At 37.2% G+C, this 72089-nt stretch overlaps 2 pseudogenes; both read right to left on the bottom strand.

Moving 5' to 3' along the window:
* Positions 1-17127: 17127 nt before the first annotated feature.
* Positions 17128-18112, bottom strand: LOC131902689 (vomeronasal type-1 receptor 4-like; annotated as a pseudogene).
* Positions 18113-29382: 11270 nt separating this feature from the next.
* On the bottom strand, positions 29383-59470 carry LOC131903913 (vomeronasal type-2 receptor 116-like; annotated as a pseudogene).
* Between the last annotated feature and the right edge of the window lie 12619 nt (positions 59471-72089).

Below are 72089 nucleotides of genomic sequence, written 5' to 3'. Positions count from 1 at the left end.
CATGTTCTTTTTGCTAGAAATCCTCAGCCATAAAGAGCTACTTCCTGTATAACCACACTTATATCCTTTCTGTGCCCTGTCACCTCACTTTCTCTCTCTGTCCAGCTACATCTCTTCCTTTTTCTGCCCAGCTGTATCCCTTCCTGTCTATCTGCACAGACCTCCAGACCTCTATGGTTAACTAGTACTGGCAATAAAGGCATGTACCACCATGCCTGAATCTGTTCCCAGAGTGGCCTTGAACTCACAGAGATCTGGATGAATCTCTGCCTCCTGAATGCTAGGATTAAAGATGTGTGCTACCATTGCCTGCTTTCTATGTTTAACATAGTGGCTGGCTTTTTCCTCTGATATCCAAGTAAGCTTTACTTATTAGAGCACAAATAAAATATCATCACAATTTGGGAAGTTTTAAATGTATCTTGACTCCTATTCCCTATCTTTTCTTTCCTCCCTTGTCATCCACTGGACTTCCATGTCCCTTCTACTGCTCAGTTTCTGTTCATTTAACACAAGCTCTGACCATCTGGGAAGAAGCCAACTTAGTGGTGAAAATGCATGTATCAGATTGCCTGTAGAAAATTCTATATTTTATATATTGTATTTTTTTTTAAAATCAGTGTTTGATGTGGCAGGAATCATCCCATGGCACCACCAATTGTGGGTGGTGCCAATTGTGGTCAGGTGGTCTTGGGTTTTATAAGAAATCAGGCTAAGTGAGGCTTGGGCTACAAACCCTAAGAGATATTGTTCAATGGCTTCTTTGGTTTCTGCCTTTTTGAGTGCCTGCCTTGATTTGCTTTGCAATAGATTATAAGCTGTTAGATGAAATGAACCCAGTCCTTCACAGATTCCTTTGGCCATGGCGCTTATCACAGAAACAGAAAGAAAACTAAGATGTCTATCTACTTTAATTGGCTTATTTTGTTTACTTAAAATGTTTTATATTTGCACTCACCTCCCCAGGATACCTTTTCTGACCTCTCCCTCCATCGCTTTTGATATTTGTATCTTGAAATTTCATTTGATATATATTTGTATAATTTCATTGCTGATATTCATCTCTGTGTTCCTCATATTTAAGCCTATTGACCAGGACTTTCATTTTCTCCTGTCCACTCACATTCTAGATTTCCTTACCCCCAGCTTAGGTTCAGAATTGTTTTCTGGTTTGTTTTTCTGAATACGGTCTACTTATTGACATTTTGCATCTAATTCATAAATTACTTTGGTGACTTTCCATAAGGCTTTTATTAATCCTTTGAGCTCATTTTAAATTCAGTATTTATTCTATCAGGAAAAGAAAGTCTTCATTTTGTGAGTTATTTTATGTTAATCATAAATTTAATCCCTTATGTTGTGATATATTTGCAATACTGAGTAGATTCTTGGAATGTACCTCTTGTTTAGAAGATAGACTCTTATTTGCATTTGACTACATCATTTAAAAATTTCTAAATTTGTGCATGTGTATATGAGTATGTTTCTGTTCATATATGTAATTGTGCATGTGCAGGTGTGTGTATGTGCAAGTAGAAGCCAGATAGATGATTTCATGTGACTTCTATATTACTTGCCAATATATTTTTTGAGGCAGGGTCTCTCACTGAATCAGGAGCTTACTAATTGACTAGACTTGCTTTCCAGTAAGGTGAGGAACTTTTGATTGTCTCTTATTTCCAAATGCTATGGTATCTGATTCACATCCATACTCCAAATTTTTCCATGTGTGCTAGGGATCAAAACATCTTATGCTTATGAGGAAGTATTTTATGCATGGGGCCATTTTCCTAGTACTCCAATAAAATTGTTCTATGGAAGACTTTGGCTCTTTTACTATGATTTATTCTGTGGTTTCGTGTGTAGGTAAAAGGAACACAGGAAAGAATATCAGCTAGAGAAGCCACAACAGGAATCATGCTTGAGTCAGAAAATATTTTTCTGTGCATTTTTTGTGTGTACACTGTGTCTAGTTTATGACATTTCTTTGAGCAAATTTGCCTACATTTGGCATCCAACTGTGGGGCATGAATTAACAAAAAGCCACTTGCCTCTGGCCTTTTGGGCCCCAGCTCAGCTGTAGCATGTGGCTAGAACTGCACTCAGCTGGAGCTACACACAGCTTGACTTCTTGTGGGCTTACAGAGCCCCTGGCTCAGGCCAAGTTGCATGGCATAGCCTGGAGCACGCAACTGGACTTTCTTTAGCTTTTTTTTCCTCCTGGTGGGTGGTGGGTTCTCTCTGGATTCCCATTTTGGACTGCCAGCACACTAGGTAGCTGCTTTGAAATTCCCTCAGATTTCTACTGTTCTACACAGTCGACAGACTTGATGAGTCAATTATAATATCTTAAAGGGTGAAATTAGTTAAAAGATAATTTTTTCCCACATTAAAAATGGGAAAACCTTTTACAAGGGAGGGAGATTGGTCTCTGTTTGATAACACATTAGTCAGTCTGAAAATGGAACAATTAAATGAGAGGATAATTAATGTTGATGGGATGTATGTAACATCAGCTATGAATATTATTTGTTTGATCATTTTTGTTTTAGCATTAAGAAGATTGCTCAATTTGAGTACCAAGATAAAAGATTTAGAAAAACCTGTTAAAAAGAATTATAGAGAAATTCAGACCAAGACAGAAGAATTTAAAAGTGAACCTAGCTCAAGATTGACTTTAGAAAATCCTGTTAAATTGACATATAGAGAAATTCAGACTCAAACAGAAGAGATTTAAGGTGAACTTATCTCAGAATTGAATTATACGGTTATAGAGAAACAGCCTCAGATTACCAGACAACAGACTTTATTCTACCCAGTAACCTTACAGGAACTTCCAGATGCTTAAGTTCAAGCTAATTGGACCCCAGTGGAAATGCTAGATTTAAGGAGATTTAAGAAAGCTATAGTATCATATGGCATGCATTCTACATTTGTAAAACATATGTTAAACTCGTGGTCAACTTCTAATAGAATTATCCCTCAGGACTGGAAAGAATTAGTTGCAGTGGTGCTAGAGGCCAGTCAAAATTTACAATGAAAAACTTGGTTTAAAGAGGAGGCTAAAACAATAAAACAACAATGTAGGGCTAGAGGTGTGGAAATTTCCCAGGACCAGCTTCTTGGAGAAGGCAAATACACTGATATATAAAGACAATATTTATATGATAACTGAACCTTAATTCTATGCCACATGGCAGCCATAAATGCATGGGACAGAATTGAGGAAGCAGAAAAGAAAGTTACAAAAGTTATACAGGACCCCAGAGAATCCTTCATGGATTTCTTACAAAGGCTGTCTTCAGCAGTAAATAGAATGATACCAAATTCTGAAGCTAGACAGATAGTAATTGAATCTTTGGATTTTGAGAATTCAAATGCAGCATGCAAAAGAATAATCAGGCCATTAAAGGCACGACCAGCACCTTTGGATGACTGGATCAAGGAAACAATTAATATTGAGTTTCATGATCACGATAATGTGGAAAGGATAGGTTATATCAAAAGCTTTGAGGAAAAATGTCAGATGTCTTTGTTGTGGTGAACAAGGTCATTTGAAAAGGGAGTGTAAACAGGGCATTCCTAGAAAGAATGTTTATTCAAGGAACAATGGCAACAAAATGCCCTTCCCTTCTGGATTATGCAAAAGGTGTGGTAAGGGTAAACATTAGACCAATGAATGTAGATCAACAAGCATCAGACAAGGTAATCCTATGCCTCTGCTGTCAGGAAACTCCCAGAGGGGCCTCATGCAAGCCCCCAGGGCAAATTCAGTTCAGACCTTTTCTAGCATCATAGAAGAAATGCCTTCACAGAGCAGTTAAGTAACCAAATGCCTATTAGAATAAACCAGTCTGCTCAGGGTGATAGAACAGCTGTAGGAGAGGGAACGGGAAATTCAGGAGAAACCATAAAGGAAATTTTTGGCAAACTTCTAAAAACGAACAAAGACCAAAATTAAAAATACAAATAAATGACATTCTCTTGGAAGATTTAGTAGACACAGGTGTGGATGTTACAATAATTACATCAGAATTTTGGCATCCAAACTGGCCTTTTCAGGAGGTAAATGTTCAGCTGTTAGGGACTGAAACATTATTGCAAATGAAACAGAGCACAAGATGGCTCAAATGTATAGGTCCATAAGGATAGAGAGGAAAATTAAAGCTGTTGGTGCCTAATGTAGCCATGAATTTATGTGGTCATGATCTATTATAACAATAGAATATTCAGATTAACATTCCTCCAACCTCAGAAACAAACCATAAACTACCACATGTTTCTGAGAGAAATATTAGGAGGTGTTATTACAAAGAGCAGTCACTGACCATACAGATTTTACAAGAACAGGGCACAACAACTGCTGATCTTTCAAAGTCACCAACACTTCTACCTTTAAAATGATTAACTGATAAGCCTGTATTGGTTAAGCAATGGCCTTTAACAACAGAGAAACTGCAGGGTTTAAAAGAGCCAGTACAAGAACAGTTAACTGCCCAGCATATTGAAGAATCAACCAGCCCTTGGAATTCTCCTGTATTTGTTATTAAAAAGAAATCTGGTAAATGAAGAATGGTAACAGACTTAAGAACAATTAACAAATTAATTCAAGCAGTGGGCTCTTTACAATCTGGAATTTCTTTGTCTATTCTGTTACCTAAAAGATGGCTTCTTACAGTTATTGATTTAAAAGACTGCTTCTTTTCAGTACCCTTACAAGAAAAGCACAGAGAAAGATTTGCCTTCACTGTGTTTACTTATAATAATTCTGAACTGGTTAAGAGATATCAATTGAGGGTTATCCCACAGGGAATGTTGAATAGCCCAACCCTGTGCCAGTATTTTATACAACAGCCTTTGGTAGTAATATGTAAACAATTTCCTAAACCTATAATTTATCATTACATGGATGATATTTTACTAGCTGATCCAAAAGCAGATACTTTACAAAGAATGTTTGAAGAAGTAAAGAAAATTTTGCCTTGTTGGGCATTATAAGTTGATTCCCGAAAAGATACAAAGAGGAGATTCTATTAATTATTTAGGATATAAAATAGGTCTACAAAAAATTAGACCCCAAAAGGTGCAAACTAGGAGAGACTGATTATGGACTCTTAATGACTTTCAAAGATTATTCAGAGACATTTCCCGTCTACAAACTGTTGTTGGGACAAAAAATGATGAACTGTGTAATTTGTCAAAACCTTAGAAGGTAACAAGGATGTAAATAGTTCAAGAAAATTCCCAACTGAAGCTGAGAGAGAAAATTGGCCTTGGTGGAAAAGAAAGTACACGAAGGACATGTGGATCATGTAGATTCAAAGCTGGATTGTATTTTGGTATTTTACCCTCTAAGAATTCTCCTATAGGAATTTTAATGCAGAGAGAAGCTATTACATTGAAATGGATATTTCTACCAAATAAACACAGTAAAAAATTAAAAACTTACATTGAAAAGATCTCTAACTTGATTTTAAAAGGAAAATTGAGACTTTGTCAATTAGAAGGAATAGACCCAGTAGAAATTGTAGTACCTTTTAACTAAGGATGAAATTGACAAATTATGGACAGAAAGTGAACCTTGGCTGTAGAAGTAACTGTCTTATTAAATAAGAAACACAGAGCCAATGCAAAGATGAAAGCCCAAGAGGTCAGAGCTAAGAGCCTTACCCGTCACTTCTGCAGCTATCCTCTTCAGCCCAGAGACCTACTTCCTGTGTGTTTGTCTTTATATAGACTTTCTATTCTGCCTTCTCATTGGTTGTAAACCCAACCACGTGACCGCCTCATCACTACCTGTCTGTACAGACCTCCAGGTCTTTTATGGTTGGTATTGAGATTAAAGGAGTGGTCTCCATGCTGGCTGTATCCTTGAACACACAGAGATCTGCCTAGCTCTGCCTCCCAAGTGCTGGGATTAAAGGTGTGCACCACCACCACCAAGCTTCTGTGATGGCTTGCTATTAGCTCTGACCCCCAGGCAACTTTATTTGTTAACATACAAATAAAATTACATTTCAGTACAAATAAAATATCACCATACTTGGCAAAGAGCTTGCAGTAATTTTTTGGGAGAGATTAACAGCAAATGTCCCCAAAGTGATAGAATTCAACTTATGAAGAGAGCTGATTGGATTCTGCCTTGAATTGTTTGGGAAACACCCATATCTGGAGCCCTTACATTTTATTCAGATGCAATCAAACAAGGAAAGCTAAAGGTTACAAAGCAGAAAATTTAAGTAAAGTGGTTCAAAGTCCTTATAATTTGGTTTAAAAATTGGAATTTTATGCTATTCTATTGATATTAATGGATTTTTTTTTTGGAAACTCTCAACATAGTTACTGACTCTCAGTATGCTGAAAGGGTGGTCTTACATATTGAGACTGCAGAATTTATCCCTGATAAGTCAGAATTAACTTTATTTATTTTTTTTTATTTTACATCAATCCCTTTATTAAGATGTTCATGAGAGATATTTTTGATTTTCCCAGGCCCAAATTTCAAAAGCTATGGTAACATTATATATCTTACAAAAAACATGCTGTTATTTTGCTTTGCCTACTCAGAATCTCAGAACCAAATCTGTGTTCTATTTGTAGTGATTTATGGAATTTTATAATTGGCATTTCTGTATATAAATTGTATCTTCTGGTTATATTTTATAGCTCATTGTTATGTCCTTTTTTATTAATCTGTTTAATTTAAATATAAACAGCCAATAGCAAGGCAGGAGAAAGGATAGGTGGGGCTGGCAGGTAGAAGGAATAAATAGAAGGAGAAAAAGAGAGAAGAAAAGATCTAGGAACTAGGAAAGAAGGAGAGGTGGACATCAGGGGCCAGTCACCCAGCTATACCACAAGCCACAGGGTAAGAAGTAAATAAAGATATACAGAAATAGAGAAAGGTAAAGGCCCAGTGTTGCACAAATCCTAAATGTTCTTTCTTTCCACACAAGTTTTTTTTTAATTGGAAAAATTTATGCCATTTCGGTGATAATAAGGATTTGAAATGGTTTTTATGATAACAATAAAAATATAAATTAACTTTATTTTTTTATTCAGTTACAAGATATAATCAGAAATAGGAAGCATCTCTTATATATAACTCACATAAATCCCATATGGATCTGCCAGGGCCTCTAGCACAAGGTAATAATGAGATCAATAAACTATTGATAGGAAATATGTTGGAGGCCTCAGAATTTCATAAAAAACATCATGTCAATAATAAAGATTTAAAAAAGGATTTTTCCATAACCTGGCAACAAGCCAAGGAAATTGTAACGAAATGTCCTACTTGTTCTTTATACAATCAGATCTCCACTACCTGCAGGGTGTAACCCAAAAGGTACTCAGAGGAATGAAATCTAGCAGATGGACGTGTTTCACTTTGCAGAATTTGGAAAATTGAAATAGGTATACCATACTATTGATACTTATTCAGGAATTCAATGGGCAACTGCTCTGAGTTCTGAAAAAGCTGATTCTGTAATCACTTATTTGCTAGAAGTTATGGCCATCATGGGTATACCTGCACAAATTAAAACTGACAATGCTCCAGCATATGTCTCTGGTAAAGTGAAACATTTTTTTTTACTTATTATAATATAAAACATATTATAGGTATACCACATAATCCTACAGGCCAAGCCATCATAGAAAAATCAAATAGAACTCTAAAGGATATGCTAAATAATTATAAAGGGGTAACAAAACCCCTCAGAAATATATTACATAATGCTCTGTTATCTTTGAATTATCGCAATGCTAACAAGAAAGGAACAACAGCTGAGGAGAGACACTGAATAAAAGAAAAAGCTACAGAATTAAATCATCCTATATACTTTAAAGATGTGCTGACTTCAGAATGAAAACCAGGATATGTGTTACTTTGAGGATGAGGTTTTCCTTTTGTTTCTACAGGAGAAGATAAGCTGTGGATACCATCAAAATTGATAAAGGTTTGATTTGAATAAGAGAGACCTCTTAATTAGAAGAGGTGATAGTTCATCAACCAGCATGCCCATCTAATTTAAAGCAATTAATACCACTAACAAATGCTTTTTATTTAATCAGATATAACTTGCCAAAAGGGAACCTCCCCAAAGTTAGGCTTGGGGAAGGGTTTTTGATTTTCTCTTTCAGGAGAATGAAGACCAAGGAATCTGAAGAACATTGGACAAATGAGACATCTGAAGAAAAAGGACAAATCCTCTAGAAAAAATATCCCAAGAAAAAGAGAAAATTGGCATATTTGTATATCACATATAAAATATCATAAGTCTTCCTAAATGTTTGTTTCTGCTCTTCTCTACAGACATTAACACAAATGGTCTTTTTTATTTTTTAATTTTATAATTTAATTTAATTTAACATATCAGCCACGGATTCCCTTGTTCTCCCCCCTCTCCCCATGATCCCCTCAGCCCACTGCCCATTTCCTACCTCCTCCAGGGCAAAGACTCCCCTGAGGATTGAGTTCAACATGGTAGATTCAGTCCAGGCAGGTCCAGTCCCCTCCTCCCAGGCTGAGCCAAGTGTCCCTGTATAAGCCCCAGTATCCAAACAGCCAGCTCATGCACTGAGGACAGGTCCCAGTCCCAGTGCCTCAGTGCCTCCCAAACAGATCAAGCTAATCAACTGTCTCACTTATCCAGAAGGCCTGATACAGTTGGGGGCTCCTCAGCTATTGGTTCATAGTTCATGTGTTTCCATTCGCTTGGATAATTGTCCCTGTGCTTTATCCAACTTTGGTCTCAACAATTCTCACTCATATAAACCCTTCTCTTTCTCGCCAATTGGACTCCTGGAGCTCTACCTGGGGCCTGGCCATGGATCTCTGCATCTGGTTTCCTCAGTCATTGGATGGGGTTTCTAGCATGACAATTAGGGTGTTTGGCCATCCTATCACCAGAGTAGGTCAGTTCAGGCTGTCTCTCAACCATTGCCAGCAGTCTATTGTAGAGGTCTTTGTGGATTTCTGTGGACCACTCTAGCACTTTACTTCTTCCTATTTTCATGTGGTCTTCATTTATCATGGTCTCTTGTTCCTTGTTCTCCCTCTCTGTTCTTGATCCCCACTCCCCTAAGCTCTCTTTCCCTCGACCCTTGCCTTTCATTACCCCCACTCATGTCCATGTTGTTCATGTAGATTTCATTTATTTCTCTGTCATTGGGTGATCCCTGTGTCTTTCTTGGGGTCCTGTTTTCTAGGTAGCCTCCCTGGAGTTGTGAGTAGCAGTCTAGTCACCTTTGCTTTACATCTAGTATCCTCTTATGAGTGAGTACATACCATGTTTGTCTTTCTGAGTCTGGGTTACCTCACTCAGGATGATTTTTTTCTAGATCCATCCATTTGCCTGCAAACCTCATGATGTCATTGTTTTTTTCTGCTGAATAGTATTTCATTGTGTATATGTACCACATTTTATTTACCCATTCTTCAGTTGAAGGGCATCTAGGTTGTTTCCAGGTTCTGGCTATTGCAAACAATGCTGCTGTGAATATAGCTGAGCAAGTTCCCTTGTGGTATAATTGAGCTTTCCTTGGGTATATGCCCAAAAGTGGTATGTAGACCAAAGGATATGATCAATAAGGCAAAGTAACAGCCTACAGAAGGGAAAAGGTCTTCACAAACCCCACATTTGACAGAGGACTGATATCCAGTATATATAAAGAACTCAAGAAATTAGAAAACAAAATGCCCAACAGTCCAATTAAGAAATGGGCTATTGAACTAAACAGAGAATTCCCAACAGAGGATGCTCAAATGGCTGAAATACATCTAAGGAATTGCTCAACATCCCTAATCATCAGGGAAATGCAAATCAAAATGACTCTGAGATACCTCCTTACACCTGTCAGAATGGCTAAGATCAAAAACACTTAAGACACCTTATGCTGGAGAGGATGTGGAGCTAGGGGAACTCTCCTCCATTGCTGGTGGGAATGCAAGCTTGTACAACCACTCTGGAAAATCAATATGGCGCTTTCTTAGAAAATTGGGAATCAGTCTCCCCCAAGGCCCAGCTAAACCACAAATGGTCTTTTTGTAGCCACAATTCAATTAAAAATTAAATCTGGGTTTGGAGTTGGAGAATAGCTCTCTCCTTCTCTAAACCCAAGCATGTTGTTAAAAGGAAAATGCAAAATCTCTGTATCATGTCAGAAGAAAGAGCCATCTGATATGAGACAGGATAAAAGCAAAAAATTAATTGACGATTTTGTTGCCACTAATATCACAATTCTTTGGTTTTATTTTGATTCTTTAAACTCCTCTTAAAGTATGAATTTTATATCAAAATTTATAAGATTTGTATATATATATATTAAACTTTTGTTATGATATTAGTGGTCATATAGAGTACTAACTTATTCTAGAAAAAAGTCTTCATTTATCTGCCTATACGTGATTTTGTGTTGGAGTCTCTATCAGTTTTCTGCAGGAAATTGTGATTAGGCCTAACTGTGGTGGTATTTTATTTGTGGTGAAATGTTGTGATATTTTATTTGTGCTTTAATAAAGTTTGCCTGGAGATCAGAGGAAATAGTAAGCCATTTTCAGTAAACATAGAAGTCAGGCAGTGGTAGCACATACCTTTAACCCAATCACTTAGCAGACAGGGTCTCTGTGTTCAAGGCCATACTAGAGAACAGAGCCAAGTGTGGTGACACATGCCTTTAATCCCAGTACCAACCATAGATACCTGAAGGTCTGTACAGACAGGCAGTGACAAAAAAGTGAGGTAGCTTGGCCAAGATAGCCAATGAGAGGGCAGAACAGCAAGGAAATAAAGGCATAGGTAAGACAGGAAGTAGGTCACATTTGGAAGCTGCAGAGCTGGTAAGGTATGGTTGACTGGCTATTCCTATTTCCCTGATCTCTAAGGCTTTTTCACTCCTATATTTGGCTCTGTATTTTTTATCTAATAAGATCAACTGTGAGGCAGGAATTCACAAAAAAGCCACTTGCCTGTGGCTTTGCAGGCCCCAGCTCAGCCAGAGCTGAACACTGCAAGTGGCCAGAGCTACCCATGGCCAGACTGTTTGTGACTCTGGCTGGAGCATGTGGCCAGAATCTCTTTGGCTTTCTCTCTCCTGGTGGGTGATGGGCTCCTACTCTCTCTCTGTTTCTCTCTCTCTGTCTCTCTGTCTCTCTGTCTCTGTCTCTGTCTCTCTCTGTTTCTGTCTCCGTCTTTCTCAATTTCCATCTCGGACTGCCACCACACTAAGTAGCTGCTTTGATATTCTCTTGGACTTCTACTGTTCTATGAAACTTGGTAAGTCAATTAAGATATCTTAAAGGGAAAAATAAGTCAAAAGAGAGTTTTATCCCACATTAATAAGTGGGAAACATTTTTATAGTGGAAGAAAATTGATCATGTTTGATAACACATTAGGCAGTCTAAAAATAGAACAATTAAATGAGAGGATAATTATTGTTGATTGGATGTATGTAACATCAGTTATGAATATTATTTGTTTAATTATCCTTATTTTAGTATTAAAAGGTTGGTCCATTTAAGTGCCAAGATAAAAGTTTTAGAAAAACCTGTTAAGATGACTTATAGGGAAATTCAGACCCAGACAGAATTTAAAGGTGGGATTATTTCAGGATTGAATTATATGGTTACAGAGAGACAGCCTGTTTTCAAACAACCAAACTTAATCTATCCAGTAACCTTACAGGAACTATCTGCTCAAGGGCATGTACAAGCTAATTGGGCTCCAGTAGCCCATGCCCTTAATCCTATCACTTAGCAGGCAGGGTCTGTGTGTTTTCAAGGACGTACTAAGGAACAGAGTCAAGCATGGTGACACATGCCTTTAATCCCAGTACCCACCATAGAGACCTGGAGGTCTGTACAGACAGATAGAAAGTGACAGAGGATGTGAGGTAGCTGAGCTAAGAGAGCCAGAGAGAAGACAGAACAGCAAGGCAATAAAGGCATGAGTAAATAGGAAATAACTTGTATTTGGAAGCTGCAGAGTTGGTAAATTAAGGTTGGCTGGTGGCTTTCCCGATTTCCTGTATCTAAGGCTTTCACCCCTGTATTTGTCTCCATGTTTTTTATTTAATAAGACCATTTAGAAATTTGTCTACCTAGAATTCTACCAGAATTTCAAAGCAGAGCTAATACCAAGAGTCCTCCAAGTGTTCCACACAACAGAAAGAGAAGAGACACTGCCAAACTCTCTCTATGATGCTACAGTTACCCTGATACCCAAACCACACAAAGGTGAGACAAAGAACAAGAATTACAGACTGATCTCCCTCATGAACATTGATATAAAATACTCAGTAAAATACTGGCAAACTGAATCCAAGAACACAGAAAAAATCATCCATCATGATCAAGTAGGCTTCATCCCAGAGATACAAGGATGGGTCTACATATGAAAATCTATAAATGCAATCCATCATATAAACAAACTGAAAAAAAAAAAACAATTGATCATCTTATTAGATGCTGAAAAAGCCTTTGACAAAATCCAATGCCCGTCATGATAGAGGTCCTGGAGAGATTGGGAATATAAGAAACATACCTAAACATAATAAAAACAATTTATAGTAAGCTGACAGCCAACATCAAATTAAATGGAGAGAAACTCAAAGTGATTCCACCAATATCAGGAACAAAACAAGGTTGTTCGCTCTCCCCATATCTATTCAATATAGTACTTGAAGTTCTAGCTAGAGCAATAAGACAATAAAAGGAGATCAAGGGGATACTAATTGGAAAGGAAGAAGTAAAACTTTTGCTATTTGCAGATGATATGACAGTATATATAAATGATCCCAAAAAATATGCCAGGGAACTTCTACAACTCATAAACACCTTTAGCAATGCAGCAGGATACGAGATTAATAATGTGGCAGGATAAAAGATCTCCCATGCTCATGGATAAGTAGAACCAACATACTAAAAATGGCAATCTTACCAAAAGCAATCTACAGATTCAATGCAATCCCAATGCAATACTTCACAGAGCTCAAAAGAACAATTCTTAACTTCACATAGCAAAACAGAAAACCTAAGATATATAAAACAATGCTTTAACAATTAAGTAACTTCTGGAGTCATCACCATCCCTGACTTCAAGCTCTACTATAGAGCCATAGTAATAAAAGCAGCTTGGTATTGTCATAAAAACTGACATGTGGACTAATGGAATCAAACTGAAGACCCTGAAATTAATCCACACACCTATGAACACCTCATATTTGAAAAAGAAGCCAAAAATGTACAATGGGGAAAAAAGCATTTTCAATAAATGGTGCTGGCATAACTGGATATCAACATGCAGAAGATTGCAAATAGATCCATATCTATCATGGTGCACAAAACTCAAATCCAAGTGGATCAAAGACCTCAACATAAATCTAGCTACACTGAACCTGATAGAAGAGAAAGTAGGAAGTAGGCTAGAATGTATTATGTATTTGAACAGGAGATCATTTCCTAAATATAACACCAGTAGCACAGACACTGAGAACAACAATTAATAAATGGGACCTCTGAAACTGACAAGCTTTTGTAAGGCAAAGGACATAGTAAATAAGATAAAATGACAGCCTGCAGAATGGAAAAGATCTTTACCAATTCCCCCATCTGACAGAGGGCTGATCTCCAAAATATATAAAGAATTCAAGAAACTAGATATCTTAATGCCAAACAATCCAATTAAAAATGGGCTACAGCTCTAAACAGAAAATTCTCAAAAGAAGAATACCAAATGGCTAACAGACATTTGAGGAATTGCTCAATATCTTCAGTCATCAGGAAAATGCAAATCAAAATAACTCAGATACCATCTTACACATGTCAGAACGGCTAAGATAAAAAACACTGATGGCAGCTTATGTTGGAGAGGATGTGGAACAAGGGGAACACTCCTCCATTTTTGCTGGGAGTGCAAACTTGTACAACCACTTTGGAAATCAGTATGGCAGTTTCTCAAAAAATTAGGAATCAGCCGGGAGGTGGTGGCGTATACCTTCAATCCCAGCACTTGAGAAGCAGAGTCAGGCAGATCTCTGTGAGTTCGAGGCCAGCCTGGTCTACAGAGCGAGATCCAGGACAGGCACCAAAACTACACAGAGAAACCCTGTCTCAATCCCCCCCCCCCAAAAAAAAGGGGAATCAATCTGCTTCAAGACCCAAATGATACTACTCTTGGGCATATACCCAAGGAATGGTCAACCATACCATAAGAACACTTGCTCAACTATGTTCATAGCAGCATTACTCATAATAGCCAGAACCTAGAAGCAACCTAGATGCCCCTCAGCCGGAGAAAATGTGGTACATATACACAATGGAGTATTACTCAGCTGTAAAAAACAATGACATTATGAAATATGCAGGCAAATGGATGGAACTAGAAAATATCAACCTGAGTGAGGTAACCCAGACTCAGAAAGACAAACATGGTATGCACTCACTCATAAGTGGATACTGGAAGTAAAGCAAAGGGTAATCAGACTACAACCCACAGCTCCAGAGAAGCTAGTCAACAAAGAGGACCCTAAGAGGGATGTATGTATCACCTTGGGAAGGGGAGACAGAAGAGATCCTCATGAGTAAACTAGGCATTTGGGTAGGCAATAGAGGGGAGTGCAAGGGGGATGAGAACATCAGGGAATGGGATGGTTGAGCTAGGGGAGAGACAGAGTGGAAGAGCAATGAAAGAGATATCTTGATAGAGGGAGACATGGAGTTATTGACAAACCTGGTGCTAGGGAAATTCTTAGAAACTCACAAGGACAACCCCAGATTAGACTACTAGCAATAGTGGCCTACCCTGGTAATCAAAAGATGAATAACCTGACTGTCATCATAAAGCCTTCATTCAGTATCTGATGGAAGAAACAGATGCAGAGTTCCACAATTTAACACCAGGCCGTGCTCCAGGAGTCCAGTCCAAGTGAGGGAAGAGGGATTATATGAGCAAAGCGGGTAGGGGTGGGGTCAAGATCATGATGGGGAAATCTACAGAGACTACTGAACCAAGCTCATAGGAACTCAAGGACTTTATAGACTGACAGCTGCGGAACCTACATGAGAACTGACTAGACCCTCTGTGTATCGGAGACAGTTGTGTAGCTGGGTCTGTTTGAGGGGCCCTGGCAGTGTGATCAGGATCTAGCCCTGGTGCAGGAGCTGGCTTTCTGGATTCCAGTACCAATAGTTGGATATTTTGCTCACCCTTAATGTGGTGGGGAGGGGCTTGGCCCTGCCTCAACTGAGCATACCAGGCTTAGCTGTCCCCCCATGGGAGAACTTACCCTGTTAGAGGAGGGGTTGAGGGGTGAGTCTTGGGGGGGGGGATGGTAGGAGTGGGGGAGCACTAGAAAGGATGCAAGGGGGATATGTAATTGGTATATAAAATGAATAAAAAATTCGTTAAAAAACTGGGAAGAAGGGGAAGGTGTTGATTTGTATGATAAAGGGAATAAGCAGGGCTTTCATATATGTTGAGGTCCTATGCCCTCACACAATACAAAAATTGTCAAAGGAGAAAAAAAAAGTAATTTGTAAACAGAAGGTGGATTTGAACTCAGGTTCTGGTAGATAATGACTATGACTTTGGCAAATTGCCTGTTTCCCTTGCTTCTGTGTTCTTATCTATAAAGAATGCCAGTTCCACAAGCATAAATTTGTGATGTATATGAAGATGCAGAGGTTTAACTGACTCATGAAATGTGCCCCAGAAATAGCACTCGAAGTCATTTGATTTTTTTTAATTAATTAATTTGTTTTTTGACACAGGGTTTCTCTGTATAGCTTTGGAGCGTTTCCTTGAATGCACTCTGTTGCCAAGGCTGGCCTCAAATTCACAGAGATCTGCCTGCCTCCCGAGTGCTGAGATTAAAGGCCACCACTGCCCGGCAATTGTTATTTTTAAAAGTGGAAAATGATTTGGTAAGCACAGAACTGACAATATCCAGGTAGAGAACGTCCCATTATCCCAGTCAGAGAAATTGTTTAAATACAATATTCCAAAGAAGTTATTAAACACATTGCCTTCTTTGGGATTAAAGTGAATATCAGTGTCATTGTAGTTCAAAAACAAAAATATATAAGTGTTGATTAGGAATAACACTGCAGTTTAAGCAGGAATTACACAATGCGACGTAATAGCTCTGACACTGCCACCTTGAGGAATTAGTGGTACATTACATATCCTGTGGAAGAGGAGATTTGATTTTGAAGCTAGATTTCACACTAGATTCACTGGGCAGGGATTACTGTGGTCAAGGCTGAAAACTGGAGTTCGATCCCCAGAGCATACATGGTGAGAAGTGAGAACTGTCTCCCACAAGTTAATTCTCTGACTATCTGACCAGCACCTGGCTAGTGCCATGGTACACACACATGATAAATTAATGTAATTTTTAAATTAAAAATATATTTGCATGTATTGAAGTTTCATTCCCAGTCTCTGCTTTACCCTGTGCTGTTTTCAATTCTGCTTCACTGTTTTAACTGTCATTGTACTTATTGTATGCCATAATTAAATGGGAACTTAAGGGCTTCTTGACTGTTCTGTGAGACTGTGTATCCATGGTCATCTATATTACATTGTGTATGAGAATTGATTGTAAAAGAACTGGGTGACCATGAAGAAATAGGTCATGTTAGTCCTTCAAACCTGGGGAAAGAAGAGGAAGGTGCCTGTAATTGCATGGGACAGTTTGTAGCCTCAGTTTTCTGTGTCTGTGCTACCACATCCATAACTAAAATGGCAATTAACTTTTATGTCTCACAGTTACGTGTAGATTTCATACATCTCACTATTCCTTCTATGATGTGGGTATGCAATGCTGCAGAGATACATGAATGTAACTACCTGACGTAAGTGGTGGCTGGAATATAGTTTGACACAGTTGTGCTAAGTGCTACAACCTGGAATTAGTGGTCATGTGCAATCCAGGATGTTAGTGAGAGGTACGAAGTGTTCAGTGTATGTGTGTGTGTGCCTGAACACACTCACCTGCACTCACAGCGATAGGATGGCTCATCTGTAATATCCTCAAAAGTCCTGTGGCATGAGTGTCATTACGCTCACTATTCTTTCAGAATGACTCAGTAACCAAGTAAGAACTGGGCAGCAGCTTTCAATTTAACTCTTGATCAGAGACTTTGGGGAAACGTCTATTCATTTTCGAAGGCAGGCAGTAGCTGGATATCGAGGAGTCACGGCTCATGAAGAGAAAAGGACAAATAGTGGGGAAAAAAGGGAGGCCATTGCAGTGACATGCACCACAGACCAACTGGGAATATACATAAGAGCCCCAAAGAGTTGACAGATGGAAGAGATTGTGTAAAAGGAGACAAAGGTACTGACCAGAAGAAGGATGGTTTTAGAGGCTCTGGACTCAGGGGAGGATCTGGAGGAGATGTTGGCCCTGGCCATTTGCTGCATCCTCTGCTTGTGCTTGTACAGTGTGATGACCATTGAGACACTGGCCCATAGCATGAGTCCCAGAAAAAGAATACCAGGAGCTGACAGCAATGCTGCATACAGGAAGTCACTGGTTTAGTCATGACGCACAGAATAGCAGTATAAATGAGGTTACAGATTTGCTGTATGTACATACAGATATGTCGTTTCCATATTTTGCCCTTATGTTCACAAGATTGATACTGCTTATAAGGAAATGAATTGCCCAGTTCAGGTACACAGAGTAACGGATGTACTTGTGTGAATTTATTTTAAGCTCTGAATATCTGTAGTCCCTGGGACTGATGATGATGGCCTGAAAGACACTGAGGAAGCAGGTACTGCCAATACAAACACCCCTACTAATTCTGTGAAAAGAGAAAACCAATTTGCATCCAATATCATTGAGGAAGTCTTTCAATCCAAAAACTGCCATTGTGTGTGGCACTCCTTTAAATAGGAGAGTTAAGATGTTGGCTACAACCAAGTGCATCAGAACCCCATCTGTAGACCTTAACCTGTACCTTGCTAGGTAAAGAAACAGATAGTGGTAGAGAAGCAAGAAATTCCCCAGAAATCCAATAATAGTCAGAGACAAGATGACCACTCTTACAGACAGCTCACTGTCTGTCATGCTGCCAGTTTCTGAACTCAGAGTGAGGATTCTGCATGAAAAGATGAGGGGGACAACACATACTGTGTCACAGGACACAGGATAGTGATTATCTAATCTGAATGAGTCCACAAGTTATATTCAACTTATAGGGCATCTACCACTTTGACATGAATGTCATACATGAAGGCAATTGAATGAGACACAACATGCTTCAATATTTTTAGATTCATACTCTTGGAATGTGCAAAGAGGCAACAATATCTCAACAGGACAGGAACAAAATATATCCAGTGGCCTGGCTCATCCCTGAAACACAGTTATGATTCATTGAAAAACTTGGCCAATAATCAAATGGCATACATTTAACTTTGGAAATAAACATGAATCCACACAAAATATGGTAAGATGATAACAAAATTATTATTAATTTAAGATCACGGATTATCTCCATATTGACATCCAAATGAAGTGATTTTGGGACTAATGACATAAGAGTTAAGTTTTGTAGATTTGGGCCATAATTGTAGCAGAAAATATGAAAAGTGAAACTTCAAACATTGACCAAGTTGGAAGTATAATTACTACGTTAATAAAAATTAATGTTTAGAATATTTTAGGTTCGGAGAAAAATTTGGGAGTGAGTATAGGACATTCCATAGAATCCACCTATGTGTTTAGTCTTCCCATTTTCAATGTCCTGTGCAAGCATAATTAATCATCTATTTGAAGAGAATATTTTCAAACATGTGAGAAAAGATTTAATCCCAATAGTTGAGGGCATAAAGCAATGTATTTATAACTGCCTTCATTTAAATTCCTCTAACTACATCTACAGGAAACATACTGGTGTCTTTATTAATTTGGGTAATTTCAAACCATTAAGAATAATGTTTCCATTAATTGCATCCTGACTCAGAGGCAGAGAAAATATTTTGTGCAAATGAGAACTACATTTACATGCAACTGCAGGTAGGATTGCATTGTTTTATGAAACATGTTCTGCTTCAAATTACAAAAATGAAGCTATAAGAGTTGTATCACTAGAAGTGTTGAAAATGTATTATGCTTATTAGATGGAATTACAAATGATTATTACTAGCAATTTATTGTCATGAGATCTTACTTTTTTATCTGTTTTCATTTATGAAAGTTATTTATGAATGTTTCATAGAAAAATCTATATGAACCCATTCTCGAATCTATGACACAAATACTCTGTGAATGAATCATCTGTAGAGTTTATGACCAAGTCCATCATTGTCCACACTTACCACTGTGCATAAGAGCACCAAGGAGACTAATGTTCATAGACATAAATTTCCCAAAAAGCTAAGCAGTGTCAATAACCACAGTGACACTCCTTTATCAGTTGACCTACTAAAATTTCCTCATAATGGAAAACCTGCTTCCTTACAGAGACATTTTGAGACCCCTAAGCACCAGACTTCTTTTCCAGTGTGACAGAGCACAGCAGGCACTGACGGTGTGGAATGGGCTAAGTCAGAATTAGGATGAAGTGCTTCTAGGACCCCACACTTCAATTCTCCCTGATCCATTTCTGTTCTCTGTGTCTTCTGTGTCCTTGCCGTCATCCAGGTGTAGTCTTCTGTGATCACTTACCAAGACTCGCACGTTTTCTTTTCTTCTCTGATCTCAGGTTGCAGTCTGCTACATTCTCAGCACCCTATCTCTTCCCAGCATGCTGATCGCAGCTCCATGGCCACAAGGTCAGCTGGAGGGAAGGCAGCCATTGCCTGAGATATGGTCTGTGATTCTGTGATCTCACCTCCCCTCAGACCTGCAATTATTATTTTACTTGAAATAGCAATGGACATTGCAGGCTTGAGCAGGCAAGAACTTTGCTCTGAACTTTTCTCCCCTGGTGACCATTAGCAAAGAAGAATTGCAATTTCCTGCTGTTAGCTCTTAAGGGAATATTGTGAGTTCAGAGAAGTTGTTATCTGCTCTGTTTCCTAGAGGTCACAGGATCTCTCTTTCAGATATGAGGAGGTATTTATGGGCTGTCTGAGATCTTTAACTGTGCTATGTATGTGCATTGTATTTCTTGATTGTCTGAGGGATTCTGCACACAAATCTCATTCTCCCTTCCTAGTCTCAGTGAGTGCCATAATAATATATAGAATAGAAATTCAATGACAAATATACATTTTTATAGTTTCAAAGTACACCATAAAATAAACTAAGTGCTGTAAATTCACAGGAGTGTTAACTGAATAAATGTAAATTGTCCAAAATTATTTATTCATGTTGCTTTTACAACTGTAGCCAATTTGCAGATGGCATTTTGGGTGAAAATATCATTCATCAACTTTGTTTGGCATTAGTACCTGAAGGGAAAGAAATAGGATTTTGAAGAGAGTTACTTGTATAAAAGAACAGTTCTGCTACCAGAAGACATGAGTTATTATTTTTATATGTATTTTAAAATTATTATTATTATTATCATAATTTTTTTCTTTTTGTTTTTTTTTTTTTAGACAGGGTTTCTCTGTGTAGTTTTGGTGCCTGTCCTGGATCTTGCTGTGTAGACAAGGATGGCCTTGAACTCACAGAGATCAGCCTGGCTCTGCCTCCCGAGGGCTGGTATTAAAGGTGTGTGCCACCACTGCCTGGCTGTTATTTTTTTTAAAAGAAAGCAAGCTTCTCTATTGTACACAGTACAGAATATAACACAAGTCACTAAATACAATTTAACTAATGCAATGTATTAAATGAAATCTCATTCCCTGGCATGGCTTTTTCCCTATAAGTTACTGGTCTGAGAGGACTGTGAGGCAAACAAACAGAACAGGCTGTTGCCATTGCTCTTGTTTGCTCTTCATGACTAGTTTGTAAAAGACTATAGCTGTGAAAACCATGTACAAAATATGCAGTGCATAGAAAAATCAACATAAACTGTCCATGAAATACTCTCATTGAAGGATGCTGGGGTAGAAAATACAGTAGTCTAACCTAGCAATGTGCCCTGCATGGTACAGTGCTGAACTTCCAACCAAGTTTTGCTGACTGATGTAATAGTGGACTGGCTGTTATGGGAGTAATCCACAACTTAAAAAATGAATATAAGGCCAATAAGGGGATCTCTCATGAAGAGGTGTGAGATAACAAACTGGATCTACCACAGGAATACATGTATCCCAACAAAATAATTGATAGACTAAAAGACATACTGCAATATCCTTTTTTTACAGTACATTTAAGACCTGATCAAAAGCACAGAGTGGCCTTTTGTCATAGTTTGCTTTTGGTTGTTACAGTGAAAAACCAAATGAAAAGTAGGCCGGAGAGGTTTATTTCAGCTGCAGTTTAATGTCCATCCAGGAGAGAAGTCTGGGCATACTTGAAGGACAAATTGAAGGAGTAATGTCTATTCTCCTACCAGGTTGGTCCATGGGATAGACCTAAAGAAACTGTTCTTGGCAGGAATCATCTTTGTCTGCTGAATCATAATGAGCATTTTCATCCTGCAAGAGACCATGATGTAGGCTGTGATGTTATGGGAAAGTGTGTACCAGTGGTCACAAGTGTCTATGCCAGAACCTACAAAACTAGAGGGAGAAGCAAGAAGAAATAGAGCCAGAAGATGTTTCACACACATAGTTTTAATGCTCTCATGGCTTTCCTTAATGTGAAGAATGACTTCAGGTCCTTAAGCACAGACCTATGTGCCAGGATACTGAAGGTGTGAGGTTTGTATGCACTACATACTAAGAGTTGAGAACATCTGACATTTACCATATTGACTGTTAAATAGATATTTTAATATACAGATTTCACTTCAGAGTCATAGATACATCCATTGAGATAGAAGCTGCTAGTGTAACTGTTGTATATAGAGAGATACATTCTTGTTACTTCCTATTTTATTGTGTTACCCAATTGTTCCCCTACTGAAGAAATTTGTTTCTTCATGTAGGCTTGCTATGTCATGCCACAGCACTGATCATACTGAGAAATGCTATCAGGGATAGAATGAGCAAGACACTGGACATGAAGTGTGGCTCCAAGACAAAGTATTAATGAGAGAGGTGAGAATCTTTTTAAATCAATGGTAATGTTTTCAGAGTATGTTACAATAATCACTGTACCTAAGTAAAGTTCAGAGGCATAAATAAAAACTAATGATATATCAAAAATTTACATGGAATCTAATTAAAAAATAGAGGACTCAGACATCAATCTCCACAAATACAGTCACTTGATTTTGAAAGGCTAGTATAAATACACATGGGGGCAAAGGCAGCCTGTTTTAGTGGGAAAATATGTATCCATATTTAGAGGAACAAAACAGGACTCTTACAGTCTTGACCTATTCAAAAGTCAAATCAACACAGATCAAGCATCCAACTGGAAGCCACGGCATTCTAAAAGTTCAGAGGAGAAATCTGGGAAAAATCTTCATGATACAAGCAAATATAAGCACTTTATGAATGACTACATTTGCATAGAGAACAATTTCCAAAATTGATGAGTGGCATTTAATGAAAGTGAAATGTTTTGGCAGCTGTAGATGTAACCAACCATCTTATTAAATAAGAAACACAGAACCAATGCAAAGAAGAAAGCCAAGAGGTCAGAGCTAAGGACTAAAACCTTACCCTTCCTCTTGTGGTGATCCTACCTCTCTAAAAGAGAGTTACTTCCTGTGTTAAAGTCTTTATAAAGACTTTCTGTTCTGCCTTCTCATTGGTTGTAAACCCAACCACATGACTGCCTCGTCACTGCCTGTCTGTATAGACCTCTAGGTCTTCTATGGTTGGTATTGAGATTAAAGGCGTGTGTCTCCAATGCTGGCTGTATCCCTGAACACACAGAGATTTACCTAGCTCTGCCTACCAAGTGCTGGGATTACAAGCATACACCACCACCACCCTGCTTTCCTATGGCTTGCTAATAGCTCTGACTCCCGGGCAACTTTATTTGTTAACATACAAATAACATTTTAGTACAAATAAAATATCACCATATTTCCCCTTTTCTATTTTAATAAAAAGAAAAAGGAAAAAGCTTATAACTAACATAAGAAAAACTATATACCAAAGTACAATAACTATATACAATATATACAAGTAATAAATATCTAAACAATGTCTAGTCCATTTGTATTTGACAAGTTCAGAGAAAATAATTCCATTATATATCCTATTTTGGTAAGTCCAAAATGTATCTAACTCACTTTCTATCCTAATTAATCTTCAACTATAACTAACTAATCTTTAACTCCCTCAGAGACCCAAGAAGTAAATAATATTAGCTAAAAAAAAAAATAAAAACAGGAAGTACATGCAAGCATCTTCCAAAAAATTGTGAGTTGACAGAAACAGGCAGCTGCCTGGATAGTCATCTGAGGCTTCTCCACAGTGTTAGGGCATCATCTACAGCCTATAGGCTTAGCGTATCTGACAGACTCATTTGTGAAGTAGGATGTACACAAGGTCAACAGTTCAACCTCACATTGGGTGAGAGCAGTCCATTTACCAGAAACACCTGAATTCCACTAGTGTCATATCATGATTCAGGATTTTAAATTCTGGAAATTGTTGATGTTTTTTGAATTCATCTGTCCATTCTTCATGGCTATGTGTGTATGTGGCTTCATCTTAGCCTCCCGTTCTTCTCCACATCCCTCTATTAAATGCCAGTCTACTATTGAGAGGTGTGAGCTTAGTTACTCTTAAAGAATAACTGTTTCATCTGCTGTTCCATTGCACATCAGGAAACATCGGCCCACTGCCTGCCTGCTCAGCTGCCTTCAAAGAAAAGGGCACTGTACCTTTTCCAGATTGCAAAGGCCACTTCAGGGATGGTGCCATATTGTCCTGGCCTCAGAAGATGCCTTTTGATAAAGCCATAACCACACTTGTTTTGGCAAGTGTTTTGTTTTTGCCAGCCGCCACCATGACAAATAGCATGTGAAGATGCCAGTAAGCCACGATCTATGTGGCAAGGTATAGATTAATAGAAATGGATTAATTTAAGATATAAGAACAGTTAGCAAGAAGCCTGCCATGGCCATACAGTTTGTAAGCAATATAAGTCTCTGTGTTTACTTGGTTGGGTCTGAGCAGCTGTGGGACTGACAGGTGAGAGAGATTTGTCCTGACTCTGGGCCAGGCAGGAAAACTCTAGCTACAAATGGCACCCAACGTGTTAGCAAGAGTTTCCACTAAAACCTGAGAAAAGATTCTAAAACAGAGCTAAAAACAGCTTCCTAATTGTCTCTATCAAATGACCGGCAGCTGCCGGTTTGAGCTACTTGTGGGTTCCTAGCGTGCGTGCTTGATCTGTAGTATGGTGGGAATGAGGCCTCTGCAAGTAGCACATTAAGCTGTGTGGTGGATTTAGCCTTTGCTAGTACAAAACAAAAAAAGAGGTTTCTGGGCTACACGCTGCTTGGATGAAAGCATAGACCCACAATAGCTCCCAGAGCTGGCAGAAAATGTACCACCGCCATGTTGGGAAGCTGAGGTGGGAGGAGTCAGCAGCCACAGCTGCTGCAGTTTAAAGCAGTAGGTTCACAATAAGACAGATTCAGATGTAATAGTTTACAATGTGTGTAAAATATATGTAGGCTTGAAAGAGAAAAGAAAAAGGTGATATATACAGTTATATAAACAAATACATAGTTTTAAAAAATAAAGTCTTTAAGGAGACAGTAAAATTAATATAAAAAATAAGCCATGTAAAGATGAATATTACACAGAGAATCTGGATTGTGTTGTCTTTGGGATTTTTAACTGCAGAAAAACATTTGATCGTAAAAGAGGTTGAGTAAAACCAATATGTATATTTTAAAGATACCTTAACTTCAAAATTTGGATGTAAGGATATGTTGCTTTGGAAAAGAGTCTCTGATTTTGTTCCCACAGAAAGCCAAAGGCTATGGATTTGTTTCAGATTAAGATACATCAGGTTTGACCAACCAAGACCCCCTGAAAGGTCTCCAATGACACCATGGCCCAGATGATTCAACATCCAGAATGGTTTGAAGGCAACTGGCTCAGACAATACAGCCTCAAGGACTATTCCATAATCCTAAAATTTTCTTTGTGTCCCTATAAGATACAGCACCTCCCTCCAGCAGGAAGTAGTAAGAGAAGCTACGCCCAAATTCCCAAATTATATGTAATTTTACTTTGTTAAGGTTAAAACCTTCCTTCTTGAAAAAAAAAAAAGAAAAGGGGAAGTGCTGTGGGATGGTCTGTATGTCAAGTGTGTTGCTGATTGCTCAGTAAATAAATCACTGATTGGCCAGCGGCTAAGCAGGAAGTATAGGTGGGACAAGGAGGAGAATAAAGCTGGGAAGTGGAAGGCTGAGTCAGAGAGACACTGCCAGCCGCCACGATGAGAAACAGCATGTGAAGATGCTGGTAAGCCACGAGCTACTTGGCAAGATATAGATAAATAGAAATGGATTAACTTAAGATATAAGAACAGTTAGCAAGAAGCCTGCCATGGCCATACAGTTTGTAAGCAATATAAGTCTCTGTGTTTACTTGGTCGGGTCTGAGCGGCAGTGTGACTGGCAGGTGAGAGAGATTTGCCCTGACTGTGGGCCAGGCAGGAAAACTCTAGCTACAACCGATTCAGCACACAGATGGAAAAGATCTCAAGAAAAGGAACAAGAAACATATAGTCACAGAGATCCACTTTTTCACACACTCAGGACTAAAAAAAAAAACCCTCACAAAACAAGAAGCTACATAATTTATGCAAAGGACCTGTATGGCCAAGATACAGAGAGAGAGAGATAGAGCTAGAGAGAAAGAGAGAGGGGAAATAAAAACAAAAGAAAAAATAAATTTAAAAAACAGAAAGATAAAATTTAAAATAATAAGAAAGGTCTAAAACAACACAATGAAACAAGCAACCTCCAAAGGTGAGTTTGAGTTTATTTTCTTTGGGCCAACTAGTACTAGACATGTGGCCTACCCTTAAGAGAAGTCAGTTTCCCTATTGATACTCCCTTGGAAAAATCTAAGTATTCATTTGTAAGTGATTACCATTTGGAGATAGCCATGGGTGGATGATGAAGAGATGAATCCACTTTTCCTTTCAGCTTAAGGATCCCCAATGTTTCTACCTATCAAAATTACTATAAAATTATGAAGGTTAATTTAAAGATCTGGAAAGTCTACATCAATATAAAGAAGATGAAAACTTGTTTAATGGAAATCAGTTTTACACAAGCAATAAAAACAGGAAAAAGAAGTAAATAACACATGGTTCAGAGTGGTAAATAGTTTCTGGTAAGTTCTTCCGAAGTGTTCCCATTTCGTACTATGATGAGTGATTATTCTTTCAGAGACAAATACTATCAAATCTGTAAATATTCTCTGTTTATAAGTAAAAAGTAAATAAAAAACATGTGAGGCCATTCAACTAATTTATTTGCAAGACAGGTATCTAAGATAAATCAGGTAAAATCATTCTTATTCAACAAATATTTACTAGTATAGCAAGTAGAATGGCAAGATAACTATTATGCAAAATAGTCTGCACTACAAATAAGATTCATTGTTGTGTTAGAGTGAATGAATAGAAAACATTTTTATCTTTGAGATTATAATGAAATTACTTTTTAGAAAAGATTTATTTATTTATTTATTCATTCCTTTATTTATTTATTTATTTATTTATTTATTTATTTATTTATTTATTTATTTATTTATTATGTATACAGTGTTCTGCCTGCATGACAGAAGAGGGTGCTATATCTCATTACAGATGGTTGTGAGCCACCATGTGGTTGCTGGGAATTGACTCAGGACCTCTGAAAGAACAGTCAGTGCTCTTAACCACTGAGCCATCTCTCCAGCCCCCATGAAATTACTTTTTCATGGTTTTCTTTCAGGGATTTATTGTTTTCTTCTGTTTTATTTGTCTTTTCCTCTAGTTATTTATAGCTTGCTTCCCATTTTTTGTTTGTCTTTTCTTCAATTTCATTTTTGATTTCTTCTTTAAAAGTCTCTAGCATCTTCATGATGTTATGTTTAAGGTTGCTTTCTTCTGCTTCTTCCATTTTGTGATGTTCAGGTCTTGCTGTTGGAGGAGGTCTAGGTTCTGGTGATGCTGCATTGCTCTTTTTTTGTTGTATGTACTTCTACCTTGACATCTGCCCATCTCCTTGTGGATTCGTTCTTGGTGTTATCAGTGCTCTTGGTCCAGACAGAGCTCATTTTTCTGTTCTTTTATCTCCCACTAAATGCTCCTGTTTACCCATTCCTTCACCTTTTCAAATTCATGAATTTTTTATAATTGTTTTTACATATATACATATATGTGTGTTTGAGTAGATTTTAGGAATTTAAATGTATATATAATAATGATACATAACATATAACTTATATTTACATGCACAAATAACCTATGCATTTAATTGAAGTAATATATATGATTCTAATACATGTATATGTACATATATAATTCTAAATTATATGTGAACACCACTTCATCTTACAAATTGTTTAGTTTGCTCTGACCCATGGTAGCCTGTTTCTTCCTCTGTCAGCATTATTTTGTACACTGTAGTTTTTGTATAGTTGAGGGCCCATGAGATTTTCCCATTCATATCAGGATGCCAAAAGTTGTAGTCCTAGTTCAGCTCATATTTAGGAAGTCATGTTTATCAGACTTTCTGTGTCTTTATGGGCAATGTATGGCATTCTTAAGAGACATAATCCCACAGCAAACTCCCTGGTCCTCAGGCTCTTACATCCTTTCTATTTCATCTTCCTCAATGAAATCTGAAACTTAGGAGTGGCAATAGTATTTATTGTAAATGTATCAGGTGGAACTGGGATCCACAATTCTTCATTTTGATTGGCTGTAGCTTTTAATCATTATATGCATGTGTTTCAATATGACATGTCCTTAGAGAGATGTGAGGAAAAGACTTAAATGTATGTATGGGAACAATTATTTAGAATGTTTAGGGGCTATTCTGCTTTAGTGAAGAGGCAGTTACAGTTTCTCCTCTGAAATCCAAAACTTCACTAGCTCTTGGTACTTGGTTCAGTTTCTATAACTCGGCATGATTTGCCTCTTAACCAGCAGGAATTCTGTTCAATTATAGCTAACAACTGCATTTGCAAAACCCCCTAGCCTAATATATAGACATAAGAGCAAAGAAGTTACCACAACAAGGATAAAACTTACAGTAGTAAAGGTCTAACAATTTCATACAATTTTAGTTGTATTTAAATATGTGAAAATGGAAAATATTTTACTTAATATATTCTATGTATTTTTTAGGAACTGATGATGAATTCTGGAGAAATGTAAAATAATAAAGTTGCACGTTGTAACCTATTCATGACTTTAGATGAAGAATACATACAAATTCATGGAATAGCAATGAATTGAAAGAAGCATTCAGACAAATGATGTGTAAATATCTAGACTTAAAGAGAAAGTGGGAGTATTCATTAAAATTTAAAACAGTTGGAAATGTGACATATGTCCTCAGAGGAAAAATAAGGAAGGGGTCCTCCATATTATTAGACCTAGTTACTTGTTCTGAGTGTCTGACATTTGACATTGGGTAATATAATTCTTACTAAGTCTACATTATAACTTAGCATGCAATATATTATGCAATGACCAATGAAGTATTATAGTCACAAGAGCTTACATTCACATTTTGAAAATCCTGTATTCTTCAGTATAAACACTCAAACCCAAATGGAACATGATAAATTACTAAGGGCCTTGAGGTCTTAAAAAACAGATTGACGCCCTTGTACAAATCTGGTATATCGAAAGTTGAATATAAAATAAAATTATAATCTACATATTTTACCACAGAGATTGGAAGACAAGATAAAAATTTATTAGAATCCACTTTCAAAATTTAAAACAACATGCGATAAACACAACTGGATAAGAGAATATGCATGAAGCTCTTAAAAATTTAAATCAATTACATAAATATTAATAGTCTATATTAGAGAAGAATATGGTAGGGTGCTGTGACTGGCCATCTTTAATCCCAGAAGAGCAGAGGCAGATGTAGACAAATCTCTATGAGTTCAAATAACATGATATTCACAGAAAGTTTCAAATGAGCCCAGATGTACACTGAGGTCCTGCTCATATGAAAATACAACCTGGATTTTAAGCATAGATAACTCCATTGGCTCCAGCATAAAGAAGCTATAATACAATTGGTTAAACACATAATAGCCCAATGAATCAAACCTATACTCTAATGGTGTAGCACACATTTGCAATAGATACCAACTGGACTTCATTTTTGAAATTCATCACTTATCATAAGAACTATGTTTAATTTTGAACTAGGTTTTGAGAGAGTTATTCCTTCTAGAATGTGACCTATTCTTGATATGATGAACTGAGTTCTTATCTGGCCTTACTAAGATAATATAACACTTAGGGGCAAAAATGAAGCCAAGGAGGGCTGCACTAGAAGCCAAGATAGAAAAGACTTCCATAGCCACCATGACCTTCCCCTTGGTACTGTGGTAGACAGGGAGGAATGTGACCCAGACACAGAAGAACACTAGCATGCTAAATGATAGGAACTTGGCTTCATTGAATGTGTCTGGCAGATTCCGGGACAAGAAAGCCATAATGTAACTTCCAAGTGCCAAGGAACAGAGGTATCACAGTATACCATGGAAGGCAAAATCTGAGCCCTTGTTACACATGTTCAGCACGAGCATCTTTGTCCAGGAAGGGAGGAGAGGTTCCTAGCCAGATTCCACAGAGGACAAGGTGGACCAGAGTACATATGGGGATTATAAGGTTTGGAGCCTTTGATATTATTAACCACCTCACCACTTTCCTTGGAAAAGTGACTTTGAAGGCAATAATCACAGTGATAGCTTTAGCCAACACAGTGGCAAGAGCCACAGTGAAAGCACCTCCAAATGTGATCTGCTGTAGGATACAGGTGGTAGTGTTGGGACGGCCAATGAAGAGTAAGGAACATAGGAAACACACATTGAGTGTGATGAGCAACATGTAACTGACGGTCCTATTATTTGCTTTGACAATTGAAGTGTCTCTGTGCTTCACAAAGAGTCCAAGAACTACAGTTGTGAGGACAAAGAAGCACAGAGCTATGGTTTTGAGAGACATCCCCAAGGGGTCCTTATGGTTGAGAAAACTCACAGCTTTCTGGAGGCAGTGTTTCTTCCCTGTGTTTGCATAATGATTTTCTGGACACTTCATGCACTTTTCCATATCTGGTAAAAAAAGAAGGTGATATTTTGTTCTAGTTGATGTTATCCCTGTAATTCTAACTCATTTCTCTGTACCTGTTAACAGGATTGTTATCTACATCACTTTCCTTCTTCTCAGGGACAAAGAAGTATGAGCTCTGTCATGAATACTTTCATATTTATAATACACATCTTCCTTATTAGATATTTCAGTTATTATTTATATGCACATATAACCTGTATGGCTCCAACTCACCCCCCTCTCCTTGTGTTCCATTCCTCACTTTCTCCATCTTTTACTTCCCAAATTATTGTGCTCTCTATCTCTTCTTTTTACATTTTAATACACATTGAGTCTATTCTGTGATGGTTGTGTTCACAGGTTATAGGGGAATCTACTGGAATGTGGGTTGCATTTCAGAATTCGCAACCTTAAAGAAAAGAGATGTCCCTTTCTTGTAAGTAGTTATCAATTACCAGTAGCTTCTCATACAACCTATTTTCTTTATAGTGACATAAATTAAATACATCTTTTCTCTCTTATATACTTTCATTGCCTCTGTGCTCTTGGTGTATCTTTTTGCAAGTCTTTAGAATACTGAGTTACAATGCATAAACCTGCTTTCTTTCTGATTCCACATCATAAGTTATATTCACATTTATGAATCTGAATAGTGCAAAAGAGAGAAAATGGCCTTTGAAATAATTTTGATAAAATTTTGTTTTTAAGCATAGGTTCTCAAATTTCTTATCATTATCAAATACGTTGTGTTTTCTAATTTTGACCCTCTTCTGTGGATGCTTAAGTAAATAGACATTACTATATTGTTACAGGATTGAATAATGCACTAGTGAACAGTTGTAATGCTGGTTGGGGAAAGGTCAGAACTATTTTAGAGCATGAAATAAAACAGTCCTATATTATTCTGCTCTTGAAAATTTGCAAAATTCATCTTATATTTGAGGTATATTAACAATGATTTATGATGCCAGATTTCTACTGTCCTTTTTTCCTGTGTTTGTAAAAGAAACTCATGACCAGACTTTTAATTTTATTTGGTTGATAAATTTTATTAACATTTTATTGAATAATCTTCAGTAGAATAAAATTTATTTCTATATATCTTGTAAATATTTCTTCTTTCAGCTATTGTGACACATTGATATAACAGTCAGGTTCTACTTTCAAGGTATTGCCTCAGACTCTGTTATTTCCATCTCTTCTATGTGGAGGTATTTATTTTCTTTTGTTTTTCTACCTTTCAATGGATGACTAACATATATAACTCCATTCCTTGCTAAAGGCACATGATACATGTAATAAAACTACTATATATAGAATAACTGTATGTATTTCAATATACTATAACATTTTTTGATACATTGAATCAGTAATCCATTCTCAAATATCTGACATAATTGAGTTACATAATTTTTGGAAGTATACTTATTAATTAGAAACTATGAAGGACTTTTCATGAGTAAGTGAAGCTTTCCTCTCTCTCTCTCTCTCTCTCTCTCTCTCTCTCTCTCTCTCTCTATATATATATATATATATATATATATATATATATATATATATATATGTGTGTGTGTGTGTACATTTTATGCTTAGATATTCACTAAAGAAGTATTTTTTAATAACAGCTTGAGGGTATAGTCTATTAAATCTCAAGGTGAGACATCCATGTGAGAAGTCACAAAAAGATTCTAAATTCAGAGGTCATGAAATACTGCAAGGGAATAGAAAGTTACAGACACAGCAGGGCTGTTGAATATATAAATTTTAGGCATGATATCATGCATATCATACCTCAAAAGCTCAGGGAAGATCAAATATCATCAAGCATGTAAGGTTGGCATAAGGTACTACCCTTAACTAAGAAGTTATTTGACCTCACAGATGCTATAGGAGGAAAACCCACAAATGTTTAAGAATGTGATCATTGCTAATCAATTAATATTCCACTGGTGGGCTAGAGTAAAGAGTATTTTGGTAGCATAAATTGAATTGAGTGAGTTTTTCTTAATTATTTAAAATTGAGAGAGAAGAAGTTAGGTAGATAAGTTACAGATTTGGGAGGATATGAATATGATTCAAACACATAGTATAAAATTCTCAAAGAAAAGGAATTGTTTAAAAATTTCAAAATTGGAATCACCCCAGTAACAAATTTAATATTAGGTATGAAAATACTAGCCTTTAATCCCAGCACTTGGGAAGCAGAGCCAGGTGCATCTTTGTGAGTTTGAGGCCAGCCTGGTCTACAAAGTGAGATCAAGGAAAGGCACAAAGCTATACAGAGAAACCCTGTCTCAAAAAACCAAAACAAAAAAAGCAAGAAAACACTAGCTTTTAAAGAATTTTATTCCCAAAGAAACATGCTGTGAATACATTTATGATCTATTCTTCTAAATGCAGATTCTATATTCCATTGCAACTCTTAGGTCTTGGTACAGCTCTCCATAACAGACTGTAGAAATTGTCTTCAGGATATTGTTTCATATACCACTTTTCAAAATTGAAGAAAAAATGGACATAATCCTATACATTAAGGAAATTTGAAAGTTTGGTTATGCTTTTCAGTCAAAAATATACATTGGGGTTATCAAAACCAAATTTCTAACCTTCTGTTATGTATGAAAAAGTTTGCTGGGAAGAATCATTAGAATAACCTATCCTACACTTAAGGTGAGTTATAACCATTATTGAAATACAGTTACAAAAACGTCGAATTGTGGTACTTTTTTATTATGTGTTACATTATGTGTGGGAAAAAGCATATTGATTAGTACAGAAGAAAGAAGTTTTCTGCAGCAAACAATGTCTGCAATTGAACATAAATTTAAGTCAATTATACGTTTTAATGCCTACTCTGTACTATTTCAAGACACGGTGATGCACATTTCATATCCTAAATAAGAGAAGGAAGAAATTTGTCTGACTCCTGTCTAGATATTTTTTAGTTTTTAAGATTATGCAGAATTCTGCAGAAATGTGGAACCATTCCTGTAAGATTTATTCTTACCTGTCTCATTGGAAATCTCATTGTCTGCACAAAGAGTGCAATCATAGCAGCAAACAGCCTTGCCCTCTAGGGAAATTTTCCTGAATCCAGGCCCACAGCTCTCACTGCACACAGACTTGGGAATCTGAAAAAAATGGGAGCAAAGTTAACAAATTCTCATGGTTTATTGAAAAACTCAATAATAATGTTTTTAATATCACACAATTAATTTGCAAGTTTTATTCCTGTAAATTTCAAAAGGATCTTGAGCATCTGTGATCTACATAATATTTGTCTAAGGATTATCACACTTCTACACTAGAGAATAATGGGGTAGGAAAAATTATGATGCTGGTAGGTAATAGAAGCCATGACCTAGAAGGTTAAATAGACCTTCCAGATGGATCCTATCTCTATACTTACTTTCTAATGTGTTGAGAAAGTTTTATTTTCATTATGATTGTGAATGTTGATTGTGAATTTGACCGGACTTATAATCACGATGTAAACATATTGTTGGGTATTTTTGTGAGTATTCTTAAAGAGAAGTTTAAAAGGCTCACTTTAAGAGTGAGGATCATCATTCCATAGGTTGTTGTCTGAGAATGAATGACAATGTGAAAAAGGTGATCTGTGGTATTTACTTTTTTATATTGACTGAACATATGATGTCATCAGGAACTTCATGTCCCTAGAGCAATACATTTGCGAAGATAAAGGCTGCGTTCTCATACTGTCAACCAAAAGAAACACTTTCTTAAATTATATTGGGTATGTATGTATTTGTAGTAACAGAACAGGACAGAAACATACACCCATACTGACTATAATATTTTCCTATTTAAGAAGTGGATAAAAGAAAAATGATAGCTATTTATGGTCTGTAATTTTTAAGCATGAAATCAAAATGAAGTTTTCAAATTTCAGATACAGTGAAGGAATTCTAATAGAGACATTGAGTATTGCTTTGAAATAAAAGTGACAATCAAAAAAACAGATATGTGACTATGTATTTTCTCAATGGTGGTGCTATCTTGGGAGTTACTGATAATTTAAGAGTTGAGGACTTAATTGGACTGTTGGGCATTTTGATGTCTAATTTCTTGAGTTCCTTATATATTCTGGATATCAGTCCTCTGTCAGATGTGGGGTTGGTGAAGACCTTTTCCCATTCTGTAGGCTGTCGCTTTGCCTTGTTGACCATATCCTTTGCTCTACTAAAGCTTCTCAGTTTCAAGAGGTCCCATTGATTGATTGTTTCTCTCAGTGTCTGTGCTACTGGTGTTATATTTAGGAAGTGATCTCCTATGCCAATGCATTCAAGACTACTTCCTACTTTCTCTTCTAGCAGGTTCAGAGTAGCTGGATTTATGTTGAGAAATGGGCTATAGAACTAAACAGAGAATTCTCAATAGAGGAAACTCAAATGGCTGAAAGACATTTAAGGAATTGCTCAACATCCCTAATCATCAGGGAAATGCAAATCAAAACAACTCTGAGATACCACCTTACACCTGTCAGAATGGCTAAGATCAAAAACACTGAAGACACCTTATGCTGGAGAGGATGTGGAGCTAGGGGAACTCTCCTCCACTGCTGGTGGGAATACAAGCTTGTACAACCACTTTGGAAATCAATATGGTGCTTTCTTTGAAAATTGGGAATCCATCTCCCCCAAGATCCAGCTATACCACTCTTGGGCATGTACCCAAGGAATGCTCAATCATACCACAAGAGCACTTATTCAGCAATGTTCATATCAGCATTGTTTGTAATAGCCAGAACATGGAAACAATCTAGATGCCCTTCAACTGAAGAATGGATAAACAAAATGTGGTACATATACACAATGGAATACTACTCAGCAGAGAAAAACAATGACATCATGAGGTTTGCAGACAAGTGGATGGATTTAGAAAAAATCATCCTGAGTGAGGTAACCCAGACTCAGAGAGACAAGCATGGTATGTACTCACTCATAGGAGGATACTAGATGTGGAACAAGGATGACTGGACTGCTACTCACACCACCAGGAAGGCTACCTGGAAAACAGGACCCCAAGAAATACACGGGGATTGCCCAATGATGGAGAAATGGAAGAGATTTACATGAACAGCCTGGACATGAGTGGCGGTAATGAAGGGCGAGGGTCGAGGGAAAGAGAGCTTGGGGGAGCGGGAGATCCCAGCTGGATCAACAACAGAGAGGGAGAACAAGGAATAGGAGACCATGGTAAATGAAGACCATATGAGAATAGGAAGAAGCAAAGTGCTAGAGAGGCCCACAGAAATCCACAGAGATACCCCCACAACAGACTGCTGGCAATGGTTGAGAGACAGCTCGAACTGACCTACTCTGATGATGGGAGGGCCAAACACCCTAATTGTTGTGCTAGAAACCCCATCCAACTACTGAGGGATCTAGATGCAGAGATACATGGCTAGGCCCCGGGTGGATCTCTGGGAGTCCAATTGGCGAAAATGAGGAAGGTTCATGTGAGTGAGAATTGTTGAGACCAAGGTTGAATAAAGCACAGGGACAAATAGCCAAACGAATGGAAACACATGAACTATGAACTGAGGGGTCCCCAACTGGATCAGGCCCTCTGAATGGGTGAGACAGTTGATTGGCTTGATCTGTTTGGGAGGCATCCAGGCAGTGGGAATGGGTCCTGTGCTCATTGCATGAGTTGGCTGTTTGAAACCTGGGGCCTGTGCAGGGTCGCTTGGCTCAGTCTGGGAGGAGGGGACTGGACCTGCCTGGACTGAGTCTACCAGGTTGATCTCAGTCTGCGGGGGAGGCTTTGCCCTGGAGGAGGTGGGAATGGGGGGTGGGCTGGAGGGAGTGTAAGGGGGGCGGGAGGGGGGAGAACAAGGGAATCCGTGGCTGATATATAGAACTGAATTGTATTGCAAAATAAAAATAAAAATAAAAATAAAAAAAGAGTTGGGGACTTATTGGCAGAATTATTTCAATGATTGGAGTTCTGATGATTTACGATTCTGACCCAATTCCAGTATTCACTCTCTGCTTCCAATGTGTGAACTGAGACATTTTGTTTCAGTGTTCTGCCCATCTCTCCATGGATGCCACACATTGGCATGCCTCCTGACCATAAAGGACTCCCATACCTCTAGAAATGTGAGTCAAATAAACTCTTTTTTCCAAAAGTCACTTTTGGTGATAGTGTTTGATCATAGCAAGAAAACAGAACTTATTCAGTTTTATGTGGTAAATGTAAAGAATTTCTACATCAGAGTGTCCTTGGAGATATTATGAGGATTGCATGTACTACTTCTCAGATGTACTTAATTTGTGTCAACTTGATAAAAACTAACCCATGCATCACTGAATATTAACAGACATTTAAAGCTAAGAACTTTCATTTTTAAGAATCAGGGAATGATAAAACACTCTCTTCTATTAGTTATGTTTTATCCTTCTCTACTTGGAATTTTATGTTAATGGGATTTAATTTCAAAACCAGAAGTTGCTATAATGGAGGATGTATTTGTGTTATTATGATAAGTTGAATTCATTGAGATAATACATAACCCACCTCTGAATATCTTTTTGGCCATTGTATCATCTGCTCAGACACAGACAACTGTTAACCCTGGGGAACATTGGGTGAAAATGTTCCAACTTTCACTTTTTGCCAAAGACCTTTTGGAAAATTCCAAAAGTTGAGAATATCATACTTATTATCATGTAACTCCTGTTTCAATTCAAAAGCCATGTTGCCTCCTACATAGATATTCCTCAAGAAAGGATGAAGCTGAAAGTGATGCAAAAACACATTTTAAAGTGGATGTGAGAGGTTGACCAGAAATAAATTATTGAGTGACTATAACTGCTCATAATCTCTGGTGTAGGCTATCAAACTAGTTATTAGATCTTTCAACATTTTACATGTAATATATGTATATAAACATACCCACACAGATATATATGTATATATGCATATCTATGTAGTACATATATATACATTTTTATATGTAAAATGTTGAAATATGTAAGACTTTTTTGGTGCCTCTGAAAAGTCTCAAAATTTCACATTGTTGATGCTCTAATACAATGGAAAGGATATTACCTGCCAGGGGGAGAACACCATACTTTCCCCATTTCCAAATGGTTGCATTTGTACTTGCTGAAGACTCATCTCATGGAGACTGTGGGCCACAGTATAAACAGCCTTGTATGTATTGTAGCTGTCTTCATTCATTGCCATATCAAAAATGTATCTAGGCAGGAATTCCAAGGAAGCATTGGGTTGGCAGTTCTCCAAAAGATGACAATCCAGCTCTGAAAATGAGCACTTGAAGAACAAAATCCACAATTTCGGAAGGTAATTGTCTTCTGGGTATTCATAAGAATTAACTGTTTGGATAAAATTTTTAAATTCAATGACCTGCTCATGGTGCTGTGAAAAAATGAGACTTCCATGGAATGAATCTAGCAAGAAAAAATCAGCGATATTAGTAAAGTCCCATTCAGAGGCCATGAGCCAAAATTTCATTGTCAAAATCTGTTGCCCTAGATTTCGCATTAAACCTTGTAGTGAATCATTGTCACCATAAATGATGATGATATTGGCCGATGATTCCTGGACCATGCCAAGACTTTTCCAGTATTTGTATGAAAATGAATTCCAGGTACTTTGGATCATTTCAACAAAAGCTATGCAGACTCGATTATTCTCCATCTTTTCTCTGATATCTGATAAAAACTGAGTCCCTCTGTGGTCATCTGGGATAAGCAAACCAACCCAGGTCCAGCCAAAATGAACAATCAGAGAGACCATTGCAAGAGACAGAGCTGAGCTTTGGGGGGCCATCTGGTAGAGAGAAGTAAACTGACCTCGGTCACTGAAGATAGGATTAAAAGGACCAACAGTAAGCTGAAGAGAAAACAATTGGGAACAAGAGAAAGAACAATGGCATTATGCACAATCCTTGTTTTGCAGAAACAGATGGAAATGTTCAGCACAATGATGGATTCACCTTGATTTTAAAGGCAAATTTATCTGACAGAATTTTTCAGAAAATTACTAGCCTGTCCTCTATCTTTATTAATCCTCCTTGTCTACCCCATCCTCCCCTTTCTTTCCTTTCCAAGTGACTGAAATAGAGGTCCATCTCTAATTGTCTGGACACTTGTCATTAGTAGCTAATTAATGCAAATGTCCCATTTTTTCCTTTGCATACCCTGATATTTCACCAAAGGAGACCTGGCTCTTTCTCTCGTATAACTCCTCACCTGTGGAAATTTGTAGAGCTGAAGCAGTGTCCCAATATGAGCTGATTTTGCCCATGATGGTACTGTTAGTGCAGCAGCTGACTTTCTTTTCTTTACACAGTTATAATTACAGTAGGGACTACTCAGGCCTGTGAGCCAAATGAAGGGATTCATAAGAATGTTTTTCTCACTGAATAGGACATTATAAAAATCAAATCCCAGAGATATGTTGGGTAAAAGATGAGGGTTCCCATTGACTTCCTCAATGGCAAATAACAGGGACAGAACCAACTCGTATATTTTAAAATTACATTTGCAGAAATTGAATAAAAATACACCTGAGTAAATTACAGACCACACAGAGCTGCAGATTCACTGCAATGGTTTTCTAGTGCAAATATTAGTATTTATATAAAATCCACATTAAAAATTTGCCACTAAATGCCTAGAATTCAACTCATTATGTTACTTGTTAGGATCATGTAGATACAACCCTTATAATTGGCAGTCCCATGACTACTCACTGCATTTTCTATTGTATTTGATACACAAAAAATTTTACCGGTAAATGTAAAAAAGTCCCTTATAAAACACCTGCTGCATTGTTTTTGTTGTGTTATTTATCTTTATAAATATTTGTGATACTTTGACTATATTATCTTTGGGTGAGTTTATATTACTTTTGTATCTTTTATGTGTGTGCCACTGTGTGTGAAATGTTTGAAATTCAAATGTTATGAGGGCAAGACAGAGGATAACCTCCACAAGCAGATGTCGCTTTACTTTTCCTTTTAACAGTGGCTCTACTCATCCATTTGCATATGCCTGAATTTCTTTATTGCATACTTCCTTGGCTTCTCGTGTATAAATCTCCTCTCTTGCACATGTTCACTCACGAAATTTTTGTAGACCTGAACTCAGGCAATCTCACTTGCACCTGAAGCATTTTTACCTTCTGAGATATTCCTTAATTGTCAGTGCCTGAAATTTAGACATATAGGTTTCATTAGAATATCATAAAATATTACTTAAAAACTTCATTGCCAGGCAATGGAAACCTGTTTTTGAACTGTTGTTTTTAAGGGAGTCCACAAGACTTCCTTCCAAAATATAGGCAGTTGCCCATGCAACTTTGTGCCTTTTAGAAAAAGAAGGAAAGATCTTATTACTGAAGATATCACACATTTCAAACAGTGAAAAGATCAGTCTGTATTTACCAAGAAGCTTCCCTACTGAGGACTGGCTCCCAATGTTACAGATGCAGTCATACAACTATTGAGAGTTGCTGGTAGTGTAAGTCCATGGAGTATACAGCAGAGACAACTAGAGTTCAGAAAACCAACCTATCAGAACTAAGGGTTCTGTTAGAGCAAACCATCATGCAAGGCGTTAGGGAATTACCGCCTTTTGAATGAACTGGCTGTCTCTTGTTGTAAACTTCTTGTGCAATAACAGCTATAATTCTCCCCATTTACCATGCATCTCCATGTTAGTGTACATGTAATCTCACAATTGCATCTCAATCTTGGGCAAAGCTTTCCCTATACATTTCGAGTAATTGGACAACTGTCCCCAGCTGCGTTTATTTTTCATTAACATGTATCTGGCCAGGGCCATTCTCCAGACAAAAGTATTTCAACAAAAATACCTTTTCCCAAGGACAAAACTGCACATAGATAAACATTAGCTCATCTCACTCACAGATAGAGAAAAGAACCACTAACAATTAAATTCTCAATCTCTTACCTTCACCCTGGGTTATTTACACAAGACCCTAACTTAAGAGATTTACTGCTCACATTCCTGGGATGATGTTTTAGCCATTTGCTAGATACTGAGTTAAGGCAGTTACTTCCCACTTTCTTGTGCAAATTCAGTTTTTATTCCTTCTCAGCCAGGTTTTATTCCTAGATTTTCTCCTCAGCAACTACTCTGAGTGGAAGTGCTTTTACTAACCAAATACTACGCTACTACACGCTCTGACATAGGTTGCTTAGCCACCTAGCATATGTCTCCCTCCTTATCAGAAAGCAGCTGCAGCCAGGATGAGTGTGAAAAGTGGCGTCAAAGATGGTTTACTTTCTTGTGACTTATTGACCCCTAACATTCTACCTAGCCATTTCTAGATTATAGTTTGAGCAGATAAATTCCCTAATGATCGTAGCCTTTAGGATCATTGACCCTGCTAGAGAATTCCCCTTTAGTCACTTCCCTTTTGGGTTGTAATTGGAAGCTGACAATTAATTGCTTTATTTGTGGGTCCTTATCACTTCTCTCTGAGACTCTGAAAACTTCAAGCCTCACATTGCTTTACCAAAGAATTACTGTGTGGGTATATATCCTGGTTCTCTGAAAGCACTGGGAGAATAGGATTGATGGAGAAGAACAAAGATGAGGATGGAGATGAAAAGAACTAGGTAGAATGATGAGAGAACAGCAGAAGGGACTGAGAGCAGGAGGGACTGAGAGCAGGAGGGACTGAGAGGAGCTAAGTAAGAGAGCAGAAAAGAAATTGTAGAGATAGAAATGCCATAGAAGAATAAAGTGAATGGAATAAAGAACTCAATTTGCTTAGATTCATTGAATATCCCTTGGATTAGAATCCTCAGCTGGTTGGTATACTCTTCCGCGGACCCTGGGAGCAAACAATTTAGGCTGGACCTAATATTGTTTGCGTTATACAACCTCACAATGAAGAAAAGCTACCAGTAGTCCTATCCATCTGTAAGGAGAATGAATGACAACACTAGTAAGCAGAGTCAGATATTCCGATAGGTGTAATCCTGACACTTGTAGCCTTGGAAAACTCACAGTTATCAAATTGGACTTAAGGCATGATGGAATAGGAAGGAAGCTATGCCTGTATGTTGTACATTTAGACAACTATCTGTAGCAGGAGAAATGGACTCTAGAGAAGAACCTACTACTGTCAGTTTTCATAACTAGTATAATCTCTAACTGTAATCGAAATTAACCTTATATCCACAAATAAGTATAGCTTTCCCCCTGTATAAAGATGCTTCTTTATATGATAGACACAGATCATTACAGGATGCCATAACTTGTAATAATAAACTGTTTAGTCAACTGCAGGGTGTCTACTTCTAATTAATGTATTTAAAATATAATTCCTAAATGTAAAGACCAGTAAAATTTATAGAAGATGGGTCAAAAACTGTTATGAGACAGAGACCAGGACAAATGTTGCAAGATATCAAAGTCCATAGTTCTGGTAATGTCTCTAAATGTACTAACTTACTTTTGTCTTGCATAGTTCTGCTTCTGCCTAACTTGTCTTATTAACTGAAATATATCAACCCAGAAGATGATTTTTGTGCTTAATAGCTCATCCTGATAAACATTTCAGTGCTCAACTGAGATCCTGAGCACCTAGTATAGTTTAAGCCAGCCAATAAATACTTTCTCTGGCCTTAAAGTCATGTCCAAGCAGTGTTCTATGGTTAGTACCCATAACATTGGAAGTTCCCCCAAGATATCAGAGCAAGAGACCTCGAGACATAAAGTGTCTCAGAGCTCTTCAGAGCAAAGAAGAGTGCAGGGGTCAAGGAACTCATAGGGGGTTTGCAGACAGAAGTCCATGTACCCAGGATGTCCTTCAATCAATTTCTGCCTAAGGAATCTGAGGAATTTGACACCTTCACCCCAAAATGAAACAAATTAGAAAGTCTCTTTTTCTGTCACCTCTGAAGGTAAGTCTGATTAATGTGTCTTCTGTGTGGACACATAGGAAAGCAGTCAGAGATGACTGCTACCCAGTGTCCAGGAATCATGTGAATGACACTGCATTCCCTCTATTTGTTCAGGTGTGTGAATGTGTGGTGGCTGACCCAGGTGGTAGTCATTGTGTTTGTGTGCATGTAAGTGTGTGTGTGTGTGTGTGTGTGTGTGTGTGTACATGTATGCATGTGTGTCTGTGTATCCTTTATGTGTTTCTGACAGTTTTGTTTACTTGTATTTATCTGTAGCTTTCTCTGGTATCATACATTCCCCTAACCTGACTTAAGACCTCTGCCTCCTTAAGTGGACCCAAATCCTTTTGCTCTGCTAGGTACCTCAGAGAAACAAACAAGCAAACAAACAGTTCCACCTCTCCCACACTAGGAGCAGGAACACTTTCTCTTTCTTGTTTTGTTCCTTGACTCCTACTCAGAGTTCACACTTGTTCCTGTGTGGAGATGCTGAGGATTCAGTCCTCTGATCCAAGGCCTTCTTGTATCTAAGGAGAATACAAAAAGGGAAGGTCAAATAGTTCCCCCAGGGGAGCATTCCCTACAGTTTCAGCTTGCTCTAAACATCCCTGCAGAAGTGGGAATGTTCCCTGGGCTGAGCCTGAAGGAAGAGAGAAATTCCTACTCATTTTTCTTTCATGATATGTCTTCTTATTAATCAGTGATTCACATAATTTGAAAATTTGAAACCCAGAGTTATCTCTTTAAAACATAAAATAAAGGCAAATTCCCTACCCCAAGGTTCTTGGCAGGGTTATTTCTACCAGACATCACAGCTTGGTCAGAACAGATATTCCTTTGTGTGCAACACTGACCAAAGAACTTTGTGTAACTTTTAGTAAGTACCTTTTCACTGATTAAATACTGGTCCTAAAAAGATTTCCTTTGTCACCTAGCTGGAAACAAATATTAGAAAATGTTAATGAAATTCAAAAATCTAAGGTATAAATAGGTCCTAGCTGGTAGAGATTGCTCAAAGTGTGATTAACAACAAGGAACTGAATGGGATAAGTCCTTTTGCATAAAACGAAAGTCAACATCACTTTTTCTCATGGTGAGATACAGACTTATAGGTAACCAGCAGAATGTTGGTGTCATACCATCTATCAGAAGAAACCAATACCATAGGACTCGCCCAGCACAAAGTTCCTATAATTGATCAATTAATCTTTTCAAATACCTCTCTCCAGACTGAACAATATCCAAGGACCATAGAAGTAAAAGATAAAGTTGAATTCCAGATTCTTTTGTGAATAAAACAGGTAGTCCGCTAGTTATCTTGGAATATACCTCTCCTGCCTGTAAAGAAATCAGGTACTTCTCATTCTCACGAGTCTGATTCTTCCAGAGAAAACTTTGTACACTCTCATGGTCCAGAATAATGTATTATTCTGCCTCGCATTGAAAGAGTTGAGTAATCCTGCCCTGGACCTCCAATCTGGACAAGAGGTGAGTGCCTGGGCTCATACACAGAGAGGCCTGACCCTAGGTCCCATCCCTGACCCTAGGCACCAGCCATTCTGGGAAAGACCTGCCCAACTTGGCCCCAGGTTCTGGCCCTTGGGAAGGATCCCTTCCACCCCTACTGGGAAGGTTCATCTTCTTCAAGACCCCCAGCAGACCCTGCAATCTCCACACCCTGCCCCCATGCCCATCCGCCGAGACCCCAGCTACTTCCTGAGACTTAGAGACCAGCCCCCAGCTCCCTTCCTGCCCGGGACCTCCCATCTGGATAAGAGGTGAGTGCCTGGGCTCATTCCCAGAGAGGACTGCCCCTAGGTCCCATCCCTGGGCACCAGCCATTCCAGGAAAGACCTGCCCAACTTGGCCCCAGGTTCTGGCCATTGGGCAGGATCACCCCACTCCTACTGGGAATGTTTCCCTTTTCCAAGACCCCCGGAAGACCCTACAATCTCCACACCCTGCCTCCACACCCATCTGCCCTGAGACCCCAGCCACTTCCTGATACTTAGCCCCCAGCTCCCATCCCACCCCAGAACTCCCATCTGGACAAGAGAGCTTCCATTTGGACCAGAGAGAGGCTTTTTGAATCTGTCAGCTCTGTCTGGACCAAGAGCACTGATAAGACCAAGAACGAATCCATAAGGAGATGGCCAGACGTCAAGGCAGAAGTACATATAACAAAATGAAGAACAATACAGCATCACCAGAACCCAGCCCTCCTCCAACAGCTAGACCTGAACATCACAAAATGGAAAAAGCAGAAGAAAGCAACCTTATGAATAACATCATAAAGAGGCTAGAGCCTTACATAGAAGAAATCAAAAATGAAATTGAGGAAAAAACAAACAAGAAATGGGAAGAACACTATAAAAAACTACAGGAAAAGATAAATAAAGCAGAAAAAAACAATAAATCTCTGCAAGAAAATCATGAAAAAGCAATGAAACAGTTGAAGGAAACAGTCCAGGACCTGAAAAGGGAAATAGAAAAAATGAAGAAGACACAAACAGAGGGAATGCTGGAAATAGAAGATCTGAGTAAACTAACAGGAACTTCAGATGCAAGTATAACCAACAGAATGAAAGAGATGGAAGAGAGGATCTCTGGTGTTGAAGATATGGTAGAAGAAATAGATTCATTAGTCAAAGAAAACAATAAATCCAACAAAGTTGTGACCCAAAATGTCCAAGAAATTTGGGACACCATGAAAAGACCAAACCTATGAATAACAGGGATAGAGGAAGGGGAAGAATACCAACTCAAAGGCATAGAAAATATATTCAACAAGATCATAGAAGAAAACTTTACCAACTTAAGAAGGAAATACTTATGAAGATACAAGAAGCCTATAGAACACCAAACAGACTAGACCCCTCCAAAAAAGTCCCCTAGCCACATAATAATTAAACAACTAAACGTACAGAATAAAGAAAGAATGTTAAGAGCAGCAAAGGAAAAAGGCCAAGTGACTTATAAAGGCAAACCCATCAGAATAACACTGATTTTTCAATGGAGACTTTGAAAGCCAGAAGGACCTGGACAGATGTAATGCAGACACTAAGAGATCATGGATGGCAGCCTAGACTAATATACTCAGCAAAACTTTCAATCATCATAGATGGAGAGAACAAGAAATTCCAAGACAAAACCAGATTTAAACAATACTTATCCACAAATCCAGCCCTACAGAAAGTACTAGAAGAAAAATTCCAACCTAAGGAAGTCAGATACACCCACAAAACCACAGGCAATAGATAACCCCAAGGCAGTAAATCCCCAGAAAGAGAAGTATACACACATTACCACCAAAAGATAACAGTAACTAACAATCACTGGTCACTAATATCCCTTAATATCAATGGACTTAATTCACCTATAAAAAGACACAGGCTTACAGAAAGGATATGAAAGCAGGACCCATCTTTCTACTGCATACAACAAACACACCTCAAATTCAAAGATAGACACTAGCTAAGAATAAAAGGCTGGGAAAAGACTTTCCAATCAAATGATCTTAAGAAGCAAGCAGGTGTAGCCATTCTAATATCCAGAAAATTAGACTTCAAACTAAAATAAATCAAAAGAGATCAAGAAGGGCATTACATACTCATTACAAGAAAGATCCACCAAGATGAAGTTTCAATTCTGAACATTTATGCCCCAAACACAAGGGTACCCACATATGTAAAATAAACATTACTAAAGCTTAAATCACATATTAAACCCCACACATTCATAGTGGGAGACTTCAACAACCCACTTTCACCACTGGACAGATGTCCCAAATTGAAACTTAATAGAGAAATAAAGGACTTAATTGATGTTATGACTCAAATGCACTTAATCAACATCTACAGAACATTCCATCCTAACAAAAAAGAATATACCTTTTTCTCAGCACCCCATGGAACCTTCTCTAAAATTGACCACATACTTGGCCACAAAGCAAATCTCAACAGATACAAAACAATTGGAATAACCTCCTGCATTCTATCAGGCCACCATGGTTTAAAGTTAGATTTCAACAGCAACAAAAACTACATTAAGCCTACAATCTCATGGAAATTGAATAATGTTCAACTGAATCACCAGTGGGTTAAGGAAGAAATAAAGAAATTAAAGACTTCCTAGAGATCAACAAAAATGAAGACACCAGATACCCAAACTTATGGAACACTATGAAAGCAGTGCTAAGAGGGAAATTCATAGTACTAAATGCCCACATAAATAAGTTGGAGATATCTCACATTAGTGACTTAACAGCACACCTGAAAGCTCTAGAACAAGAAGAAGCAAAGTCTCCCAGGAAGAACAAACATCAGGAAATTATCAAATTGCGAGCTGAAATCAATAAAATAGAAACAAAGAAAGAGTTGATTCAACCCATCTTTGCTTTTAAATGCACAAACCCTGGGAGAGGTCTACAGTGAAGAACTTACCTAAATCAGCATGCACAAAGGATTTCAAAAACTCTACAACCCTGTTTGTGTAGACACTAAATGCTGAACTCCTGCATTTCCATCAGAGGCTTAGTGGGAAAACAGTTTATAAAAGGGCCGTTGAGGCACTGGAAATAATCTATAAAGGGACAAAGAAGGTGATTCCCTCCACTCCTTTGGTGGTAAAGGTAGGTTCTCTTACACCATAGAGCCACCACACCAAGATAAAGTAACTGGAAGACACAAATGCTGCTCTCAAGTGCATTGTCTCTGGACTATGACCCCATTAATAAAGTTTCACAGGTCCCCAGGCTCTTCTATTCTCTGCCCGTATCCCTCTTACTGAATCTTGTGTTTTTTCACTATAAGTAAGAACACAGGGTTGTAGTCCAAACCCCACTCCTCTCAGGGCTGGACATGAAAATGAGGAAGACAGATACATGGGAGGTATTAGCTAGTTTGGCTACAGACCAACAGACTTTATCCCATCTTGACCTTTACTTGCTGATGCCTACTTTAAGTGTTTGGTTGTACTGGAGAAATAAAGGATATTGGAATTAATTTTTAGATAGTAATATTGAGGATAAGAATCCATGCATGCCTGTGTCTTGGTTCACTAGTTGCCAGAAACAAATGTGTTTCCATTGTAAAACTGGGGATTCCTATAAAGACTGATTTTTAAAAAGATTCTAGTCTTTGGGAAATAGAAATAACCTAAGCAATCATAATTGATCTTGTAGGAAGGGACCCTAGGTGTAGGGTTAAATATTCACAGCCAAAAATCTTCCAGGATTTCTTGTTATGCTTAGACACCTGGCCCCCATACTATATAGGCACATGCACTAATCAGACATTGAGCCCACTCACTGACAATACTTACAGTGACTGGGGGTAGCCTTAATTCACATTAGGGGACTTAAAAGGGGCAAACAAAGGTTATTTTTTTGTACTTAAAAGCTCATCCTGAGAAAGCATCCATGCTACCCTGGGATTCTGATAACCCAGTATACTTGCAGTCTGGCTAAGAAAGCCTTTCTATAGGCTTAAATCAAGTTCCAGCATTCTTTTCTAGTGACTATACTAGAACACTTAATACTGTCCATGAAACTAGGAATAAAAAATAGTTAATATAAAAAAATAGTCAATATCATCCACCTATGAGCCCTGCAAGATGCAAAAACAACTGATCCAATAATTCATGCCCTCTGGTGCAGTAGCAAAAAAATGCTACATGAGTATTCAAGTAATTTTCTGTTTGAATCTAGGGCATGTTCCCTGAGAAGGAACTCATTGATAGCATGGTCATTTGGAACACAAAAGTGTGACTAGGGAGGCCATAGGCCAAAGCAAGCATATAATAGAATTATTCTGCTGAATGGACACGGAGTTAACATGATTCCTAATAGTTTATTGGTCAAATCATAGATAAGAGCATTAATCCACCTTGTCAGAGAAACTTCTGGTTGATATAAATTACCAGAGACCTTCAACTGGTCACTTTGGAGAGAATGAGGCACTGGATATTGCTCAACTGTTGATGGGGAATACACTTCATACTCAATCACTGAAATCTTTGTGATCTTCCTCAGGTTGTAGATATTTACAGGTAAATCATTTTTCAGAAAGAACAGAGCAATTGTGCATACAACTGCATAGTTTTTTGACACCAGACCTGCCAAAACTCATTACAAAAACAGCAACCAAAAAAAAAAAACAGAACAAAACAAAACAAAAAATCCAAGCATGGTGAAGAGAGTTATATGTGAAATCTCACCACTAGCGATGGGGATTTTATATTTGATAGATTAAGTGAAAGTCATTTATTATCAAAATTTTGACCTATGGTAGGTTTACCACAGTCCAGAAAAGGCTGCAATTCTATGAGAAATTGAGAAACATGAACAGGACTCTTTGTGGGAAAAAGAAGAAATTTCAAATTGGGTGAATAGGAGGGTTAGTATGGAGGAATACATATGGAAGGAGTTAGGAAAGTAGTGAATATAATCAAAACGCATTGTACTTAATTTCTCAATTAATTCATTACAGCATTTAAATCCAACAAGAAAGAAGCAAGATATACCAAAATGATAAATAAAAGAATTGCATATAAAGGGAATTGAGCACAAAATTCCTTAATAGTGGAAAACAAGAAAAATAGTATAAACCAAGTTTTCTCTCCTATCAGAGTGTACATTTAAATGTGTGTATATATGTATATATATATATATATATATATATACATACACATACTTATATGCATATACAAACACACATAATGCATACTTTCTGAGAATTTCATTCATGCATATTTTCTCATTTGCACATTATAGTTCATAATCCCTGTTACACTTTCCATGAAAAAAACAACAGAAGTGCTCCAAACCTCCCAACACTAAGCAATGATAACTTGATGGAAACTTTAACCACCAAGTGGATCTCTTTTTTTTTTTTTTTTTTTTTACAATATATAGTATACCAAAAATTATGTGAAGCTCATATGATATTTAAAGTGTTTTTTTGCAGCACAAACACTATTTTGTTAGAATTTAAAAAAAGAAAAAAAAACACCATTATAGGTATAGATTAAACCATACCAGGTGCTTAGAGGAGGACAATGGGGGAGATAAATATGAAAGCCATACTTAAGTTTCTAGAGTTAAGCAAACATGGAGGTCAGACACAAATAGAGAACAAGCAACAAGGCAGGGAAGATGGCTTCAGAGAAAGAAGAAGGGAGTCCAAGATATCAAATAAGCATAATTATGGTCTGGTCAGAATCCAATAGAAACAAACAGAAAGGAAAAAACTCAAATTAGGACTTTTCTGATTCAGCACTCAGTTCTGTTCAAATCAAGGATATGTATGTCACACTCAATTACATAAACGTTGTGATCTGAATATTTCACATTCTTTATATACAAGAAAATTTAATCCTATCTCCTATAATATTATTTAAAATTGATTTTATATTTGAATATATTTCATGCACATTTATTTTTAAGAATTTTCACTAATGTGTAAACTTAAGAAATTGTTGAACTCTGCATTAGCTGCTGGTCAACAGGAAAAACCCCTACAGACAGACTACCCCATCAAGCATCTCCATTGGACCCTGCAATCTACAAGACCCAGACCATACCCCAATATCCATCTGCCTGTGACCCCAGTAACTTCCTGAGACATGGAATCCTCCACCTCTCATTGGAACAAGAGGTGAGTGACTCTTCTCCCACCCAGAGAGTCCTGTCTCTAGCACTCAGGCCCTGGGACACAGCCAGTGTCCCTACCCAATTCTTCCCCAGTTGCTGGCCAGCAGAAAACCCTCCTACGGGTATGACACCTACCAAAACCTCTCATTGGACCCTGAAATCTACATGTTCCATGCCCTACCCCAACACTCATCCACCTGTGACCCTAGCAACTTCCTGAGACATGGAATCTGCCAACTCTCAATGGACCAAGAGAGGATTCCTGAGACACAGAATCCATCAGCTCTGATGTGACTAAGAGCACTGATAAGACCAAGAGCGGCTCTCTGATACACCAAATCAGCTAGCTTGGAATGGACCAAAAGTAGCTGCCTGAGATACAGAATCTACCAGCTCCAATTAGACCAAGAGCTAAGATTGGACCCAGAGGGTCACCACGAAACACAAACACAAGCACAGATTTGACCAATAGCAGCTCGTTCAGACACAGGCACCTCTTGCACAAATTGGAGGATAGATGGGTAGACACCAGTGCAGAAATACATACAACAACATAAAGAGCAATATTGCTTGACCACAACCTAGCCTTTCTACAACAGCAAGACATGAACATCACAGTGTAGAAGAAGCACAAGTAAATGACCTTTAAAATAGCTTCATGAAGGTGCTAGAGGCCTCTCAAAAGGAAATTAAAAATTCCCTTAAAGAAATTGAGGAAAAGACAAACAAAAAATTGGAAGAAATCAATAAATCCCTTAAAGAAAGCCAAGAAAACCATGAAAAATGTAATTAAACAAGTGAAGTAAACAGTTTAAGACTTGAGAAATGAATAGAAGCGATGAAGAAAACACAAACAGAGGGAATACTGGAAATAGAAAATTTGAGAAAATGAACAGGAAACACATACACAAGTATAACCAACAGAATACAAGAGATGAATAGAGAATTTCTGGTGTAGAGGATACAATAGAGGAAGTAGATTCATCAGGCAAAGAAAACACCAAAGCCAAAAAAGTCATAACACAAAATATCCAAGAAGTCTGGGACACCAAACCTAAAAATATTAGGGATAGAAGAAGGAGAAGAATACCAACTCAAAGGCACAGAAAATATATTCAATAAAATCATAAAAGAAAACATTCCCAAATTAAGGAAATATCTATGAAGATATAAGAAGCTTACAGAACATCAAAAAAGTCCCCTTGCCACATAATAGTTAAACCACTAAGCATACAAAAAAAGAGAAAGAATGTTAAGAGCAGCATAGGAAAAAGGTCAAGTGACTTATAATGGCAGACCCATCAGAATAACACTTGACTTCTCAATGGAGACTTTTAAAGCCAGAAGGTCCTTGACAGATGTAATGCAGACACTAAGAGACCAAGTACGACAGCCTAGACTAATAAACCCAGGAAAATTTTAGTCACCATAGACGGAGTGAATAAGACATTCCAAGACAAAGCCAGATTTAAACAATACTTATCCACAAATCCAGGCCTACAGAAAGCACTAGAAGGAAAATTCCAACTGACAGAAGTCAGATATACCCAGGAAAATACAGACAATAGGTAACCCCACAGCAGTAAATCCCAAAGAAGAGAATTGCCAACAAACTACCACCAAAAGATAACAGGAATTAACAATAACTGGTCATTAATATCCCTTAATATCAGTGGACTTAGTTTACCTATAAAAAGACACAGGCTAATAGAACGGAAACGAAATCAAGACCCATCATTTTGCTGCATACAAGAAACACACCTCAACTTCAAAGACGGACAATATCTCAGAGTAAAAGGCTAGGAAAAGACTTTCCAATCAAATGGACTTAAGAACCAAGCTGGTGTAGCTATTCTAATATGTAACAAAATAGACTTCAAACTACAATCAACCAAAGAGATCCAGAAGGACATTACACACACATCACAGGAAAGATCCACCAAGATGAAGAAGTTTCAATTCTGAACATTTATGCCCCAAATACAAGGGCACCCAGATATGTAAATGAAATATTACTAAAGATCAAATCACACCTCAAAGCCCACACATTACTAGTGGGAAACTTTAACACCCCAGTCTCACCACTGGAGAGATCTGATAAATCAAAACTTAAGAAAGAAATACAGAGCATTCCACCCTAACAAAAAAGAACATAACTTCTTATGAACACCCCATGGAACCTTCTCTAAAATTGACCACATCCTCAGTCACAAAATAAATCTCAACAGATACAGAAAAATTGGAATATTCCTTTGTATTCTTTTGGACCACCATGGCTTAAAGTTAGATTTTAACAACCAAAAAATTATAGAAATCCTACAATCTCATGGAAACTGAATAATGCTCAACTGAATCACCAATGGGTCAAGGAAGAAATAAAGAAAGAAATTAAAGATTTCCTAGAATTCAATAAAAACGAATGTACAATATACCCAAAGTTATGAGACACTATGAAAGCAGTGCTATGAGGAAAATTCATAGCAAGAAATGCTCACATAAAGAAGCTGGAGGAATCTTACATTAGTGACTTAAGAGCACACCTAAATGCTCTAGAACAAATGGAAGCAAACTCACCTAGGAGAAACAGACTCCAGGAAATAATCAAATTGAGAGGGGAAATCAATAAAATAGAAACAAAGAGAACACTACAAAGAATGAATGAAACAAAGAGATGGTTCTTTGAGAAAATCAACAAGACAGACAAGCCCTTATCCAAACTAACATGAAGTCAGAGAGAGAGAGAGAGAGAGAGAGAGAGAGAGAGAGAGAGAGAGAGAGAGAGAGAGAGAGAAAGAAAGAGAGAGTGCAAATTAACAAAATCAGAAATGAAAAGGGAGACATAACAACAGACAATGAGGAAATCCAGAGAACTATCACGTCATACTTCAAAAATCTTTACTTCACAAAATTGGAAAATCTAAAAGAAATGGTCAATTTTCTGGATAGGTACCACATACCAAAGTTAAATCAAGACCAGATAAACAATTTAAATAGACCAATAACACATAAGTAAATAGGTGTTATTAAAAGTCTCCCAACAAAAAAAAGTCCAGGACCAGATTGTTTCAATGAAGAATTCTACCAGATTTTGAAAGAAGAGTTGATAGCAATACTCTTCAAATTGTTCCATATGACAGAAAGAAAAGGAAAATTACCTGGTGCTGGTGAAGTTGCCAGGAATCCCCAAGGATGACCCCAGATTGGACTACTAGAAATAGTGGAGAGGGTGCCTGAACTGAACTGGCTTACCCCAGTGATCAGATCTGTGAGTACCCTAACTGTCATCACAGAGCTTTTCTCCAATGACTGATGGAGGCAGATGCAGAGATCCACAGCCAAACACCAGGCAGAGGTCCATATGGTCCAGTTAGAGAGAGAGAGAGAGAGGAGAGATTCTATGAGCAAGTGCATCAGGATCATGTTGGGGAAACCTACAGAGATGACCAAACCTAACTAGTGGGAACTCATGAAAATTGGATCAATGGCTAGGAAGCCTGTGTGGGACTGGACTAGGCCCTCTGCATGGTGAGACAATTATGTAGCTTGATCTACTTGATCTGCTGGCAGTACAATCAGAATCCATCCTTTGTGCATGAGGGGGCTTTTTGGAGCCCACTACCTATGATGGGACACTGTGTGCAGCCTTGAGGCAGGGGCAAGTGCTTAAACTTGCCTCTACTGTAATGGCTCCCCATGGAGGCCTTGCCATCTTGTTTTTCAATTCTAAAAAATAAAATGTACATATATTTATATGGATGTAGTGTTGCCCTTAACTATTTGTCTATAAAAATAATAAAACTGGTCATTCCTATTATTAAAAAGCAATGTTGATAAACCTTCATCAGTCCAAGTTAGGAATTTGTTCAAAAATTGTGGTATTTTATAATTAATGTCTTATCCTGAATGTTTCATGAACAAAACTGCCTAAACATAATATGAATGAAGAGGGGAGTATTAGACATACCAAAGTGGCTGGGAGAAAAACCATAAGGTCTTAATCCTAGACAAAAATCTATAGACAACCAAGGAATTTTAAGAGTCAGAGAAATAATCTTCTATAGGGAAAAGCAACCCAATCAAATATCAAATATCAAATTGTTGCCCTCAAAAATATACAATGGTGTAGCTATATATATTCTGACCTGCTTGTGTTTAATAGAAACATATGTCCATGTAACAACAATTTTTAAATAGCTCATGAGTTTGAAAGAGAGGAAGTAGAGTTATGTGGGATGGTTTGGAGGTAAGGAAGGAAAAGAGAAATGTTCCAACTATATTATAATTTCAAAAATAAATTAAGTAATAAAAAATTTTAAAACAAGCATCCCACTGCAAAATATTTTAGAATAAACTACTAGAAAATATTTTTGGATTATGATGTGTGAAACTTCACACAAGAAGGCATATATTTATAGTAGAAGAGAAAAACTCTTAATATCCAAATTGTGAAAGATAAAATTCATATGATACATGAATTTATATCACATCATAAACATAAGAAATATTTATAGAATTGGGAAAATCTAGTTTGACATATCAAGTCAACCACATTTTTTTAAATAATTTATTTTTATTTTATGTGCATTGGTGTTTCACCTGCATGTATGTTTGTGTGAGGGTGTCAGAAGGCCTGGAACTGGAGCCACAGACAGTTGTGAGCTGCCATATGGGTGCTGGGATTTGAACCCAGGTCCTCTGGAAGAACAGCCAGTGCTCTTAACCACTGGGCCATCTCTCCAGCCTCCATTTTTAAGTAAATGGGAGGGACATGTTCTTCATCTCATACATTTATAGAGATAATACCAATTTAAATTTGGAAGGATACCAGTTATCATATATAACAAGATTTGCCATATGGGAAAAAATATGGTTCACCCAGGGCAAAATCTTGGCACTGAGTATGGTATGAGTTTGATCTCAACACACACATGGTAGGACATGTAGTTTTATCCCTTCACAGATGATCTCTCAACTGCATATGAGACCTGAGGCATGAGTATGCATGGAAAAAATGTGGTAAAAATGCTTGAAAAGTATGTACCATGTGCATTCCAAGAGACTAATTCATATTGCCCCTAAAATATCACTTACATTAATCTGGAAGTCGGTATATAATTTTAATGTTCATATATCATATTTTCTGAACAGTTATGATAGTCTTAAAGTAAAATCCATTTAGTGATTTAGAACACACAAAAGCCAATTTAATGCAGCAAAAGTTTTACACACAGCATATATGTTTTGTACTGTTGATCACTAAGATGAGTATTTCTAGGCATGTAAAAATTCAGAAACAATTGAATACAAAAAGAGACAGAGCATCAGAAAGAGGATACATTCCCTCTTTGAACGTTATATGTACTCTCATTCCATAATAAAGGATGTAATCAGAAGCCCTATATGATGTTATTCTGATATATATATATACATATATATATATATATATATATATATATATATATATATAATATTTCTTGTACCTTAACTTGTATGACAAAATTTAGGAAAGTTGTTATACAATCGTAGATTTTAAGGGAGAAAAGGAAAGGGGGAAAGGCATACATATTAATCTTTTGTAGTAAAAAAGGATTTTCTTACCACAAACTTATTTGATATTATTTCTGACTTAATATAAAACAAGCCCTATGTGGCCATGATCAAGTCAATGTATCTTATGAACACACCCATGAAAATTAGATAAAAAAATACTTAAGATGCATGGAACAAACATGTAAAAGGGCAAAAGTGTCTGGGAGTAAAAGATTAGAAAATAATTAATTTAATTAAAAGAACCTTGAAGATAGACAGAAATGTCTAAACACAAAGAACCATTCCCAACTTCAAAGTATGACACTTTTGCTCCTAAGTCAGTGGCATCTTGTGACTCTACCATCACATCCTTCTGTTGTAACAGCTTTTGGGTGCATCAACTCTTTACACAGGAGTACATCTTGACTTCTAGACTGCCCTGAAGAGGCAGGTCAAACTTTGATAAAACCATTTTTCCTCTGAAAGCTTATCATGAAAAGCATGTGGCTGTAAAGGCATGGTCAAGTAAGATCACAGGATTACAATTTTGTAATCATATTTGGGAACGATCATCAATTAACAAACATGAGGACTTATTTTATCATCTTTGAGAAAAGAAAATAAAAGAAGAGTAACATGCAATTAAATAAGAAATTTAGGATTAGAGGAGGATTTTTCTTCATTAAAAGTGGAAGTTTGGAGGTTTGAATACATATATCACCTGGGTCATATGTAATATGAAATCTGAAACAGGATAAATGAGTATCAACACTTACTGTATGTGAACGTCGGTGAAATAGTATTGCAGATTAGGATGTGGAACTTTGTTGCTTGTGTAGATAGTATGAACTGGGAAAAATACACCAATGACCACATCTCCTTCATGGTGAAAATCTTCTTTGATTTTGACATAACACTCAGAGAAACTGTAGGCAAATACATAAGTGTGATTAGACAAGATCCTGATAATAGTAAACAAAAGAAAACATCCTATTAACACACGTGTCTGCTCAGACATAAGTCTGATGGATCCAGATCTCAGTGTCCAGCAGGTTTTAACTTAGCTCTGGTGTTTGTGATCATATGTACTTCTAACTCTGTTGATGAGTGAGGCTGTCACAGTAATCACTCTGAGCACTTTTTTATACCCCCTCTACTGCCATTGGGAATTCTGGAACTCTTTCTACCCTTGGGCTCTGCATCTGGGGCCCCATATTCAGGTGAAAAACAAGCTGAGAAATACATTTATAGATTTTCTTCTGTACCCACAGGCACCCTGATTTTAGGTAAAACATCAAGTAGTAAGAGCTCAGGGATGAAGTCCTCTTTGGCTAATTTGGCCACAAAAATGAAGCAAGAAACTTTTCATATGAAAACACCTGAGGTTGTTGTAAACAGCCTACATTAGAGGAAGACATTCCAAGTGTAGTGGGAAAGAGAAGGGACCAAATTCACATGCTGGACAAAACCAAGCAGACTGATTGAGACATTATGATTACCTAACCAAAGGAAATCAGTATATTCTACCTTGCCTAGTGTCTGTGTTTCAGAGTTTCCTTCCTTCTGTGATATATCCCAATATGCAGATCAATGTAATGCCCACACCCAATATAATCTATTAATTTTTCACTTTGAGAGAATTAATGGTCCTGCTAAGTTATTCATTTCCAAATGGGCCAATTAATTGAGAAATGAAATTTCCTGTTCAGATTTTGGACTTTGAGCTACTGCCCCACTGCTGTCCTAGTTAACCCTCAGTAAACCATTGAGTAGATAAGTTGTTCTAATTAATATGTAGTGGGTTTACCAGCTATGAGAATATGAGGGTGATGGGAAATCCTTCCCTTTTCTGTATAAAGCATAATAATTTAAAATCCTCTAAATGAATCCTTCATCTAATAAACACACTTAGCAATAGGGAATTTGAAGCCAGCAGGCAAGAATTTCAGACGATAAACTATGACACTGATAGAGCATTTTTTTTTTTTTACCAAGAAACTCTTCAAAGGCAGAAAATTACATTAGACCCATATTCATGGTATCTACTAGTCTTAATATGGTCTCCACCTTCTTTTATCAGCCAGTTGGTATTGGTGAAATTATTAAGGCCACTCTACATAGTTAAAAGCAAGGTTTATTTTGTGGGGTAACTCACAAATGAAGGGATAGGCTACAGGGTCTGGGGAGGACACAGCGCAGACCAGTGGTGTTCTCTGGAGAACTCTGTTCAGTCCACCTCTAGCGTCCAGGGTCTGGGAACCAAGAGAAGGTGGCACATCCAGATCTCGGGTATTCAGGACCCTCTCTTGGCCCCGCCTTGTAGGCGTGATAGTTACCGAAGCCTCAATGGGGGTTGGAACTTCCAGACCAAAGATGGAATGGCTACCAACTACAAGCTGGTATTAGGGAAATGGCTACTCTAAAGTAGATTACCATTCATGTGATGTTTGCATAGAGGAGCTGTGACAGTGCTGTCCAGGAGGTGGTGTATGATTTTAATCAGCATCCAGTCTATTGTATGCGTTCTTTCTTAGCCATCATTTATGAATCAAGGAATTATGGTGTGGAAATTGGAATATTTCCATTCAATATCATCTCTAGTGATCCGGGAAATAATGCTTATTGCCGCCATGATGCTATGGTTTGCTGTCCTAGAAATGTGGATTTAGAAGCTAGAGTATGACTGCCTGGAGACACCACAAATATTTCTTCAAATTAGAACCTTGTATTCCACCATGGTCAATTTGAGCTTTCAATGTCCTTATGTGAGCAGGCTACTATAGGATTAACAATATAAGGGAAAATGCTTGGTCTACACTACTGAGGAAAATTTTTGTTGTTTTTCTATAATGAAGGTATAGAAGATTATGTCTGGATTACAGCAGATCCCTTAGGACTATGGTCTGTGTTACTGTGTCCAGTGATTAATGCCAATGGGAAACTGAATGTAAAACCAATCCATGTAGGATGATACAGAGTCCATGACTTTCAGAATGAAGTTGGACTTTACACCTACAAGAAAAGAAAGAAGCCCTTCTCAGGTGCCTGGTTATTGTGGGGGAAAATAATGAGTGAGAGAAGAAGTTTATTAATACCAGCTAAAACCACATGAAGAGTTTCAGAAATAAAGTCTTTTTGTCATGAACACATTTTTTGTGTATAAATATGCATGCATGTCAGTACTTGTGATTTAATTCATTATTTATAATAGGTCATAAAATTGATATATATGTATACATGTGTATGTATATGTATATATACACATGTATACATATACACACATATATGTATATATATATATATATATATGTACTAATGTTATAAGGAAAAAAACTATGTACTCCCCAAGGGACCCCACCTTCAATTTTAAAATGTATAATGATTCATTTGATGTATGTGAGATTGTTGTATCATATTAGTTGAAACATGTGACCTAGTTATTGTTTTTCTGAGGAATTAAGCATGACTGAAAGAGGTTGGATTGTGTGTCATGTTGATAAAGGATGGACTTTTGATTGTTAGGGTCTGTTTACTACTAGACTGCATATTGAATAATATAAAAAACTGTTAGGAATGCCTGTAACATATGTTCTTCATGAGATTACTGGGAGTAGGAAGACCTACCATAAAGGTGGGCATCAACTTCTGGTAACAGACCAGACAAAGGGCATAGGACAAAAAAACCCTTCAATTTTCAGAGACATGCTCTCACTCATGTACCACATTAATCTCTGCTGCTGCTCTAGAATGAATTACTCATATTTGTACCAGATTTTTTTTAAATTTCAGCACAGAATGGCAATAAACATCTCTCCAAGAATCTTCAAAGAGTCCAACACCAGCTTTGGAATGCTGAGACATCCAGCCTCCTGAACTGAACTACTGGATTTTTAGTCACTTCATTGTGAGAAATTCAGTGATGAACTGCTTGGAACACACAAGGGAAACTTATCCCATAAACCCCATAAATATACACATATATGTACTCATTTTCTATGTTGTCTTACTTTATAGATTCCACATTTTCTTTAACCTCATCCTCAACTTTGTAAGTAGTAGACATTATAAGCTCTCATTAACCTACTCAACAGACCTACTATTATTTGCTCTTTGACATGATTATCTGAAATGTCTCTAAAACAAAGAAATAAATAGTACTCTTTGTTTTTAAAAACTTTATATCCTTTAATTTCTCATAAATAAGAAAAAAGTAGATAAAGCAAATAGCAAATAGTTGTTTTCTTGCTGGGCATCCCTCTATCTCTTTGTATCCATACACTAATGGTTTTACAAAATTCCATTACAATAATGAAATGCTTGAACTGTAAATTGCTGTGGGATGTTCTGTATGGCAAATGTGTTGCTAATTAGTCAATAAATAAAACATTGATTGGCCATTGGCTAGGCAGGAAGTGTAGGCAGGACAAGGAGGAGAATAAAGCTGGGAAGTGGAAGGCTGAGTCAGAGAGACACTGCCAGCCTCCACGATGAGAAACAGCATGTGAAGATGCCAGTGAGCCACAAGCCATGTGGCAAGGTATAGATTAATGGAAATGGATTAATTTAAGCTGTAAGAACAGTTAGCAAGAAGCCTGCCATGGCCATACAGTTTGTAACCAATATAAGTCTCTGTGTTTACTTGGTCGGGTCTGAGGCTGTGGGACTGGCAGGTGATAGAGATTTGTCCTGACTGTGGGCCAGGCAGGAAAACTCTAGCTACAGTAAATATATTCATGAAATTTTTGAGTTTACTTAAAATGTTTATTGCATGAGAATTCAAACACCATTGTAATATCAAAGAAGTACTTGTCACCAATATCTTTTGGTAGATGTGATATAAATATATGGAGAGAGAAACTGACAGACAAAGAAACAGAGAGACAGACAAAGAGACAGAGACAGAGATATGAAAGAAGATAGATAAATATGCAATAAAGTGAAATTTTTGTATGTTTTTTTATATATTTTTATAATGTAAGACAATTTAAAATTCAAATGTATTTTGTTCTTATTCTTCTCCTACAAGTCCTTCCAGATTCCCTCCTTCTCACTCTCCACCAATTTATATTCATTCTCAAGAAACAAAGAGAGTCTCAGTAAAGAAAACACCCTAGAACCAAGATAACTAAATAAAATCTCACTAACAAAACACCCACTAAACTATAACCAAATAAATTTATAGACACAAAAAACTGTGGAGTCCATTACACATTGATAACAACTTCTGAACATGAGGCCTACATGAGGGCTATAGACATACACCCTGTCACTCCCTAGGAGAAAACTGAACTTCCCTACCCCAACGGGTTATAAAATGAATTGAGTGGTTAAGGTTTATTTTAGTGGAAAGGTTTTCATATATTCATTCATTCATTCCCTCATCCGTCATTTACATATAATGAAATAAAATGAGATATCAAACAAAACTGTCATATCAATGTTGGAGAAGCCAAACCAAAAGAAGGAATATTGTCCAAGAGATGGCACAGGAATCAGAGACTCACTAGTTTTCATACTTAGAAATCCATTAAAAACACTAAACACTGAACACAATATAAGCAAAGGGACCTAGGGTAGACCTGTGCAGGCACTGTGTATGCTGGTTTAGTAATTGTGAGATCACATGAGCTTTGGTCATGTATATTTAGAGAGACTTAATTTTTCTCCTCAATTCCTACTGGCTCTTACACTCTTTCCTCCTCCTCTTTCATGTGGTCATCTGAGCTCTGAGGGGAGGGAATTGATGGAGACATCCCATTTAGGGCTGAGTACTACAATATCTCTCACTCGTTGCATAATGTAGGGTGTTATCTTGATATGTGTTCCAGCCTGATGCAGGAGGAAGCTTCTCTGATAATAGTTGAATAAGCTGCTGATCTATGAGTGTGATAGAATATCACTAAGAGCTATTTTATCACTACAAATATATATACACCCATATATATTCTTCATATTTATAAATATATAGATACATAATATATAATGTATCAACTTAATATCAATGTAAAATATGATATATGTAGATATACAATATATTACTTAAAAAACATAATTTTATAATTAATTTCATATTATCTAATTAACATTGTATGTTGTAGATATAATTCTAAACAGTCTTATTAAATAGAAACACAGAGCCAAATAAAGAGTTAAAAGCCCAGAGATCAGAGCAGTAGCCAAGAGCTAAAACACCTTATCTTATCACTTGCTGCTGTCCTTCCTCTGAGAAAGAGACCTTCTTCCTTTGTCCTGTCTTTTTATGGCCTTTCTGTTCTGCCTTCTCATTGGTTCTAAACCCAACCACATGGCTTCCTTGTCACTGCCTGTCTATACAGACCTCCAGGCCTCTATGGTTGGTACTGGAATTAAAGGTGTGTGTCACCATACTGGCTGTGTCCTTGAACACACAGAGACTTTGCCTGTCATGTGATCAGATTAAGGGCATGTGCTACCACTACCAGACTTCTGCTTAATGGCTTGCTCTTAGCTCTGATCCCCAAGCAACTTCATTTTTTAATATACAAATAAAATCACATTTCAGCACAAATAAAATATAATCATATTTCTCCCTTCTATTCTAATAAAAAGAAAAAAGGTAAAATGTTATAACTAAGATAAGAAAAACTATATATAATAAGTACAATAACTATATATAATATACCCAAGAAGTAAATACCTAAATAATGTCTAGTCCATTTTCATTTGACAATCTCAGAGAAAATATTCCATTATCTATCCTATTTTGGTAAGTCTAAAAGGTACCTGATTCACTTTCTGTCCTAACTTATATTACTAACAGAGAACTATCTTATAATGTCTTTCAAGTTTATACACTTACACCTCTTTAGTGAGTTTCTTTTCTGAAATTCTTAACTAGGAAATCTATAACTGTAACTATCTAATCTTTAACTCCTTCAGAGACCCAAGAAGGAAATAATATTATCTAATAAAACAGGAAGTGAAAACAAGCAACTTCAAAAAAATGTGAGCTGACAGAAACAGCCAGCTGCCTGGACAGTCACCTGAGGTTTCTCCACAGTGTTGGGGCATCCTCTTCAGCCTATAGGCTTAGTGTGTCCGACAGACTCATTTGTGAAATAGGATGTACACAAGGCCTATACTTTGACCTCACATTTGGTGAGAGCAGTCAAATTACCAGAAACACCTGAATTCCACTAGTTTCCTGTCATGATTCTGGATTTTAAATTCTGGAAATTGTTGATTTTTTTAATTCAGCTGTCCATTCTTCTTGTCTTGTGTGTGTCTTCATCTCGGCATCCCGTTCTTCTCTGCATCCCCTTCTTCTTGGCTTGTGGGTGGCTTCCTCTCTTTATTAAATGCCAGTCTACCATTGAGAGGTTTTAATCCATTAGCTTAGTTACTCTTTCAAGAATAACTGTCTTAGCTGCTGTTCCACTGTACATCAGAAGCCATCAGTCCACTGCCAGTTCAGCTGCCTTTGAATAAAGGGGCTCTGTACCTTTTCCAGATTGCAAAGGAAATCACTTCAGGGAGGGTGGCATATTGTCCTGGTCTCAGAAGATGTCTGTTGTTATAGCCACACCACACTTGTCTTTGTAAGAATCGGTAGTATTTTGCTTTGTGTCCTGTCTGTCCATTTTGTCCTGTTTGTCAGCAGTTGATTCGAGGATACTTTGTTGTCCAGTGGGTAACTTTAGCCACAATGAAAGTTAATTCCATATGCAGTTTTTTCAATGTCCATATTCTCTCTGAAGTAGATTGGTACTGCCAGGAGCCAACACGTCTCATAGTCATAAAAAAGAAAAAAAATTCTAAGTTATTAAAATATTTTAAATGCCATATTCTCTAGATCTCTGAAGGTTTCAAAGATGACCTATCTAAAATAAATCTGCTTGACCTTGAAAACATACCCAATATGACTACAAGTTCGATTGTTATGTCTAACTACTAACTTTCATTTCTTTATATCCTAATAATTGGTAATAATAACATTCAAGGATTAGTAATTTGCATTACAGTGTTAAATAAACTGTATATGTACAGTATCTTGAATAAGATTAAAAATATACATATAGCATTTTCTAACAATATCAATCTCAATATATGTATTTTGTATAAAATGTACAAAAATCCAATCCAATGTAAAGTATTTAAAACTAATAATTGCCTTTAAAAGTAGATTCAATAATCTATCTTTTTATCTATATCATATCTATATCTTCTATTTACTTTTTAGAGTAGATTCAATAATCTATTTTCTATTCTATCATATATATATATATATACATATATATTTAAAAAGAACCTTAAATCTAATCTCCTTTGCTTAGCCCTTTTCCTAACCTTTAACAACAACTTGTAACCAACCCTCCTAAACAATGACAATTATTGCAGACCCAAAACCCATTAAAAGACCAAAAACCACCCACCTCACACCACCTCTTTGGGGAATGTAGGTGTCATGTTCTTAAAGATGCTTCTTGCTGGTTATGGCCACAGGCATCTTTATTTTGAAAAGAAACATTTTGGGTTAATTGTCAAATTCTAGGAAAGGTAGCTGTATCCTTTGTTGTCCAGTCTGTGCATAATGCCAAAGTTCAGGGCTCATCTCAAGTCTTTATTCAAGTAGTCTCTGAAACTGGATCATCTCAGCTACCCATCTCAAAATTACTCTGGGCAGTTTGTAGTCCAAAGCTGATCTGTAGATGATGTTTGTCAGCTTAATGGTATTATTATTGTCCATGTGGAATTGTTGTTGTTGTGGGGCCCCATCTTCTTCCTGGAGACTTCAAATTTGATGTTAGTCCTGGTCCTGTTTTCCTGCAAAAAAACTGATAGAGATTCCAACACAAAGACATGTATAGGCTGCTGTGGATATCACTCTGTGTAAGTAAAATGCTGATTGGCCAGTAGCCAGACAGGAAGTATAGGCGTGACAAGCAGAGAGGAGAATTCTGGGAAGTGGAAGCCTAAGGCAGAGAGATGCCGCCAGCTACTGCCATGAGAAGATGTTAAGATACCGGTAAGCCACGAGCCACATGACAACTTATAGACTAATAGAAATGGGTTAATTTAAGATATAAGAACTAGATAACAAGAAGCCTGCTGCCGCCATACCATTTATATGCAATATAAGACTCTGTGTGTTCACTTGGTTTGGTCTAAGCAGCTGTGGGACTGGTGGGTAAGAGAGATTTGTCCTGACCATGGGCCAGGCAGGACCAGGAAAACTCCAGCTACAATAGGCAGCTAATTGAAGCCTTTTTTCTAGAATTATTCAGTACTCTGTATGACCACTAATATCTTAACAAAGTTTAATATATATAATTAATCTTGTAAATTTTGATATAAAATTCATACTTTAAGAAAAGTTTAAGGAATCAGAATAGAATCAAAGATTTAAGATTAGTAGCAATATGTTTGTAATTCCAAAAAGGTTATATAAACCAGTCTATTTCATGAATATTTAATAGTGAGATCTTCCATGTTGAAGGTAATGTATTTTTTTAAAGATTTTAAAATTGCTATTTTGTTACAAAATAGAGACCTATTAACAGTTGAGAGCTCCTTATGTGCCCTCAGGGAAAGAACCCTCTGTGCAACAGAACTAGACAAACGTCTTCAGCACTTTCTGAGGGTGATAATATACTACATAAATTGATTTTGTGTATTTAGCCTTATCTTTTTAATTTTAAAATTGAAATTTTGAAGCATGGTTGTGCTCTGCTGGAGGGGTTGGGATGCTTAGGTGTTTGCCTACTTGTTCAGTAAATTACATTTGCATCAGTATATGTACCTGCCAACCTTATTGGTATGTCTCAAACATTTAAAGTAATGCTTTTCTTGCAGCAGATGATCCCACAAAATAATAACTCCCTATTCTTCAATTTTTACTCTTTCTTACTAACAACATAGGAATTGTTTCTGTGTTGATGTTATCATGTATTGCATCTTTTATGTGGTGACAACCTACTGTCTGTTTTGGTGGGTTTAATGTGAAATAAAGCCATTAGACCTCTGCAACTTGAGAAGAAAGAACAGTTCATCTGACCTTTCTTCAAAGTAGTACCTACTGATGTCATAGAGGAAAATAGTAAAAACAGACCTAGAACATGGCTTTTAAAATTGAGGGCAATCATCACTTTGACCCTTTATCAAGACATTATGTGTACCTGCCAACCTTATTGGTATGTCTCAAACACTTAAAGTAATGCTTGTCTGGCATTTGGGATCAGAGGCTACAAATGCAATAGAAGAGAAAATTTGTAATGTTGATATCTAAACTGCATGTGTTGCCTATGGGTATAACCAGGAAAAAGCAGTCTGAAGTCTGAAAAGCAGGAAAATGGTGTGGGTTTCCTTACGTTTTGTTTTTGTTTTCCTTTCCAGTTTCTAAGTCCAGTTCCTAGTCAGTGTGCCACATTCAGATGCTGTGAATATAACATCATTAGTCTTGTGTGGGGTCATTTCATTTTATTAATTTCTTAGAGTTCTATGTGTATTCCTTCTACTTGGTACCTAAACAAATCAGATTCTCTTGCCTTTGCTACCATGACTTATTTCAATGCCATGCAACAAACCAGTATATGTGGGGACAGTTGTACATTGTAATTTTCAAAAAAAGTAGCTCTTTAGGCCCATGGCACTGATTCTCTCCTTTCATAGCATTTTGCTCTAATAAGAGAATTAAATGAAACCTCTCATACAAAAAAAAAAGATTAGTAGCAATAGAATAGTCCCTTTTTTTTTCTCCTGTCCCATATCCGAAGATGGCTCCTTCTTCTAGCATGATACAGGGAGTTTACATTTTCCTTTTAACCACATGCTTGGGTTTAAAGAAGGAGAGAGCCATTCTCCAACTCAAAAGCCAGCTTTAAATTTTAATTGAACTGGGACTACAAGAAGACCAATAGTGTTAAATGTCATTAGAGAAGAGCATAAAGGATTAGGAAGACTGATGAAATTTTATAGATGAAATACCAATAGGCCAATCTACACTTTTTATTGGGATATTTTTTCTAGATGATTTGTTCTTTTTTTCAGTTGTCTCATTTGTCCAGTGTTCTTCAGATTCCTTAACCTTCATTCTCCTAAAGGACAAAACCAAAAACCTTTCCCCAAGACTAACTTTGGGGAGGTTCCCTTTTGGCAAGTTATATCTGATTAAATGAAAAGGCATGTGTTAATGGTATAAGTTAGTTTAAATTGGATGGTCATGCCGGTTGATGAACTATCACCTCTTCTAATTAAGAGGTCTCTCTTGTTCAAAGCAAACCTTTATCAATTTTGATGGTATCCACAGTTTATCTTCTCCTGTAGAAACAAAAGCAAAACCTCATCCCCAATGTAACACATATCCTGGTTTCCATTCTGAAGTAAGCACATCCTTAAAGTATATAGGCTGATTTAATTCTGTAGTTTTTTCTATTATCTAATGTCTCTCTGCAGGTGTTGTTCCTTTCTCATTAGCACTGATAAAATTCAAAGTTAATAGAGCATTATGCAGTCTATTTCTGGTTTTTTGTTACCCCTTTCTGTTTATTTAGCATAACCTTTAGAGTTCTGTTTGATCTTTCTATAACTGCTTGACCTGTAGGATTATGTGGTATACCTGTAATATGCTTTATATTTTAATAAGCAAAAAACTGTTTCATTTTATTAGAGATATATACTGGAGCATTGTCAGTTTTAATTTGTGCAGGTATACCCATGATGGCCATAACTTCTAACAAATGAATGATTATAGAATCAGCTTTTTCAGTTGCCCATTTAAATCCTGAATAAGTATCAATGGTATGGTGTACATATTTCAATTTTCCAAATTATCCAAAGTGAAACACATCCATCAGCCAGATTTCATTCATCTGAGTACCCTTTGGGTTACATCCTGCTGGTAATGACATCTGATTTTCAAAGGAACAAGTAGAACATTTACTTACAAATTCCTGGGCTTGTTGCAAGGTTATGGAAAAATCCTTTTTTACACCTTTACTAATGACATGATGTTTTTTTTTTATGAAATTCTGAGGCCTCCAACACATTTCCTATCAATAATTTATCAGTCTCATCATTACCTGTGCTAGAGGGCCTGACAGACAAGTATGGGATCGAATGTGAGTTATATATAAATGATGACTCCTATTCCTGATTATATCTTGGAACTGAATAAATAGTGAAGTTCATTCTGACTCATCAGGGATAAATTCTGCAGTCTCAATATGTAATACCCTCTTTCAGCATACTGAGAGTCAGTAACTATATATTCTAAAAAATCCATTAATACCAACAGAATGGCATACATTTCTGATTTTTGAAGAGAATTATAAGCACTTTGAACCACTTTACTTAAATTTTCTGATTTGCAACCTGCCTATCCTTGTTTATTTGCATCTGTATAAAATGTACGAACTCCAGATATGGGTGTTTCTCATACAATTTGAGGCAAAATCCAACCACCTCTCTTTATAAGATCAAATCTATCCCTTTTGGGATATTTGCTGTTAATCTCTCCCAACAATTACTCCAAGCTCTTTGCTAAGGTTCACTTTCTGTCCATAATTTTCAATGTCCTCCTTAGTTAAAGGTACAACAATTTCTGCTGGGTCTATTCTTGTTAATTGACAAACTTTCAATTATCCTTTCAAAATCAAGTCAGAGATTTTTTTCAATGTAAGTTTTAAATTTTTTACTCTGTTTATTTGGTAAAAATATCCATTCCCATATAATATCTTCCCTCTGTATTAAAATTCCTGTAGGAGAATGCCTAGAGGGTAAAATAACCAAAATGCAATCCAGCTTTGCATTGACATGATCCATGTGTCCTTCCTGTGCTTTCTTTTCTACCAAGGCCAATTCTCTCTCAACTTCAGGTGATAATTCTCTTGGACTATGTAAGTCCTTGTCACCTTCTAAGGTTTTGAACAAAATATTCAGTTCATCATTTTTTTACCCCAACAATAGTTTGTAGATGAGAAATGTCTCCAAATAATCTTTGAAAGTCATTAAGAGTCCTTAATCAATCTCTCCTAATTTGCACCTTTTGGGGTCTAATTTTTTTGTAGACCTATTTTATATCCTAAATAATTAATAGAACCCCCTCTTTGTATCTTTTCAGGAGCAATTTGTAATCCCCAGCAAGGCAAAATTTCCTTTACTTCTTCAAACATTCTTTCTAAAGTATTTGCACTTGATTCAGTAAGTTAAATATCACCCATATAATGATAAAGTATAGATTTAGAAAATTTTTTATGTGTCATTTCCAATGGCTGTTGTACAAAATATTGGCACAGGATTTGGATATTCAACATTCCCTGTGGGAGGACCCTCCATTGATATCTCTTAACCAGTTGAGAACTATTATAAGTAGGCACTGTGAAGGCAAATCTTTTTCTGTCTTTTTCTTGCAAGGGTATTGAAAAGAAACAGTCTTTTAAATGGATAACTATAAGAGGCCATCCTTTAGGTAACAGAGCAGGCAAAGGAATTCCGGACTGTAGAGATCCCATTGGCTGAATTACTTTGGTAATTGCTCTAAGGTCTATTGCCATTCTCTATTTACCAAATTTCTTTTTTAATAACAAATACAGGAGAATGCCAAGGGCTGGTTGATTCTTCAATATGCTTAGCATTTAACTTCTCTTCTACTAGCTCTTCTAAAGCTTTAAGTTTCTCTGTTGTTCAAGGCCATTGCTGAACCTATACAGGCTTGTCTGGTAACCATTTTAAAGGTAGAACTGTTGGTGTTTTTGGAAGATCATCAGTTTTTGTGCCCTGTTATTGTACAATACGGATGTCTGGTGACCACTCACTAGAATAATATCTTCTAATATTTCTCTCAGAAACATGTGTTAGTTTATGAATTGTTTCTGAGGTTGAAGAAATGTTAATCTGAGTATGCTATGGGATGTTCTGCATGGCAAATGTGTTGCTATGATTGGTTAGTAAATAAAACAATGACTGGCCAATAGTCAGGCAGGAGAAAGTTTAGGTGGGACAAGGAGGAGAATAAAGCTGGGAAGTGGAAGGCTGAGTCAGAAACACTGCCAGCCGCCATGATGACAAACAGCATGTGAAGATGCCGGTAAGCCACGAGCTACATGGCAAGGTATAGATTTATAGAAATGGATTAATTTAAGCTGTAAGAACAGTTATCAAAAAGCCTGCCACAGCCATACAGTTTTTAACCAATATAAGTCTCTGTGTTTTCTTGGTTGGGTCTGAGCGGCTTTGGGACTGGTAGGTGAGAGAGATTTGGCCTGACCAGTGGCCAGGCAGGAAAACTCTAGCTACATGAGTATTCCATTGTTGTAACAGATCTCGGCCCCATAAATTCATAGCTATGTTAGCCACATATGGCTTTAAGTTTCCTCTCTGTCCTTCTGGACCTATACATTTGGAGCCATCTTGCAGTCTGTTTCACTTGAGATAATGTTCCAATCCCTAACAGCTGAATGTTAACCTCCTGAAGAGGCCAAGATGGATGCCAAAATTCTGGTGCAATTATGGTCATGTCAGCACCTTTGTCTACTAGAACAGATAACAAAACCTCATTTATTCATATTTTTAATTTTGGTCTTTGTCCATTTATAGAAGTTTGCCAAAAATGTTTCTTCATGGTTTCTCCTGAATTTTCTGTTCTCTCTGTCTCAGCTGTTCTATCACCCCAAGCAGTCTGGTTTATTCCAATAGGCATTTGGTTACTTAATTGCTCTGAGTAGGGGTTTCTTCTATGATAGCAGGAAAGGTCTGAACTGTATTTGCTGTGGGGGCCTGCCTGAGGCCCCTCTGGGTGTTTTCCGATGTAAGCAAAGAATTACCTTGTCTGTCCCTGGTTGATTTACATTCGTTGGTCCAATATTTACCCTTACCACACCTTCTGCATACTCCAGAAGGAAGGGATATTCTGTTGCCATTGTTCCTTGAATAAACATTGTTTCTAGGAATGCCCTGTTTACAGTCCCTTTTCAAATGACCTTACTTTCCACATCCAAAACATCTGGCATTCCTCAAACCTCTTGAAATTGCTTTTCCTATCCACATATCATCATGACCACTCAACATTAACCGTGTCTCTAATCCAATCCTCCAAGGGTGCAGATCTTGCCTTTAATGGCATGATTATTCTCTTGCATGCTGCATTTGCATCCTCAAAATCCAAAGATTCTATTTATTATCTGGTGAGCTTCTGAATTCTGGACCATTCAATTTACTGATAAAAACAATTTTTGCAAGAAATCCCTGAAGTGTAGAAGTAACCAACCATCTTATTAAATAAGAAACACAGAACCAATGCAAAGAAGAAAGCCAAGAGGTCAGAGCTAAGGACTAAAACCTTACCCTTCCTCCTGTGGAGGTCCTACTTCTCCGAACCAGAGCTACTTCCTGTGTTAAAATCTTTATAGGGTTTCTGTTCTGCCTTCTCATTGGTTGTAAACCCAACCACATGACCGCCTGGTCATAGCCTGTCTGTATAGACCTCCAGGTTTTCTATGATTAGTATTGAAATTAAAGGCATGTGTATCCAATACTGGCTGTATCCCCAAACACACAGAGACTTACCTAGCTCTGCCTACCAAGTGCTGGGATTAGAAGTGTACGCCACCACTGCCCTGCTTTCCTATGGCTTGCTAATAGCTTTGACCCCCGGGCAACTTTATTTATTAACATACAAATAACATTTTAATACAAATAAAATATCACCATATTTCCCTTTTTCTATTTTAATAAAAACAGAAAAGGAAAAAACTTATAACTAACATAAGAAAAACTATATACAAAAGTACAATAACTATATACAATAGATACAAGTAATACATACCTAAACAATGTCTAGTTCATTTGTATTTTACAAATTCAGAGAAAATAATTCCATTACATATCCTATTGTATCTAATTCAATTTCTATCCTAATTAATCTTGAACTATAACTAACTAATCTTCAACTCCCTCAGAGACCCAAGAAGGAAATAATATTGGCTAACAAAAAATTAAAAACAGGAAGTACATGCAAGCAACTTCCAAAAAATTGTGAGTTGACAGAAACAGCCAGCTGCCCGGACAGTCATCTGAGGTTTCTCTGCAGTGTTGGGGCATCATCTTCAGCCTATAGGCTTAGCGTATCTGACAGATTTATTTGTGAAGTAGGATGTACCCAGGGTCAACAGTTCAACCTCACATTGGGTGAGAACAGTCTATATACCAGAAACACCTGAATTCCACTAGTGTCATGTCATGATTCAGGATTTTAAATTCTGAAAATTCTTGATGTTTTTTAAATTCAGCTGTCTATTCTTCTTGGCTATGTGTGTATGTGGCTTCATCTCAGTATCCTGTTCTTCTCCATATCCCTCTATTAAATGCCAGTCTAATATTGAGTGGCTTGAGCTTAATTACTCTTCAAGAATAACTGTTTCAGCTACTGTCCCATTGCACATCGGAAGCCATTGGCCCACTGCCTGTTCAGCTGCCTTTGAATAAAAGGGCACTGTACTTTTTCTGGATTGTGAAGGCCACTTCAGGAATGGTGCCATATTGTCCTGGCCTCAGAAGATGCCATTTGATAAAGCTGTAACCACACTTGTTTTGGCAAGAATTGGTAGTCCTTTGTTTCCTGTCCTGTCTGTCCTGTTTGTCAGCAGTTGATTCGAGGATACTTTGTTGTCCAGTGGCTAACTTTTGTCACAATGAAAGTTAACTCCAAC

This window comes from Peromyscus eremicus, chromosome 1 (genome assembly GCF_949786415.1).
Source record: "Peromyscus eremicus chromosome 1, PerEre_H2_v1, whole genome shotgun sequence".
In the NCBI taxonomy this organism is placed as follows: Eukaryota; Metazoa; Chordata; class Mammalia; order Rodentia; family Cricetidae; genus Peromyscus; species Peromyscus eremicus.
Note: the sequence above shows the minus strand (reverse complement) of the source record. Positions and strands in the feature narration are given on the sequence as shown.